Source organism: Lactuca serriola, chromosome 1, assembly GCF_051521515.1.
Source record: "Lactuca serriola cultivar US96UC23 chromosome 1, Lser_US96UC23_V15, whole genome shotgun sequence".
Classification (NCBI taxonomy): domain Eukaryota; kingdom Viridiplantae; phylum Streptophyta; class Magnoliopsida; order Asterales; family Asteraceae; genus Lactuca; species Lactuca serriola.
The window spans coordinates 26531136-26603224 of record NC_136408.1 but is presented as its reverse complement, the minus strand read 5'-3'; the positions used below and the strand labels follow the sequence as shown (position 1 = coordinate 26603224).

At 36.1% G+C, this 72089-nt stretch overlaps 2 protein-coding genes, 1 long non-coding RNA gene and 1 pseudogene across 6 annotated transcripts in view; 2 read left to right on the top strand and 2 right to left on the bottom strand.

Moving 5' to 3' along the window:
* Positions 1 to 28396: 28396 nt before the first annotated feature.
* Positions 28397 to 34312, top strand: LOC145078960 (triacylglycerol lipase OBL1-like). The gene is made up of 5 exons (XM_079023083.1): positions 28397 to 28768; positions 28955 to 29148; positions 32627 to 32660; positions 32750 to 33387; positions 33742 to 34312. The coding sequence occupies exons 1-5, from the start codon at positions 28447 to 28449 to the stop codon at positions 33814 to 33816; spliced, it is 1263 nt and encodes a 420-aa protein (XP_078879209.1). The 5' UTR covers positions 28397 to 28446; the 3' UTR covers positions 33817 to 34312.
* Positions 34313 to 46652: 12340 nt separating this feature from the next.
* Positions 46653 to 50843, bottom strand: LOC145052729 (uncharacterized; annotated as a pseudogene).
* Positions 50844 to 59444: 8601 nt separating this feature from the next.
* LOC145078934 (uncharacterized) lies at positions 59445 to 62437 on the bottom strand. Of its 2 annotated transcripts, none has more exons than XM_079023081.1 (7): positions 61947 to 62437; positions 61575 to 61695; positions 61365 to 61451; positions 60616 to 61248; positions 60201 to 60531; positions 60037 to 60118; positions 59445 to 59871 (listed from the first exon to the last, which is right to left on the bottom strand). In XM_079023081.1, the coding sequence occupies exons 1-7, from the start codon at positions 62181 to 62183 to the stop codon at positions 59662 to 59664; spliced, it is 1701 nt and encodes a 566-aa protein (XP_078879207.1). In that variant the 5' UTR covers positions 62184 to 62437; the 3' UTR covers positions 59445 to 59661. The 2 variants fall into 2 exon arrangements, with proteins under 2 accessions (XP_078879207.1, XP_078879208.1); XM_079023082.1 differs by having other exon boundaries at positions 61365 to 61427.
* An 8336-nt stretch (positions 62438 to 70773) lies between these two features.
* LOC145078913 (uncharacterized) overlaps positions 70774 to 72089 on the top strand; it is a 3035-nt gene continuing 1719 nt past the window's right edge. The window contains exon 1 of one of the 3 annotated variants that reach the window (XR_013694460.1): positions 70774 to 71265. This is a non-coding gene — a long non-coding RNA (uncharacterized LOC145078913). The remainder of the gene's footprint in view (positions 71266 to 72089) is intronic. The other 2 variants (XR_013694448.1, XR_013694454.1) reach the window with 2 other exon arrangements.

Sequence of the window (72089 nt, the reverse complement as noted above, 5' to 3'; positions counted from 1 at the left end):
TACACCATAAAATCTAAGTGTCATAAGATTCCCTCCTTCATGAAAATGACTGTGAGAGAATGCTTTCACTAAGAGAGATTTTAAGAAAATAGCAATTGTGAAAATTGTATTCTCAAATTCGATTATGGTTACGGCATCCCTTTCCATAGTTCGAATTGTGAGATCTGGCAATTAGTCTAACATTTGGGACTTATTGATATAAGTTCTGAATTGCTTAAACACACATATGAGCTATCTAAGGCAAAGGAGTATAAGTTTATGAAGGTTAGATAAAGGCTTATAGAAGCATCTGGTATTAGAAATATGAATTTCAGAAATTCAATAGGCATTGTTTTCTGGAAGTTCATTTGTTTTCTGAATACATGTCAAAGCTAGTGGGAGCATAAGTGTTATGCTTATATGATAATAATCATCATGACAGTGAGAGCATAAGTGTTATGCTTATATGATTATTATGGCGAGTGTTGCAAGTTACCAATATTAATTATAGAAAAACAAAGATTCAATTTGCAAAGTTGCATGGGTTGAAAAGTTGTTTTGCTATAATTAAGGGAGAGAATATTATACTTCGTTTCAAAATCTAAAGCTTAGATTAAGAAGTTTTAATAAATTTAGTCAAAGGATACATAGTGTGTTCTCAAATTTCGATTATGATTACGACATCCCTCTTCATAGTTCGAATTGTGAGAACGTGACACATAAAATATTATGGCAGAAGATTGATAAAGTATCATATCTTTATGTAAGACATTATGCATCGTGTCCAATACGCTTCTGGTATAGGATCGATTGCAAATGCTATAATATTTGACCATTCTTAAATTTTTCAAATGTCTAGCACATTAAGAGGGAAAAAGGACTAGAATCGGTTTTGACTAAAATAATTAAACAAGTATCAAAGGACGATCCAAAGTTCGCTGAGGATTGGTCACTTTTGAGTAGTTGGAAGTATGCTATTGGATGGACCATATTGACATTATTATGAATAGATAAGATTCTATTAAGAATGAGTTGTCATATGGAAAATGGGGAAATGTTTCCATATTGGGAGTTCGATATTGAGAGTCTATGTCTAGATAAGAAAATTTTATGCAAAAGGATGTTCAAAGGAATGTACTTTGAGTGAGAGACATCACGTCTATAGAATTGTCTTGTAACAATTTCCGATAGAGTACTTTGTAGTTTCATTGGCCAAGTCTTGGTGACTTTTGTGCTATGAATTTGCAAAAGGATCGTTACATAAAATGTTAGAATCTAGCATATTCTAGTAGTGGCAAGAACCTTGTGTTCTTACACTAACAATAAGGATTAAGGAATTGTGAAATGAGCATCATTGGAAAAGTTTTCAATTGATCTATTTCACAAAGCATGGACCATAGGAAACAAAGTGTGCATGCTTAGAGCATGGGACAATTGTTGTTGTAATTCAAGTAATGAGTTGATTATCCGAAACATTAAATGATAAATAATGAGTAATCAATATGGTGGATAAATAGAAGTGTTTTATTTATTCTCACAAGTTTGGGGTCATATAGGATTAAATATTATTGTTATGTTTCAGTTTGCATGTTTTGACTTCCAGAATAACTAGGTTATTCAAACATCCACAGTCGGTCATACGTTGGAAGTAAGTATGAAGGAAGATTGTCATGAAGAGTCTGTAGATTGTCTGAAAGGTTTAGACATAACACAAGTTTGTTGCATAGTTCATGAGTGCTTTGATAAGATTAGAGTATTGGATTAAACCCACGCTCACTTGGATCACTTCATAGTTTTGTTACGAGTGATTAGTGAGATGATAATATTGTATATTCTTGAAACCGAGACGTGTGAGTTGTTATTTGTTGGTCGGTTGCACATTGATGATGAGTAAACGCACCAGTAACTTGGTGTTATAAAACTTATTGTTGTGTGTGATTCGATCAGTGAATGCAAGCAAGCATATGAGTCTAAGTTTATCCATTCCTTTTACCCAAAGTGGGATAAAAGCGATATATGTGGGCCTCTCGATGATTTAGTGATGACACCTAAGTGCTTGGCCAAGCCGGGACTAAGTTGATGTGTTCAATTGTAGTTTGTTGTCAGTCGTCGTAAATCAGAAGTCGGGAAACAGTATAGAGAGAATGATTAAAATTCATGTCTTATGCCTGTACGATATCTTGAGAATGGAGGAATATATAATCCATTATCTAAAGGACACGCGTATCTGATAAGATCAGAGTTAACAGCGGCTTTTGAAAGCTACGATTACTGATCAGGTTCTGAAGTCATACGGAAAATAGTTATTAGACTTATCCAAGTGGGAGACTGTTGGATTAGTGTCTAAGTCCATAATTATTTTGGTATGTACTTGACCCGATTATGAGCATGGTCCTTTTGGGTTGCCTTCACCATAGCAATATATAGGATGAATTAAGGAGAGAAAGGTTTAATTATGATTTATTAATATGCTATCAGAATAATATATTAAAGGAGAAATTATATTGTTTAATTAATATTAGTCAAAGAATTAATTGATAATTAATTTTTGTGGCTAAAAGAGATTAATTAAACTTAGGTGACTGAAGTTGTAATTATAAGATAATTATAATTGGGCTATGGATCACCTAATAATATATAGGTTGGACGAATTCTATGGGAAGCCCATTAGAAATCGTCCAAGCACTACAAGAAAAAGACCCTTTCACGACGCGCAAATCACGACGCTCACTGATTTATGTTACGCAAAAGAGAGTGACAATAAAAACGTGTCGTCTGTTCAAAAAATTTGAGGATTTAGGTCACGCATTATTGCGTGCCCTTAAATTAGTGTCTAATGTAAAAAAAAAAAGACACGGAGGGCACATTATCTAAAACGTGCGTCCCCTGTGATTGTCGCTTTATGATTTTTACTAAAACGCGCGTTCTTGAAAGGGGGGAAATGAAATCCCCTCAAAATTCTTAAAATTTTTAATACCCCGCTTCAAGATCCCCTTCGTTCTATTCTTCCTTTTTCTCTGCAAACCCTAATCACGATACCATCTCTGTTGTATACCTCAACAATTCATATATCAGAAAATCATTGGGATAATTTCTAGGGCTTTTTAAAACACTCATTCGACTCTTTTCTCTCCCGCCTCCCCTGTCTATCTATTTGGTGCTCTGATATCCCCCTTCCATTTATGTCGCCGTCTCCGTCGCCATCAAAATGAGGATATGAGACAGTGCTTGATCTACGATCGTCCAGTCGCCGATGCCCGATTAATAGGAGTTGAAAACATCATAACATAAAAACTGTTCTTAACCTTGCCGGACTCAGAAAAGCCGATGTGGCACATCCACGAGTATGAGGTGAAGAGCGACGTCCTTTTCCTTCCCGGCGTCATTGGTCCGGTTGAGCGGCAAGATCGGGAGAAAGCGCCGAAAACTTACGGGAAGACGATTCACTTTTTTGGCAGGTGGATAGAGGCGATCAACTTCCCTTAGGTCTCCCACAGGTGGATCGAAGGTTGCAAGTCAAATTTGGGATCGAAAGTCTGAGGTTTAGGGTACGATTGGAAGCATCAAGATGCAGAAAAAAAAGCGGAGGAGGCATCAGGTTCGAAGATTGTTCTCTTCTTCTTCATGTATGTGCCCTAGATTTCTTTCTCTTACATTCAATCTCTAAAGATTCTTTTATTCCCTAAATTAGGTACAAAGATTATTCTCTTCTTCTCCATTTGTTTTTTTTGGAATGACGACCTCTCCTCTTAGGAGTAAGTCCTGAGTCCCCAATACTTGATCTGCAAGCTGTGACATGAGTTTTTAGTGAAGATAATGAGTAGCAGACTTCAAAACCCATTTGTTGGGGCAGCTTTCCAATCTTCCTTAAAGCCAAGAAACGTGAACTGTTTGGGTTATCTTGGAAACAAATTTCCCAGAAAACCTCGGTATGATATCATTCCACGTGCCAAGAAAAACGACTGGATATCTCACAGGATTAGGTTCTCACAATCATTTGGGGAAAATGTTGAGATTTTATGGAAGAATGGGATTAAGAAGTGGGTTTGTGGTGAAGTCCGTGAAAGAGCCTTTCACTAGAAGCAAAGCTATAGTTAGGTCATTATCCATAGTCTGGGAGGAAGGTTTGCTTCTATTCCAGTGTTCTGTTTTCTATGCTGTGATATCTGGGGTGTGCTCTTGCTTCTTCACAAGACTTAACTCCTGAATTGAAGCTTACAACTGCCTTAGCAATAGCAACTGGTATATTCCATTCAAGAAATAACAACCTTAATGCTCAAATTTTGATCTAAGTATTTCTTAAAGATTCATACTATACTAAGATGATTATGGTGAGATATAAAATAGCTTTTTTTGTTCATATTAAGGTCATTAAAGAAGTTAGCACCAGTCTTTCTTTCTAGAGAATTATGGTGTTATCTTTTATTTACTTGTTCGGTTGCAACACTGCTGCCCTGATGAATTCATTGCATCTTTATCAAACTTTTGCAATAACAAGGTGAAGCTTGTGTATGATCTTTATGTGCATTTATAGTGCCAAATCTTGATCATAGGTCAAAGTGGACAATTACATTCAAAGAATATAATTTATGTACTGCATTTATATTAAAAAAAATTCAACATGTTTTGGTTTTACAGCTTGAGGACTTCCGTAAAAAGAAAGCAGCAGCTAAAAAAGATGCATCCAGTAATTCTGTTAATGGAGACTTACATGAAGTAAAAACTTCAGTTGCTGATGCTATAAACACTTTCAATAAACCTTCTACAAATAATAATCCAGAGGAGGATAATAATCATAGCAATTTGAATCATTATAGTAATATAGGTGCATTGTTAGGGACATATGAAGATAACAGATTTAAATCCGAGTCAAAGAAGCCTTATCTCAAGTCAATTGGCTCTCTTAACCTTGGAGGTGGACCCGAGTTAGAAAAGAAACTCAAGTACACAGAGCATGTTTGCTCAGGGGTAATTTTGGGAAAAGAGCTTGTAAATGCACCTCCCAATGTACTTACCCCTGGTTCGTTATCCTTCTTATTTTCAATTGTTGATAGATACATAGAGTTAAAATATAGTTTTTCATTTTTCTTTTTTAATAATTGTAACAGGGGTATCGGCGGAAGAAGCTGAAAAGATTGCTTCAACAATCGATTGTGATAAGTTGTCTGATATAGGTTCCGAGTATGAAGGGTAAGATTGTCAAACTTGTTGATAGAGACATAGAGATAAAATAATCTTTTAAGTAAAAGATTTTGAATTTATGGAATGCTTCAACAAAAATGTAAATAATGATAAAATCTAAATTGGATAGTTTTTTTTTTGTTGTTGTTGAAGGTTTTGGATTGACACAGCTGATAAGCAACCTTGCATTGGTATGGGCAGTGGCGGATCTAGTGTAGAAGAAGTGGGGTGCATGGACCCCACTTAAATGCTGGTCCCACAGTATATATATATATATTAATATAATAAGTTTTTCTTTATTGAAATTGGATATGTCCCCACTAAATTGATGCTGGCACCCAAGCCGTTTGAATTTTTCAGAAAAAATTGGCTCTCTTCTCCCTCTCATCTAACCTAGTTCACTCCCGCTACTCTCTCCTTTTTCTAACCTAGTCGCCCAAGAAGTTTTCTTGCCCCATTCACCACAGCCACTGCCCTATTCTCTATGTTTGCCGTTGCCGGAGTGAGCCTGGCCACCACCGCTGCTCATGTTCTTTCTCTAATCGCTGCTAGATTAGCCGAATGGTATTTTTCTTATTTCTATTTTTCAATTAATTAAAGTTAGTTTTGTGGAGTATGTATATCTGTAATAATGAGTTCCTTTACCAGACTTTGTTTTTATTCCCCCAAAAAATTAGTGCGTGGTATATTTCTTAGTTTTGATTAGTTAAATTTGGGATTTTTAATTTGTTTTTGTTTTTGTTTTTTTTTTGTAATGAAAGTTTGTTTGTTTTAGTTGTTAATCGTTGTTAATCAAGTGGGGTAGTTAATTGAGATTTAATATTTATTAATAGTCTGATTATTCACTAGAACCATGGAAATATAGCTTAAATGTTTATACGTATTTACATATTCATTCTTTTGGGTCCCTGCAGTCTTCATAGCTTTGCTTACAGATGCATACACAAATATACAATAAGCAGTCTAAGATAGTCTAAAAGAGGTATGAATTGGTTAAATAGATTCCAAATGCAAGGTTGTAATTCTATTGTATTATTAATTTATTTTTTTATATATTATTATATTAATTATATAATGGACCCCCCTTACCATTCCCTCTGGCTCCGCGACTGGGTATGGGTGGTATGATACCATGGAAGCTTCATGTTACAGGGAAGCTTTTTCATAGTGGTCTAGCACACAAGGTGTCTTGATTCTTGAATAAAAAAATGTTGCTTTTGGTTTTGGTTATTGCTATAAATTTATTTGATTTAATATTAAATAAAGATACTTAGAGGTCATCTGGTTCATGGCATGTTTGGTTGACTAATGGTAATGGATGGAAGGGAATTCCAGATTCCATCCCATGGCATGTTTGTTTGGTTGCCAAATGGACGGACTTGAATTCCATCGGAATCGTTTAGATTCCAACATTATATATGTTTAAATACAATTCAGTTTTTGTCATTGAATTCCATTTCATTTCTCTTTGATATTTTCTGCATGTGTGGATTTAATTTCTAGCGTCTCTTGTAAGAAGCAAATAATCTAAAATCTGATACTTGTAAAATACCTTGAAAGGCTAATTTATAATATAGTATACATTAATAATATATAACTTGTAAAATACCTTAAAACTTTGCTGATATAACTCATGTCATAGTTGATGAAGTGCATGAACGTTCTGTCTTGGTGAGTAAGTGATATTATAATTTTGTATATCATTTATTTGGTGAGTTAGTAAGATTATAATTTCTTATGTCTAATTTTTTTTTTTCAAATTTTAATTCGTAAACAGGGTGATTCTCTATTGATTATTTTGAAGAGTTTTATAGAGAAGCAATATGCTCAAAGCACACGAAAGTTATCCTTATGTATGTATGATCACATATATGCCGAAACTTACAAAATGTCATAACTCATGAATATTTTTATTCATAAGTTAATTTGTTTTTCAGGTCAGCAAAAGTCGATTCACAGCTATTTTCTCATTACTTTGGTGACTGCCCTGTTATTCATGCACAAGGCAGAACACATCCTGTACCAACATACTTCCTTGAAGACATTCATGATAGTGTAGATTATAAGCTAGCTTCAGATTCTCTAGCTTCTTTGAGATCCAATGCACCAAAACAGAAGGTATTTTACAAGTTATATATTAGTAATGTATAGTATATTATAATTATATATTGTCTGGCAAATCCCAAAGTCAGCAGTTCTAATAACCTTAAAACTTTGCTGAATGGAAATGCAATATCTGTCCTAGTGTAAGTTAGGTAGTGTAGTCCAATCCTTTAAGTGTGCTCGTAAAGTGTTTCATATTTTTCTAACAAAGATGAGGGACATACACCTCTTCTTCTACATCGCCATTTAGAAAGGCTAATTTAACATCACTCTGATACAAGAAAGGTGAAAGCCCTAGAAGAGTTGATATGGGTGAATAATCTCTATTCTCTAATCTCTCTGCCTTTTTGTTGTAGGATGGATATAATTATATATATTGAATATGGAAAGTTTTGTGTTTTGTGTTGTAAACACTTAAATCTGTTATTTGTTCTGTTGTGAGTGCTGTTACAGGACACAGAAGAAGAAGATACACTTAAAGTTAACATCAACTTTCACTTTATTTCTTGAAGCTGACAAAAACAAAGGTAAACTACATAATCTGAATCTAAATTGTTTGGGCTCATGTGCATTACCTTGCATGCATCATGTGAATCACAATTATGAATGGAATCTGTACAGGTCTTGCCTTCCCTCAACAAAAGCTTATGTCTCTTCAATACCATCCGGAAGCTTCTCCTGGACCCCACAATTCATACCTTGGTAATATTCAATGCCTTTCTTCCTTATCATTCGCAAGTTGAAACAACTTTTACAAATTAAGACCTTGCACAATAACAAGTAAAAATAATTCCTTCTCATTGTACTTGTATTGCTTTGTGTATTATAGCATCCTACTTTCATTTTTTCCTATCACAAGGTTGTACTTAAAATACCCTATTATAACAATGTCATTCATATACTAAGGGAAAAAAACTAGAAGTACAATGGCATAATAAAAAAAATGAAAGTAGTGTTCAACAATTACTGTGAAACTTCTAGTGTTTAGATTTCTTACTGGTTGTGAACATTTGTTTCTTCCCTTTCTACCCTTCACTTGCAGGTTGATGATTTGTCAAGAATGTTCAGACTATTTTCCAAAAATACCCCATGGATTGGATCTTGTCTCTAGTATGTTTAAAAAGGTTTGTGATTTAGAAACTTTCGAGGAAACAAGACTCAAGCAAAAGTGAACACACATAGAGTTGTTGGCACATAGTAAGCTAGATAATGCAATTGTATATAAATGAGTTCATTTTTTATAACATTTACTCACTACTGGAATAGTTATTTGTATTTGACATATTAGTGAAATGAATTATCTTTGTTATTTATGGTATTTTATTTTGTATTATGAGATTTTTAATGTATTATTTAATTTGAAAATTAGTAAATCTATAAATAATATTTTTTTTAAACATTTAAAATTATCATACGCAAAAATGTGTGTCATCTTCATTTATGACATGGCCTTTCTTGATACGCATTGCGTGTCATTAACACGCGCGTCGTAAGGTTACGACACGTCAATGTGTATCGTCTTCCTTTATGACAGGACCTTCCTTGATACGCATTGCGTTTCATAAACGCGCGTCGTAAATGCGCGTCGTAAATGAGCGTCGTAAATGCGCGTCGTCTTTCTTTATGACAGGGCCTTCCTTGACGCGCATTTGCGCGTCATCTGAGCCTTTTACGACGCGCAATGAGCGTCGTAAAAGGCTGTTTTTCTAGTAGTGAAGGGATATGTTAAAGGAGTCCATGGGCTGCTTAGGGCTTAAGCAGTCAGATTAGGGTTTCCTAGTTGAAAACCATAATAGCCTACATGTATATAAAGGGCCCCTATGCCCCAAAAACGTGGACAACTGATTCTCTAGGGTTTCTAGTCGTTTTGGGCAGCCTCCTTTCTTCTCCTCTTCATCCAAGTTGCATATGGTGTTTGTGACTCCATTAGAGGTGCAACACTTGAGGCACTAAGCTTTTTGAGGCCAATCAAAGTAAGGAATTGATTGTTATTGCAATATAACAATCAAATCTAATTCTCTAAACCCTAATTCAGTTTGTTATATGTTAGATCTAGGGTTTATAACTTTGGATTTTCAATTGCATGTTCATTAGACAAACTAGATCCAAAAGCTATTAGGTTTTGCATGTACACCATAGGAATGATGTATTGCTCAAAACTCATCAGTGGTATCAGAGCCTAGGGCTGTTTGTTAGTGAATTTGCTGCTTGTTTGATCTGAAAATCGAATTTTTGGCTGACTGGTTGATGAACTCGCCGAGTTTTCTCTAAGAACTCGACGAGTTGCATGAACTCGACAAGTTCCAAAGAGGACTCGGCGAGTTACCTGTTTTGTTGCCGGGATTTTTGAATTTTTGACCAGATTTTGATGAGGATAATTACCATAACTCGTTTTTATTGCCTAAAATCGATTTTTTATGTTTGGAATGTTTATCCTTGTCAAAATTGTTGGATTTGGTTAAATATGGATAATATAGGATTATTATTAGATAAATATTTGACCTAGTAAGTTTGAAAAAGTTTCAATTTACATCCTTTAGGTTTAATAGTTTAAATTTGAACTTAAAAGCTTTGGTTTTGAAATTTAATAGTTAAACCCTTATGTCTTGAAAAAGTTTCAAAACTTGCCCTCAAGTTTTGGAATTTAAATTTTTTGATTAAAATTTTAATTTTTAAATATTTAAATTCTAAACCCTAAAGTTTTGAAATGTTTCAAAACTTGCCCTCAAGTTTTGGAATTTAAAAGTTGATTAAAAGTTTAATTTTGAAATGTTAAATTCTAAAACCCTAGTAATTTGAAAAGTTCAAATCACACCCTTATGGTTTTATTAATTAATTAAAGTGTATAATTAAAAGTGATTTAATAAACCCATAAAGTTTTGGTTTACATTTAATTAAATTAAAAGTATAATTTACTAAGTCAAACCACCTAATATTTTAAAAGTGTAAAATACACCTTATACTATATATAACATTAAATGTCTAATATTATATGTATGTATGAGTAAACAGTCAGTCTTACTGTTAGTAGGCCTCATTCACGAAGCTGGTCTATAAGGGGTGTTTAAGGAAATTGTCTATAAAATGGCGATTGAAAGGGTATCCACTCTTACCCACCGCACTCTTGACTAGTGGAGGGTCGTTAGTCGAACAGGTAGGATAGGACAGAAACCTTCCATTATAAGTATAATGAAGTACAAAGTAACTAAATGATTTTTAAAATTCCTAAATCATAGTTACTTTAGGAAAAATGTGAAATTGTATGCTAATCCATAGAATTACACTTCATACCCTTGTCAAACGTTAGTGGAGCGTGTGTGGTTAACCAACACACTAATTTGGGGATGACATTGGTAGCGAAGGGTGACTCGATGTTTGTCATAGATCAATGGAGCGTGTGTGGCTAACCGGCACATTAATTAGGTAATAGTAGCATTGAGTGCACCACGTGATTCGTATGGCTATTCACACCTTGTTTGAGATCCTCGGCATCCCAGTCACAAATAGTAGGGCATAATCGAGATTAAACATGCCATTGAAAAGTTCAATGAATCTCAAAAGATATAGGAGTTTCAATTCATTTAAAACTTAAACTTCATTTTCGTTTTTCATGGTGGAAATTGGTAAATCGTCATTTACCTACCTTCAAATATTCTGCAACTAGATTACGGCATCCCTCTTCTAGGTTGTAGAGTATTGTGTTGGATCCTAGCTTGATGTTTCATTTGGGTGTTACATCAAGAATCCTAATCAACTTAACTTGAAGTTTCTCCTGGTTTGTAGATGTCTAGTTTTGACAATCATGGTCTTCCCAAATCCCATGGAACAAGTTTTCCAAATGAAGATGACGTTCCGAGATACGATCAGGGAAATGAGAGTCATGTTTCACTTCCTCTCTCTTCATCTTTAATCTAAATGATGTCATATCTGCAACTATCTCTTTGGAAAAAACCATCAGATTTGCAAGTATCCCTCTACCACTATGCATCGTCGTCGAGATTGTCATCACGTAGGGTTTCAGATCGAGCTCCACCATCGAAATCGAAGCCTTCCCTTTATCTCTCCTCTCTTTGAAATATAGTGGGTAGAAAATGATACCCAGTGGTTGCATGAAGGTGATAGTTGGATGATGGCAGGTGCAAGGTGGAGAAGGCGATGAATAGTGTATGAGCAGATTCATATATGAGGAAGAAGGTAGGTGCAAGGTTTTCAAAAGATAGTTTTGTTGGATAAGGTGTTAGTAGTGAAATGTGGTGATTTCGGAGGTGATGACGTTGTTAAGTGGTGGTATTGAAAGAGCTGTTGGTGATGAGTGGTGGTGCCAGAGGTGCTGGAAATGACAGGTGGTGGTGGGTAATCTATGGAGAATATGTGGTTATGGTCGAATCTTGTTGTATAAGTTGGGGAAATAGAAAGGGGAGGGGGATGTGTGGGGACATGTGTTTTTTTAATTTAAAACTAGTAAAGGAATAAAAAAAATGAAAAAAATAAAATACTAAGGGCAAATAATCATTTCATGTCAATAGGGATGAAGCGTGTAATTTTAAAACAAAATGGGACCGTTCGAGTTAGTTTTTAAAAATAGGGACTACACGTTCATTTTTACGCCTACACGAAAGAGGATTTGTGCAACTTACTCAATGTTTGAAAAACTTTACATCATATATCACTAAGGCCTTTAAAAATAAGTGTTAAATATTTGTGAAATGACAAATCTATCTTTTATAATATGTTTTTTTTATTAATTAGTTCGTAATTAGAAAAAATAGGTCTCTCTCTCTTCCCCCCCCCCCCTCTTTCTCTCTCTCTCTCTCTCTCTCTCTCTCTCTATATATATATATATATATATATATATATATATATATATATATATATATATAGCATTGTCCACACATCCGCATAATAGATATCAATCCACATTTGAACCTAGCTCTCTCTCTCTCTCTCTCTCTATATATATATATATATATATATATATATAATATCACTTGAAAACCTTGAACTTCCATATTGTTTTACTAGATTTTGTTTCTTTTTTGCATTTTCTTCTTCTTATAGCTTAATTCACACATCCAACTTTCATTGCTGCTCGTGTTGGATTAAGGTGTCTAACTTCATAACTAAATTGGTATATTTTTGTAGTTAAAAGCAAAGTCCTTTTTGGATTGTCCTTATAACCACAAATAGCTAGAAATGATATTAGGAGAGAGAAGTATAACTTATTAGATTATTATATGATTAATAAACTAATTGGAAATTATGGAAAAATGATTATTTAATATATTATGTGATTAATATATTAATTGGAAATAGATAGTTGAATTGTTGATTGATTATGTAATTAATAAATTATTATTAGATCAATTCTTAACTAACTGAATTAATTCAGGATTAACTGGAAATAATTAACGGTGCAATGGATGAAATGTAATTGATCAATAGTTGAATAAAAGAAGTAAATTCTAGAACCCTATATGATATGGACAGTTTTGGAGGGTTTCCAAGGGTTTTTGGAAGCCTCTTAGTTACATGAAAGGAAAGGATTTGAATTACGATTAAATCTATTATTTCATTAATTCAAAATCTTGTTTTGTCTATAAGTTACCTAAACTATAAATAAGACCCCTTGGCTTGCAATTTTCGTTCATAGAATTACCTATAAGCATAGGAATGAAATTCCCCTCATATATCCTCTCTCTCTTCCTCATTCTAGGGTTCCTGGTTTTGGGTGTGAGTCATTAGAGACATCATCCTTTTGGTTCTAGCTTTCCAAGACCAACAAACACAAGGGATGGAAGTGATTTATTTACTACAACAAATCAAAGGTATGTAACCCTAATCCTATGTATATTTCGATTATAATAGGTTTCCCTTAGGGTTCTTGATGTTCATAGTTTAATTCTATCAATTAAAGAAAACATAGATCCTTTATAGGTTGCATGTGAACTTAAGGGTAAATATTTTCGCTTTATATGTATTTTAATAACTTATATATCCCAGTAGTGGAATCAGAGTCATTGTTTTCTATTGATTATGTATAATATGAATGGATCAAAATTAGGGTTTATTGAAAATAAACCCTATCCCTTTGAAAATTTTGACTTGGCTAGGATTTTTTGAAACCCTAGCTTCCACCCCTTATTTTCGAAATTGACTTAGGGTTTCCTAGGTTTTCTAGTCTCCTTAATTATGATTTTAAATGCCTTAAAATTAAAATAATTAAAACTTGGTAACCCTATTCCCTAATTTTCGAATATTAGAAGGTTATAGGAATAAATTTGAATTATTTAACTAATAGTTTAATTGAAAATAATTATTTAATCTCTAAATGATTGAAATTAATTTAATTAAAATTTTAATTAAAAGATAAAGATTAAATCATAATTGGTTTAAATTTAATTAATTAATATTTTAATAATTAACTTTAAATCTTGTATTTTGAAAAGTTTTAAAATACAATATATATATATATATATATATATATATATATATATATATATATATATATATATATATATAATGTTAATTACTATATGTATAAGAAAAAATCAGTCAAATCGCTAGTAAGGCTCATTAATGAAGTCATACTATAAAGAGGGTATAAGGAAACAACTTATAAAATGATCGTTGAATGTGTATCTTTTTCACCCAATGCTCTCTTATGTAGTGGATGGTCGTTAGCTGAACGGATTCGATAGGACATAATCAAGATTAAAAGTATAATCTATGAAGTACTAGAATCTTCTTTTAAAATCGCACTCTAGTTATTTTAGGAAAATGTGAAATGTATGTTAATCCATGAAAACTCACATAATTTCTTTATGAATCGTTAGCGAAGTGTATGTGGTTAACCGACACACTAATGTAGGACTATAAATATGAAATGATGAAACAAATCATGTTTATAAGTGTTGATGGAGCGTGTATGGCTAACCTACACAACAACGGGAGACTATAAATAGACCGAGGGTGTTTTGAGAAGGTTTGCATGGTTATTCACATCTTAATTATGATCCTTGTCATCCCAGTCACAATTGGTAAAAACATAATCTGAGATTAAACATGTCATTGATGTTTCAATGAAAATCTCAAAAGGATCTAGGAGTTTCATATGATTAAAATTGGTGAAATGTTTCTACCTACCTAGAATAGTTTCATGATATGACTATGACATCCATCTTCATATTATGAAATGAAAATATGGATCCTAGCCTTAATTTAATTTATGTGTTAATAATTGAGGATTAAAATCAACTAACTTGAATTCCGTCTTCTATCAACTTTAGATGTCTTATGAAGATAGAAATGTTCTTCCTCGCCTTATGGAAATGGTTTTCCTTAATCTTCTGGAGATGGTCTTCCACATTCGAGTCAAGGTGAAATTGTTTTCCCTTCCTTAGGAAATAATGGAATTGAACATTGTCCTCCTTCAACTCTTCCACCTCATCCTTGATGGGTATTTGAAGCTTCTTGGGTTTGTCGAATATTCATTTGCGGATTTGAAGACCGGTGTTACTTCGAGGGGGAGTTTGGTCTTGATCGCGCTAGCTCGTTGGAGATTGAACCCGGACATCCAATCCTAACTTTGAGGGGGAGAATGTTAGGGTGAAAAGTCACTCTTGGATGTAGTGTTTTAGGCTTACCCTCTTGTATGTGTAAATGAGTTGAGTCTTTCCTATAAATAGGAAGTGAGTGACTCCCATTATGTAAGGAACTATTTGGAGTGTTAGACTAGAGAGAGAAACTTTGTACAATCCCACCTGTATATTCTTTCTAGATCTAATATGAGCTTACACATATTTATTTACTCCTTGTGTTCTTGATTTTACTTGGTTTCATTTTTTAACAGTTGTGATCGCGAAGGGTATAACGTAACCGTTGGCCCTAGTTTCAAGGCATTTAATAGGGCATGATCATTACAACGGATAGTGATTACGTGTTTTCAGGAACACGTAACCTAGTCTATAATTCAACAACGATTCAACTTTGGGGCAATATATAAAAAGGGAATTTTTCACTGAAATCTTTATGCGATTCATAACTCTCAAACGAACAAAAACCCTAGAATTCTTCTCTCAAGTCATTCCTAATTTTCAACAATGGCAGCCAACCAATCCAACACTGAAGACATTGTCTCACAACCTCTGATGAAAATCCAAAGTACAAATTATTAGGTTGAAGCTACTGTGTCGACGTATCCAGAGGAGTTGAAGATGTTAGTTGTTGCACTGAAGCGATCACCTTTAGCCACGGTGATGTTTAACTCTTTTTCTGTTCCGATGACCTGGTTATCAATGGCGGCTTCCACAGTGTCATTCAACAAAGCAACAGACACCATCACTTTCAACTTGGTGAATGATAGAAGGGTTCGATTGACAAAGTCGATGTTCATTAGTTACTTGGAGATTCCTAACTCACCACCCTTCTTCAAACCTCACAATGCACAGATTGTTCATATGTTCAATGAGATGGGGCATCAACCACAGCTAGACAAAATCAGTGATTTCAGAAACTCAGGCTTGCCTTGTATGTGGAATTTTCTCTTTGGAATTTTCCTCAGGTGTTTAATAGTTCGAAGTGTAGGTCTCGACAGAGGCAGGATGGAAGTATATGCTATGGTCATGGGGTTATACTACGATCTAAGTGTCGATTATGGGACTCAATTATGGAAGGAATTTATTAAGAGCCTTGAAAATACGATTGTTGAAAAGGGGATTTCGTGTGCTCGTTATTGGAGCTTGATTCTTCAAAAGGTTTACGAAAAAGAAGGCATACAAGTTCCTGAGGGTGCAGAGGTTGCAGAATTTACCAAGTATCAATGCCCTAAGGTAGTGGAGGATGATGAAAATATCTTTACGAAGATTGCGAGAATTCCTGATGCAATGCTTCGTAAAGTAAACACTTCTCATAAAGTGCTCATCAGATATATGAAGTCTATCAATACAGATGTTCAAACTGGAGTTTTGTTAAATGTTGAAGGTGAGTCTTCCAAGCAAGCAAAGAAGTCAAAGAATGAGGAGAAAACAAAGACTGAATTACCTAAGTCTTTAGTAGGGGAAGATATTCAGAAGGTTGTTGGATCTGACAAGCCTGCGAAGGAGCTTATGCCTTCAAAATCAGGTGTTTTAAAGAAGCTTTGAAAAATGTCTCACAAGCAGACTTCGTCTGATGATTCTCCAACCATTCACAAAACATTAGTGAGTAGTAAGGGAGTTGTTATCAGAGAAATTCTTGCACCTGCTTCTCCACTGTCCAAGAAAAAGCGAGCCCATGATGTTGCGAAGCACATCACTGGGAAATTGTATAAGAAAAGGAAGCTTGTTGTTCGAGATGGCTCTTCAGAAGATGAAGTTGCTCCTGAAACTCCGATTGTTTCGACTTCAACAATGGTAACAACTTCACTTATAACTTCAAATATAACTTCGCTTGTTTCTACCACAACCACACTTCCACTCGAAGTAGTCACTATTGAATCATTTAATGAGGAGGTACCTACTTCTGATATGGTTGTCAACGTATCTGATACGGGGGCACCTATCACGAGTGTCGAAACATCATTACCTATTATTTTGTCCACTTCGTTACCTATCTCATCTGAAAGCCTAACTACTTCGTTACCACCATTTCTCATCCCAAACACATCTGTTACAACTTCACCCATATTTGATCATGTTTTGAAACATCCTTTCACGACTCTATTCCCATCTCAATCCCCTGAGGGTCCTCAACCAATAACTTCTCAATCTCATTCCGATGATGAAACCGAAGGAGGTGGTTTCGGAGGAACATTTGAAGAACTTCATTTCGATTCAGAGGAGGAGGAGATACCTGACCATATGCTTATGTCGGGTAAACAATTCAAAATCCTGAATCGCAAGTTAAATACCATCCTTCAGTCACAAGCTGACTCTGGTGCGAAGCATTCGCTTTCCGGTATGGAGGTTGATGTGATGATAAAAGCAGCAGAAAGAAGACTGCTTGAGAAGATAGATGGTAATGATCAAAACAATGAGCTTCGGCTTAAAGCTCAAGGGAAAACCTTTGATGGTGCCTTACAAGAACTGAAAAATGCCACAAAAGAACGTCATGTTCTTTTTGTCCAAGATGTCAAGAAAGTAAGAAAGGACGTAAACTTGAAAGTCGAAGAATTGAAGCAAGAGATTGAAAAAGAACTTCAACAGATTACTTCGCAAAATTTGATAGTGCAACAACGTGTTGATATCGTGGCTGACGCAGTCACAAAAATTATTAAAGACTATCAATCAACTACACCAACTATCGAAGCCAAGAGCAAAGATTACAAGGAGCAGTTAGCTAAGATCATTGATTTATTAGCTGAACTAAAGGGCATTGTGTCGAAGCCTACTTCTTAGACAATTTTAACTCCTGAATTCCTAACGCTGAAAGTGAATTCGTTGGAGCAGGCAATTCAAAAGGCTTTGGCTCCTATAACAAATTTTACTTCGCTTTTGCCGAAAAATGCCCCACTTGCTTTCACAGGGGTGCAAGGGGACAAGTAAAAGGAAGTAAAGGGGAGGATGCGAAAGTTGTTGGGAAATTGCATTCGACTCAACTAAAAACGACATTACCTTTGAAGACCAACCCAATTCCTTCAACAATAGTAACATCAAAACCAATTACAAAATTAATTCCTAAAGGAATTAAAATTGGTTCAGCAGATAAAGGAAGTTCAAGTGCGAAGCTTGATACTTCAAATAATGGGAAAGGAAAAGGTATTGCTCATGAAAAGTCGAAGGAGGAGAAGAAAGTTGAAATTGATGCTGAGATAGAGAAATAGAGGCATATTCAAAGCATTCTGAGGCTAAGAGAAAATGACCCACCAACAATGAACAAAGGTGATCCTGCAAAGTTATACTCATTCGAAACAATTAAATCCAGAGTATTGGGGAACCACATGTATGTATTTGAGAAAAAGCCAAGGAGAAGCTATGCCACTTCGAATTCAGATATATGCCAACTAGACTTCCAAATTAATGAACTGATGTTTATCACTGCACACTACAAGGTCAGTGAAAAATTCAAAGATCCTGACGAGTACACATACTTGAAAATTCGATTTCATGTTGTACTTGGGAAAAATCAAGATGAAGTTTGGTCCCTGGTAAAGATAAAAAGAGTGATGGCAATCAAGAAAGACGTAATGTTCAAGAATCTGCTTCAGAACTTTCGTTACTTTGTGGTTCGAGCAGACAATAAACCATTTGATTTTACAATTGCTGACTTTCCTTTGATGAATCTCAATGATCTCATTCAAATGGACCTAATTTTGAAGGATATGGAAGAAACCCAACTGAAGGAAACTGATTTAGATGTGTTCAGACTTGGTTTCAGGCATCTCAAGATATTCATAGATAATTACTATGATTGCTTGGCCTTAACTAATGAAGAGCTTGCTTCAGGTCTTGGAAGAAAGGTTAATGTTTCTATGGAACCTACGAAGTTTCAACCGGAGTTGATGAAATATGCTGATGGTGAAATTTGTCGCAAACCATTTAGCATGGTATTTGCAGGGAAAGGCAAAGAGCTTCTTGTTTCAAGTTGTTGAGATCAAAAGATACATAACTTCGCAATATACGAACTTTATTGTTCGTATGAATAACTGCACCAAGAACAATGATGGAGACAAGAAGGAACTGAAGAAGATAATCACTTGGTACTCAGAAATTTGAAGGACAATGCACTTAGTTGCTCAAGTTCTCACTAATTGAGTGACTTCGACTGTTTACAAAGGGGGAGAATGTTGAGTCATTTAGTTGTAAAAGTCGAAGCATTGTTTGTTCTATTTCGCATGTATTTATTTACTAAGTCTTTTTATATCGAAGCCTAATGTCTCGACTTAGTATTTTTTGTACACTCATGTTTCCTATAAATAGGGGCTGAGGATAGAAGTAGAAAAAAGAGTCGTTCTGTTTATTTTGTAATCAGTATTGTACTAGAATTCTCTGTTCAATACAAACTTGTTGATTAATATTTACATTTGGTGTTCATATCATTCATTACTCATTCATCTAAATCATGATTACTTTCTAAATCTCGATTGCAATTCACATCAATCCTTATGTGACTCTCCTAATGTCACATTTTCCTCGAGTTGAAAGATATGAAACAACTCAAGCACTATTGGCACGTAAACTTGACGATGGAAATTTTTTGTGTGCGCATGTTCTGAAAATGAAATCGAATATTGATAAATTAGAAAGAATGGGTATCGTATTCTCGAAGGGGCAAGCCATTGATTTGGTTGTTATCTCGCTTCCTAAGTCATATGGTCAGTTTGTTGAGAACTTTCATATAAGGAATCGCGATGTGACCCTAATTGATCTGGCCCAAATGTTAATGGTTGCTGAAGTAGAAATGCTTAAGAGGTCTAATTCGAAATTTTTCATAGACATTGACACTGGTAACATTAGTGATCAAGAAAATATTTCTCTTCCCGATCAAAAGGGGTCAGCCAAGTTCAAACTGTTTAATCGTATGGTAAAGAGAAAGGCTTGTTTTGAGATCATTCCAAATGTTAACCCCAATGAGTTCATTTGTTTGTACTACCAGTTGAAGGGACATCGGAAGCGAAGCTGTCCAAAATACCTCAAGGATCTTGAAGATGGTAAAGTCAATTCGTGTGAATCTACTTTAGGTACATCCATTATCTAACTCCATAAGATCCTATTCTTATATTCTTAATTCATAATGTGATGATCATATTTTGATTTTATTGTATGATCTAAAAGAAAGAAGTAAGCTTGAGAAAAAGTGAGTTAAATCTGATCCTGAGAAATGGACTTTTGTCGCATAGTTCGATGGATCGAATTTGGAGCTACTACCAAGGAGTTATGATAGTTATAATATATTGCTATTACTCTTTGGAGATTTCTAGAAATATAGTATTTCATTGTATACATTGTAAAGACAAGTTCCAATTTGTCTCAGTGTATATAAGACCATCTCCTTTTCATGGTAATGTTATTTCCAAAAGGCTTACAATATGGTAATTGAGTACAATTTATGGTCTTTATGGATTTTCTTTAACTACTCAATCTTCAATAGCAGTAAACCAAAAATTAGAGAGCAATTTGTCTCCTTGTATATAAGTGTAACGTCCCAAAAATAAGACCCAAAATCATTCATTTTTAAATTAATAAAACAATAAACCATATCATTGTCATAAAACCAAGGTAATAAAATTTTATCAATACATCAACATTATCAGAGTAAATCACAAAATGCGGAATCGAATGGTGTGTGCTCTGATAATGTTGATGTATTGATAAAATTTGATTACCTTGGTTTTATGACTATGATATGGTTTACTGTTTTATTAAATTAAAAATGAAAGATTTCGGGTCTTATTTTTGGGACATTACAAGTTGGTATTAGAGCCTTGGTTTGAGGAATTCGGACATACTCTCGGGGTGTGTCTGCACTCAAACTGAGGGTTTGGTAAAGTTTTTCAAAATAAATGTTTTTTTAAGAAAAGGGTTTTCTAATACAAAAAGGGTGTGGTGCATGCAATCGACCAAGCTCAAGTAAGTTTTCCCAAATTACTCATGCATGTTATCTTATACGATTTGATTTTTGAATCTGTGAATCGCATGCTAGTTAGGGCTAAGGATCTGCTTAGTGTTTGCATGATAGAATACTAGGATATATGCCTTTGTATGTCTATTATATAAACTGGTAGACTTGCATGCTAGTTTTGATTAGTCAGAGATAGATTGACCTGATATGTGATGCCTTGTAGCCTAGGAAGCATGGGATTCTAGCTTGGGTATAATTTGTATGCGTAAAGCAATCGGCAGCAAGAGTAGAAGTTCCTAGCAGGAGTTGTAGTGTGAGAGATTGGATATTCTTGGCTATTCTATGGAGTGGAATGTTACTACACAAATGCTTCTTGCTTTGTGCTTTGTGGAACTCTTAAGTGATGTGATTTAGCTACTAAGTGAATATGTCAAGTCACATGCGATAAGGGTTGGATAATCTCAGAGTGACGGATTTGACCCTATTGTGCAGCTCTCATTTGAGTCTAACTGCTGTAGGAACGAGTCTTTTACTTTAAGGTTTATCTAAGCTTGTTGCGTGTGACTGTATTCATATTCATGAGGTGGGTAACTAACACTATGGGAAGTTCTTCAGTAGCTGATGGCAAGGTGAGGTTGGAAACCTAGGAGAGCCTAGGAAGTGCTTCGGTGGGTTTAGTTGCGCTGTTTAGTGAGTATTGTAGTATCGATTGAGAAGGTGACTTAGAGGATTCGGGACGAATCTAGAGGAAAGTATGGATAGGTGTGGAAGGTAATATTGGGCTCGTACTATTGAAAGAAAGATGATCTATGCTCAAATCGGAGAGACTCTTGCAGCATCGACGAAGCATGTGGGATGAGGATTCATAGATATGTTCTGATTGTTTATATGGTTGTTCTTCAGATTAGTGATGAGAACTCGGGAAGGAGGCTCTGGTTCGGATTCAAGCTCGGGTGCAGGTGTGGGGCCGATCGATGAGCGCATGCACAAGTTCATCTCATCGTAGGTTACCCGTGGTATTTTGGAATGGACTCGTGTGATCTTTGGTTCGGTTAATGAGGGGATTTTGGAGCTCTTCGATGGTCGTTTTAGGGCTTTTTAGACCGAGATTTTAGTGGGGCAGTTAGGGGCTCATCTAGAGCCTAAAGCTGGTTGAACCCTAGAACCCTTCAGGAAGGAGGATCCTATTGCTAGTTCTCATCATATGGGATCGAAGGTGGGTTATGCAGCATGTTTTCAGGGGGATTGATCCCATGATTGGATTGCCTCTGAGGTTTCATGAGATTTACGCGAGGTGTTACCCGACATCATTAGGCGTGTCACTTATATATTGGTCGCTAGGTTCGAGGATCGGAGCTTGGCTATTCAAACGGTTGATGGGATGATCAGGGTAACCCAGGAATAGGAGATTGGTTCGGATAGGCAACTGGGGAAGAGGAAGCAGACTCATGGTCCGGCTTAATGATCTGAGCAGTTGGAAGTCTCCATAGCTAGTGTTAGATACCCGAGGAGCCGTGATGTTTGCACAAAGGATGAAGGGGCACATGAACATGTGCGCTACAAGTCTAAGTGCGGCAGGTGCGGATGGAAGGGCCACCTCTGCAGAGAATGCACCATGGATGTAGAATTGTGTCATCATTGTCATCAGACCGGTCATATCAGGGAGAATTTCCCCCGCTTAGTGGTTGGGGCTGTTCAGGTTCCATCGCAGGTGCTTCGGCAGAAAGAGAAGGACATGATTTCTTCCGATGTTAATACGGCTATATTATCTTTTTTTGCTTCTTTTGATTATTACACGTGTCTATCTTTCTTTGATATCTTGTTGGGTATGGGTAAGTATTATTTTCGGGATGGTTCTCTATTTTGCCTTGGTTACGTCATCAAGGATTGTTTTATGCCATTTTGCATGCCAAGATTCATTCGTGGGTCGTATTTTTCTGAGCCTAATTCAGTTGTTTGGGAGATTGTTCTGATTCCTTGCCAGGATCAGTTCAGGAGTTCTGACTGGGAGATCTTTTGTCGAATCAACAGGAATAGTTCTTCAGCGAAGTCGGAGTGCAGGCGTGATAGCATTATTTAGGCGGCATCGGCAGTCGTCTTCAACATAACCTTTGGATCTAACCACTACCGTTGCTAGGGAATGAACGGTAGCAAGGAGATGAAGGTGGCAACCACATGAGCTTGTTTGGTCATTGGAAGTGCCAGGGGAATTTCATTATCGCAAGGGTTGGTGATTGTTAGAATCCAGAGATTTTGTGGAGGATGGGGAGTTGGGGTGAAGATTCACCAGTTCAGGGCAAGGGTTAAGGTCTTTCTCACCAGCATATATGACTTAAGGATTTGGCGCGTATCATAGGAAGCGATTAGGGTTATCAGAATTTCTAAGAGTTTGGGGAGTATTCACATGGATTTCAAGAGTTGGATAATCATTGAGATTGACTAGTAATGGAACACTAGTATTGGTAAGCATAGGTCATCGTCGGTTCATGTTATAGGAAGGTAAAATGGGTTGGGAATCCATCAATTTTTGTGAGATGGGAGAGCTTCGACGAATCCAATTTGGGGAGAATCATTTAGAATTTCAGGAGCTAGATCGGGTGTGGAGCTAAGTTTTACATCCCATTCAGGAGGAGAGACGACTCAAGTGGCCGTCTGGATTGAAGTTGTGTAAGTTGGGAGTTCAGGAAACTTACAACAACTGGTTGGCATCTTCTTTGTGATGTATAGCAGGCTTGTAGATGGATCCATGTTGAGGGTTGTGTTAGATCCTCACTGCATATTCTTGTTGATGAAGGCTTTGGGGCTCGAAGCATAACCTGAACACCTGATTGGAATTCAGTCGGATGCGAGTTCGACTCGCGATGATTGGAGTTGAGATGGTATAGGTTTGGTAAGACCATAGGTGGTAACAATGGATGGTTAGACGTGTTGTAAGACTGCGGAATAGTCATAGCATTCACTAGTTTGGCAGATAGGATAGAAGTGTTGTAAATATATGATGGCATTGTAGCATTCACCATTTTGAGGTAGGCTATCATTGAGGTGGTCATGAGTATAAAGGAGGATTAGTTCACGCCTTGATCAGGACGGACAGGATTGTCTGAGAGAATTTCTCTGTGGGAAGAGGAACATTGGGGTCCGAGGCGGGGTTGGGCCTGTGTATAGCTAGTAGGGGTGGGACGTGTAAGAGTGGCTCGTTCGTTGGTATAGACTGGGTAGGACCTGTGGGTGAGGCCCGTGTGATTATCAAAATATAGGTGGGACCTGGTAGAGACCTTTTGAGTCGAAGTATTGGATCATGGTTTTTGTAAGAATGGTTATGTGCTCAGTGAGTGGTGCAGAGTGATGCATAGACTAGGGTAGCCTTGTCAGTTGGACACTTAGGGACCTGGTGGCTAGATTAGGTGCGAGACTGAAAGTCTCAGTGATGGTTGGGGATCTTTATATCCAAGTTTAGTAAAGGGCTGCCGGGAATCAGAAAATTTCAGATGAAATGCAAGTGTAAATCCTTGGATCTCCGGTTACGAATTATGTACCGAGTTGGCTTTTGGTGGGAACTCACGTTGGGAATCGCAAGTGTTTTTGTGCAAGGTCTTTATTTCAGTAAGAGATGAATTAGGAAATATGTATGCCAAGGGCATCAACTAAAGGGCTCGGGAAAGGGGATGTTTTCGGTTCTAGTGGTAGGAAAAGCCTTTGTGATCGCGTTTTGGAATGATTCTACCTGTGTGTGGGTTGGGAAAGTTTTGGGACTTCAGAATTTTAGCAGAAGCGTATCCGTTCAGTAGTTAAGGAAGCAGTGACTTGTTCAGCACTAGAAAGTTTAACTCCTAGATAGTTTCTCGTTGTTCATTATGTTCATGGAATTGTTAAAATCAGGATGAGCCTCTTCTCAAAGGAATATCTAATCCCTTTCGTCAAATGAAAAGTTTCCAGCATCAACAAATGGTCTGTGCTTCTATTTTCTCATGGGAACCTCAGGTAATCAGGAGTTGAGTAGTCAGTTTGGAAGGCAAGTGGAATGGAATTAGTAGTGGTTCGGTAAGGGTGGTCTGTCGGGGAGTCAAACTAATTCGAGATTTCAAATTTCGGGTAGAGTAGGAGTGGTTATTCTGCAGGATATTAATTTTGGCTGAGAATGATTTCGGTAAGGGTGGTATGTTGGGGTTCGGTTGCCTTTGGGAAGGTTGTTGTATGCTCGGGGTTGTGATTGGGTTGCTCAGGCTGTCTGGTGTGCCTAGGATAGTAAGGGATGATTTTAAGGACGAAATCTAATTCAAGTGGGGGAGAATTGTAATGCTTGATTCATTATGTTTTTCAGTTTAGACCCTTGGGTGTGTTGGTTTGTAGAGTTGGTCCCTAGTGGACAGATTTGTCAAGTTTGAGAAATTTGGAGTACGCTCAACATACTCCTTGTACGCTGGGCGTACTCCTTGTACGTTGGGCATACTAATGCAGGTTGGTCGCGGAGCTCATCCACGTATGATGCACGTACATAGAGTACGCTTAGCGTACGTGAGCAAGTGTAAAACCATAATTTTAGGGCGTGTACCCTGTATAAAGCATAAGATAGCCTCTTTTGGCCTTGTTTAACCTGCCTCCATACCCTTGAAAACTCCAATTCGTTCCTTAGCCTTTGTATGGTGCTTTTGAGCTCTTGTGAAGCTTTTGGTGGGTGTTGTGTGACTTGAAGTGGTAGAAGAAGAAGCTTGAAGACTCATTCTTTGGAAGAGAGCCTTGAGATCCAACTTTAGCACTTTAATTTTGTAGCTTTTGAGGTATAAAGTTCAAAGCTTGTCATCTCATTTCATAGATCTATTTCTTGGCTTGTTTTTGGTCATTTTGGCCCCTTTGGTTGGTGATTGTGAGCTAAGGTCGTTTTGGAGCTTATCCTTGTAGATTTGGTCATATTAAGGGTTTCTTAAGCATAAGTTGCAAATTTTATGGTGGTTTTGGATCTCATGCATGTGTTAAGTCATTTATGAAGCTCTTTTGAGCTCTAAAGCTCCATTAAGCTATGCATGCACGTAAAGTTGACAACTTTACGTGATAAACCACCTTACGGAAGTCATATCTAGGTTTTGGGTCGAGATCTTAACCGATTAAGTTTTGAATGAAGAATGATGGTCAAGTCGAGGGGTACGTTGGGCGTACAAGCCTCAATGTGAGTACGCTTAGCGTACAAGCTGAGTACGCCCCGCGTACTCAACAGTTGGGCCTCGGAAGGATTGGGCTCACGGTTTTGGGCCATGTTTTGTCTATGGATGATTAAGGCCTTATTGGGCCATCAAAATATTATTTTGGGGATAATGATATTTTATTGGGCTTTTGGTAGAAGAATCTTGAAGGGGGTTGGGCCCAATTTTCCATATTTGGGCTTTGGGTGATTATTTTGGAAATTGGGTCTTTAGACAATTGGATTGGGCTTTGGCCTTGGGCCAAGTTGGGGAAAGGGTAAAAAGGTCTTCTACCCTAGTTTAGACTTTTAGGGTGAGTCAGGATACAAGTATTAATTAGATGTTATTTTGTGAATGATAGCGTGGAGATTTTAGCGGGCCAGCAGCCAGAGATTTATCTGTGGGATTCAGCAGTCTGAGGTAAGCTTCCTCACCATGTTTAGCAGGTTTAAGACACCAATGTCGACCCATGATCAATGATGCTAGGATACTAGATTTATGCGTGACTCTTGTATGTGTATGTGCTTATATGATTTGTATGTTGAGCGGGGCCCGTTATACTTAGTGGGTGGGGCCCGATATGCGAGTTTGGGCGGGGACCGTTATACGCAATGGGCGGGGCCCGATAAACTCATTGGGCGGGGCCTGTTATGTGTTTATTTATGTATATTATGTGGTAGTTTGGGGAACTTAGTAAGCTTTGTGCTTATAGTTTTCAGTTTATGTTTTAGGTACTTCTGGTTTCAAAGGAAAGAGTCTGGGATAATTGCAGAGCACACACCATGCGATTCTGCATTTTGTGATTTACTCTGATAATGTTGATGTATTGATAAAATTTGATTACCTTGGTTTTATAACAATGATATGGTTTACTGTTTTATCAATTTTAAAATAAAAGATTCCGGGTCTTATTTTTGGAACGTTACAATAAATCCACTTTGTGGATAACTAATATGAAGACTAAGGCGATACTTAACAAATCATCAGATTGGGTTAAACATCCTCTTGTCTCTTTCTATTTAATGTAGTCGTTATCATGGCTCTAGCTTCTTGCTAGAGCCGATAATTTCTAATGATACGTTGTCATTCAATAAAAGAAATCTATAAACCTAAATTTAACATCTAACACTATTTTGGTGAAAATAAAAAGTATAACGCAAAATTTAGTATTAATTACATCAAATTGGTGAAAATGGAGTGGAATTTGTTGGAATTAAGAGCTCCGATAACACCACAAAACACCACCATATTACAATAAAAGATATAAAGAAAATAAAGAACACAATAATTTAATGTGGTTCACTCTATTAGTGAAACCAAGTTACGTTCACAGACGAATTAGAGTGAGGTTTTATTAATAGCCGTCAAAACACATGCTTTTGCTTATAGTTAGATTCATGCAAGGCGATCTATTTATGAAAGACAAGTTGACCTAAATTTTTTTTGTGGGTTGGACCTTTGCTCGAGAACCACACTTATATTGCAACCTTACACCGCAACTGCTTCTCGAAATACCGTAGCAGCACTATCGAGATACTGCAGCTTTTATGTCGAGATAGCGCGACTATTTTGCTAAGATACCGCAACTGTTGTGTTGAGATACCACAATTGCTTTGTGGATATACTTCATCTCTTGATTTTGATGCCTACATTGATATACTAAGCGAGACAAGGCACCATGCTTAGTCAGTTAGTCTCCGTAGTGGAAATGAGGTCAAATAAAAAATCAGGTTCCATAGGTCAACAAAATTGAGAAGGAATGACGTTAAAAATAAAGTAAAAAATGGGATTTGTTTTCAAGATGCCCTAATAGTAGTTGATGGTCGATAAAGACCTTCCTTATGGTGCTCATACCTTTTTGTGCGTTGCAAGACCCATCAAGATGTTCTACTAGAAGATTGGTTAATACCACAATTGCTTTGTTGTTGTGATGAGATAGCACAACTGTTTTGCTGAGATACCGCAACTGTTGTGTTGAGATACCACAATTACTTTGTAGATATACCGCATCTGTTGATTTTGATGCCTACATTAAAATACTAAGCGAGACAAGACATCATGCTAGTTTCCGTAGTGGCAATGAGGTCAAATAAAAAATCAGGTTCCATAGGTCAACATAATTGAAAAGGAATGAGGTTAAAAATAAAGTAAAAAATGGGATTTGTTTTCAAGATGCCCTAATAGTATTTGATGGTCGATAAAGACTTTCGTTATGGTACTTATACCTTTTTGTGCATTGCAAGACCCATCAAGATGTTCTACTAGAAGATTGGTTCTTTCCTTATTTCAAACTCTTATGTTAATTAAAGAACCATTAAATGATGAGTTTAATATTAGTTTAGTATTAATCTATTCAGATTACATAGAGTACACCACGTGCCGAGCTTAATAAAAGTCAATTTACTTAAATAGTGTATACCCTCATCAGGTTTCTTTTGCTTGATTTCTTTGAGTGCTTTGCTTCAAAGCCATGGCAAGTGCTGAAGAATTTTGTGAAAATTACTTGGTGCTTGATGCCAGTGAAGCAAGTCTCTATGATATTGCTTGTATTTTGATATGTTCAACTACTTTCTTGAACACAAAAAAGTTTTACAAACAACGATCCCAAGATGTTGAAAAGTCAACCGTTAGCTTCCGTCAACGATGGGTCGTCTTCGCCTCCGTGCTCTTGCAGAAGCTTTTTATATGGGGAAAGAAGCCGATGGCTCTGATAGGGTCTTTGATCGAGCTATGGTTGAATCTTTTGTCAAGCAATGGTGGTTTTTTCGGACTTTTGATCAATATTATAACAGGTTATCGGTACATGTTTCGTGTTTTATATGAAATATTGTAGATTTCGTGATCTGTATCTAATTTGGTGTAATGACAGCATGTTAATTAGCCGAGCTTGTGGTTCTGGTGATGGGCATGTTGGCATCGGATAGTAGGAAATATTATTGTGGTCGTTTTGACAGCTTGTCTTTTGGTTTGAATTACAGGCAAGGTGGTGAACCCGGTGGAATCACCGGAAAAGTACAACTCTATCATTGGAGTGCTCGACAAGCGGGTGAAACTGGATGAAAGTATTAAAAAAGGCGATGGAAGATACAAACCGTCGCTCGCCATGATGGCCTCAAAATTAGCTTACGAAAATGAGGCTTTTGTGCAAGCTGCAGTACAACAACACTTGAAGGTCACATTTCTCTCTCTCTCTCTCTCTCTCTCTCTCTCTCTCTCTCTCTCTCTCTCTCTCTCTCTCTCTCTCTCTCTCTCTCTCTCTCTCTCTCTCTCTCTCTCTCTCTCTCTCTCTCTCTCTCTCTCTTCGTGATCATGTTCTAAATAACGTAAGCAACTATGTCAAACCTTTTTAGGAATCAATTCGAGTTCAAGACTTTCTTAAAAATGACTAAAGACTGATATTTGTATATAACTTATAATTATGTATACAGTTTCTTTATTGTTACTCATTTTTATATAAAAAGAAACAATGTTTTTCTAAAACGTGATATCAGAAATTGTTCTTTTGCCATGACATAAGCGTATTTTAGAATACTGATCGTGATCATTGAATTCTATTATTTTCTCCAAAATTCAAGGTCTCTTGTAGTCTCCATCGTATATAAATTTGTTTTGATTCGATTTAATTATTTTATCAGAATTTTAATCTTAATAATTCCTAATTTGTTTCATGAAATCAAACCAAACAACTTTAACGTGGTTTAATTAATATCTTTCACAATTTCGTTCTACGTGGCATTGGAGTAATAAAACATTATATATAGAACTTTTTAATATATTCGATACGTAAGTATTTTAATGGAGTTTGCGATCTTGGTTAATACTCTAATGAAGATTGACGTGAATTGTAGTTTTACTCAATACTATTTATGGTAAATATTGAATGAGTTTAGTTACGAATTGGATATATCACTCCACCCACCCGTCATGTTAGGGTGAGAATCGACCTATCAATGATGTTATTAAAATGAAAATATTTTTACTTGAAGAATGTTGTTTTTGTATCTAAAAAAATTACTTAACAAACTAAACTAAAGAAAAGTATTTATCACAACAACCCACCTAGTTACCTAAGTTTTATCATGACTATTTTTGTTAAGAACAAATATAGGAATTTTTAAAATGCTATCTTTATTTTTTTGGAAACTACAAATAAATATATATAAAAAAAAGCCACAAGCTTAGCAAGAAACTAAGCAGAGCAGACAAGGTTCAAGAAATTAAAAGCAGTTGAGTGGGGACGAACAACTCCAAACCGTCCGATTACAAGTTATATTTTTCTCCTATGCTTATGCCAAATATAAGAAAGAGACATAACATTATCCACCACTTTTGTACGGGAGGAGAACGTTTATTATATACCTTGTCATGGGGAAACTGCCCGATAATACTTTCCTTTTCCGGGGACAGTTTCCCCATGAGGCAACATAGTCTAGGAAATCCACCACCATTGTTAGTGAAGCAAGAGGAATACCACATCATCGGAAGATCCATTCTCTTGTTTTAGTAGCTAAGTCACAATTCACCAGCACATGATCTACTGTTTGGTTCTCCTTATCACAATGAGAACAAACAATAGATTGAATATTAATGCCCATATCCTTCAAAGCAGATGCACCTGGAATTCTACCTTTTCCAACCCTCCAAACAAAACATAAGACCTTGGGTGGAACCAATTTAATCCAAGTAGTGAGATTCTTGCTAGGGGTAGTGAGCTTGGAGTCAAGTTGGCAACGCATATCCTCCACAGTAAAAATTTCATCAAAGGTACCATTGAACCGAAGGTGACTATGGAAGAATTAGAGATATTGAATCAATGACATGAAAAAGAACAAATAACTCTAGTGCAGTTGTATGATCAATAGGGGTTGTTTACAATACCAAGAGCATCTGCCACTAGACAATCGATCTGAGACCAAGTTATGCTTCTTAGATTCTAGTGCATACGAGGTAGGAAACTACAACGGAAGGCTAGAGCTGCCAAGCCAAACATCCTTCATGAAAAGAGTATTGTTACCACAAACTAGAACATGCGAGAAAATATTAAAAAAAATGTTCCATGAGTCAAGGTCCTTTGAGACTTTTGCAATGTTGCACCACACCCATGTTAAGGAATTTCTGCAATGTGATTCGTCAGCTTATTGTGAATGTTATGAATGGTACCGATTATATCTTTCCAAAGAGAATGTTCCCCATTTCTAATCTTCCACCGCCACTTAAAGAGTAAAGCATCGTTTTGGGCTTTTAGGGACCCCACCCCCGATCCACCATCACATTTTGAAGCTAATACCTTGCTCCAAGAGAACCAATTTATTTTTGAAGTGTTTTCAGATCCACCCCACAAGAATCTTCCTCTTATCTTGTCAATAGTTTCTATAATGCAAACATGACCTTTGAATAACAAGAAATAATAAGTGTGTAAACTACTAAGAACGACTTTAATTAAGGTGAAAAGACCTCCAAAAGATAAGGTTTTAGATTTTTCAAATTGACAACTTATCTTGGAAACGCTCAACAATCGGTTGCCAATGTTTTTTTAAGGTCATGTTTGCACCCCAAGAACCCCCAGATAGTTGAAGGGAAGAGAGTCAGTGACACATCCAAGAAGACGGGCGTAATTATTTTTTTTTCAATGGTGAAGTGCCTATACCAAATTAAGACTCATGATTTTTGAATGTTTACTTTAAGGCTGGAGAAAGCGTGAAAACATTTTAGGATTCTTGCATAGTTTCTAATGTTAATGTAATCTCATTCACAAAGATTACATCATCCTCATATAATAGATGGGATATGAGAGGGCAATTTTTAGTGATCTTGATTCCATGAAATAAAGATTTGTTGCAAGCATTTTTCATCGCCACATTAAGTCCTTCTATTGCAATTATGAATAAAAATGATGAAAGTGGGTCACCTTGTCGAACACCACGGGAGATTATGAATAAAAATAGTGAAAGTCAATCACTTGGTCGAACACCACAAGAGATTGAAAACTCTTTGATAGGGGAGCCATTTACAAGCACTGATGCACAAAAGGAAGAAAGACACCCCCTTATCTGTTTTTGCCATTTTTGCTCCAAAAAATATTTGATCTAAGATGGAGTCATGATATCCCCACTTTAAGGAATCAAACGTCTTCTCAAAATCGACTTTAAACAAGAACATTTTTTCTTTGTTTTTTTTCACCAAGATCATAGTTCATTGATGATGAGGGGGTCTTCTAAGATGTTTCTACCCTCCACATATGTTGAACCTCATCTATTACTATTCCAATTACCTTTTTTAGTCTATAGGTGAGTGTCTTTTTCCATAATCTTGTACTTGTAATAAAAAGTGTTTACATCTTCTAGACTAATGATGCATTTAAAATTTATCTTAGCATATCTTAAAAGGTTAACTAATTTTGCAATTAATTAATATAAAATCCATTTATAACTCGTTGGTATTTTAACTTATCGAACATTTTCCATTGTACCAATATATGCAATTTATACAAAGCCTTAAACTTGTGGTATTTTTATCCATGATCTTGTACTTTATTAAAACCATTTATATGATATGATCAATCAAATAATAATTGAATATTTGTACATTAGTCTAATTGTGATTAATTGAAGAATTTTGTTTAATGACTTGAATTTTCTTTTTTCTAACAGATGGATTTTATTGGCTTCTACAAATTTTGGAATGGTAAATAAACATCCACTGATTAATAAATCTAAAACAAAAAAATTATGAACCATATTACAAAATTAATTATATATGATTTTGTTTACCAGATTACCAACAAAAATTCACAACATATGCAATGATGTTCCAAGATAGATCGGACCCAAATTTGATAGTAATAGCATTCAGAGGAACTGAACCATACGATGTCACCCAATGGGTGGTGGATGTTGACATCTCATGGTACGAGTTCAAAGATATGAACAACTCAACAACCATTGGTAAAATCCATGGTGGGTTCATGAAAGCACTTGGCTTGCAACAGATAAAAGGTTGGCCAAAAGAGCTTGATCTGCCTCCTAATGCAAAGGACAAACACCCTTTTGCATACTACTATCTTAGAGAAAAGATTAAAGAGATTCTAGAAAAGAACCCAAATGCAAAGTTTATGGTGGCAGGCCACAGTTTAGGAGGTGCGTTAGCGATCTTGTTTTTAGCTGTGTTGGGGTTGCATGAAGAGACATGGTTGTTAAAGAGGTTCGAAGGAGTGTACACTTTTGGGCAACCAAGAGTTGGGGATGGGAGGTTTGGGAGACACATGATGAATATCATTAAAGATCACGATGTGAGGTATTTTAGGTTTGTTTACAGCAATGATATCGTGCCTAGGGTGCCTTTTGACGACAATGCCTTGTTCTATAAGCATTTTGGATCAACTTTATACTATGATAGCATCTACAATGGCAAGGTATACCGTATATCAGTCACTTTTCATTTTAACTTTTAATTAATTAACTATAAGTTGTTTTATTTACTTAATGAACTTAGATATCGGTGGTTATTTTATTACTTATCAATGTAGAAAAAATAATTTAACAGAGAAATTAAGATAGTCAAGAGATTCATCATTAAGTCCTAACATTTTACACAAATATTTTTTAAACATAACATATCCATGCATGCACATTTTAAGTGCATGACGGTATTGATTTTCATAATTGTTTATATATGTTAGGTGTAAGTAATAATAATATAATGTGATTGTAAGTAATATTGTATGTGTTTTTATGTTTCTAAAGCTAATGTTTGAATGTAAACTCAGGTTTTGAAAGAAGAACCGAACAAGAACTATTTCTCTTTGGTGTGGGTTATACCCAAGTATTTGACTGCATTTTAGGAGATAGTTAGGAGCATCATTTTGCCATACTGGAAGGGTAAAGAATACAAGGAAGAGTATTTAGAAATAATGCTTAGGATCCTCGGATTGGTGATTCCGGGAATATCAGCTCATAGTCCCAAAGATTATATTGATATCACCCGACTCGGGACAAATCTAATACCAGCCAATGACGAACATGCCTACAATCAACATGTTGAAGGAAAATATGAATAATCAATATATATAGTACTACATGTGCATCAGAATGGAATAATGTCTAAAATAGAATAAACATATACACATATAAATTTGCAGTGGAGGTCATACGAAACAAAACTATAGATGTTGCCTCATTGGAGTCGTCCACATCGGCAAGATACGGTGTCATTTGTCTTGATGTATGTTGAAGTCTTTCATCTTTCTATGGCTTTTATTCAGCAAGCTCGTACAAACTTATAATATACTTTAAGTGATTCTTAACCTATTAACATAGTTTGTATTCATTTTTAACTTACAGATTTGATCCATACAAAAGCATGATTGACATTTTAATATAAATTGGTTGAAATAGCTCGTTAATGCCTCTCAAAAATAGAAGTGCACAAAAGTCGGATCTAATATTAGATTTTGGATATACCTGAACCATATTTTTTTAGAATTTTGATTGAAAATTATCAGATTTTGGATCGGATCGGGTTGAACTGGTTATTTCATAATTTTTCCGGATTTTCATATGGCAATGATAGGCTTTTTCGAATAAATCATACATATTTGGATTTTTCAAAAATGATAAAATTTGGAGTAAATATTCGATGGCCAAATTTTCGCATAGCCGGTACATATATGAGGAATCAGATATATCCATTTCAGACATTCATAATTAGATTTAAAAAAACGGATTGTATTTTTTTAAATACAAATTAAGAGTCTAGATCCAGTTTTTGCACCTTTACTCAGAAACAAAAGTACTTCCACAACTTGAGAAATTAACATATTTTTAGTTTAACCCTTTTAAATAGTGCACATCTTTCTCACTTTTGCTTCATTTGTATAAAAAAACATCTTGAAATTCCTAAAACTTCAATTTATTATTTACAATTATTTTATTAGATATACGATTGATTCACACAGACATGTTTAAGATGCAAGAATAGTAATGAACAAAAGAATTATATAGTTCAACGATTAGTGTAATTATAATGCTACGTCAACGACCAAACTAGAGAAATTTTATGGACTTCATAACGAGGTTTAAAATGTACATTGAAATCTATTTGTAAAGTTAGTATTGATAGTTTTGGGCCCAAAATACCATTTGTAAATCATCTTATGTTATAGCTCAACAATGTCCCACTTAGAGACTAACTTATCATTAAACCAGGTACCTCCTAAGACATGTAACTCTCGTAAACCTAAAACCATGCAACATCATCTATATATATATATATATATATATATATATATATATATATATATGTGTGTGTGTGTGTGTGTGTGTGTGTGTATTTGAGGTCTTCCCATCAATCATTTATTGAGTTGAAGCTATACAAGGACTTATCTTAGAGTAAATTACACGGTTGGTCCCTATGGTTAGGGGTTACTTGCACGTTTGGTCCCTAGGAAGATTTTTTAACTCGGAGCATCCCTAAAGCTTAAATTTGTTACCCGCTCAGTCCCTTAAATCTTATTTTGTTGCGTATTTGGTCCATATTAAACATAAAAAGACAATTTTACCCTTATCAATTATATTTCAAATTTTTTTTAATGAGAAAAAACATTTAATAAATAAGCCATGTGGGTCCCACCCACCTAATTACTTACGCCTATTTTTCTTGATTGTTATAATATGGTCGACTGCTTCTCCATCTTCAACGCTTACCTACCTCCTCCCCCCCCCCCCTCTTCACTACCGATTAAAAAATCTTCCCTCCATCTCCATAGTCGAGTTGCATCTCTTTCGTCCCCCTCTCCACTCCCCACCTGCTTCATTATTGATGGAACCTACCCAACCCTAAAAGTACCCTTTTATGCCCTAACTATTGCTGCAACAATGTGACTCGCGATGGGGATCTCGCCAAGCTGTCGCCTGCACCTTCGTCTCTGCTGTCTCTGTTCTTATGTTTATCCCCATATGCAATTAATACTTCAAACTGTCGTTGGTCTGCATCATCAAGCAATCGTTGCTGCCCTCCATCGTCAATATGATCAAGTGTTGGGGTTGTTGCAGGTTCTGATTAAAATCCTTTTTGTAGGTTCTGGTTGAAACCCATCGTCTCCGATATCTCCATTTACGATGTCCGGGTTTTACAAATTCTGGTTGAAATCCTTTCATTCTTTGTATGTTCTAGTAATTCTTCAAAAATCTTCAACAAATATACAATAATTTTGTTGAACTGAAGAACCCTAACGTCGATCTGTAGACCACATTCTCTGCTCCGCTTAGCTACATTTGATTTTAGTAGGTTTGTTTCAGGTTCAAATTTGATTTCATTTTGATTTCGTTAAGTTTTGATTTGGTTTGCTATTAAATATCAAAGTTAAAGAAACAACACATCTTGTTGGGAGCTTGAAGATTTCAGAAGGGTGGGTTGAGATAAAGGAATATGATGACCGGAGATGGGTAGATGGTGGCCGAAGTTAGGTACTCTTCATCGTTGTTGGGGAGACGAAGGAAATCAGTAAAGGGTGGGGGTGGGCCCATTGTAAGTTAATAATAATGTAAATAATTGTATAAAAATGAATTAAATTACAAAAGAAATAAGTAAAGGGCAAAATAGTCTTTTTATGCTTGATAGGGACTAAACGCGTAACAAAAATGTGTATTAGGGACCGTCCGAGTTAAAAAATCTTTCTAGGGACCAAACGTGCAAGTAACCCCTAACCATAGGGACCATCCGTGTAATTTACTCCTTATCTTATTTATCGTCACCAGCTTATTAAACATGTATGTTGGATTCCCAGTAGAATTTCCTACATTAGAAAGTACCATAGGTGATTAGCTCTTGGATAAAATATTATTTCGTCTAAATTTGTTTCATCCACGTTAATGAATTCGTTGTAAGACGCACAACAAAGAACAAAATATCCATGTTTTATGTCCAACTTTAAAAGGAATTTATTCCTAAATAAACTTCATGCTTGCTTCTAAAATTTACATTTATTTTTCTTTTCCGATTGAAATAGAATACCTCTTGTAAAATTTAGACATCCAACTGCTCGTTAATCCCTCAACTATAAACACCTAACTTGTAGTGCTCAGACCCTAATTTGAACAACCACCCAAATATGGATCGATAAATCCTTTCAAAATAATCTATTTTTGTTTAAAATACATGACAATCACATATGTTACTTTCATGTAGCATACAATCACTTGATTACTTCATAGTGCTTTTTCCTTGGATTTGACATGAACTTTCTTACAGCTCTTAGTGTTTGGGAAAAATATGCCCCCTGCAAACCATAACATACATCAAAACTCCTTAACGTTAATGCATAAGGAAATTTGACCATATTTTCTATGTCTTTGTAACACCTGGTTTCCAAGTAAAAATCATTTAAAGTTTAATTACTAAAGCATTGCATTTTGGCCGTTACGCAGGGCGTAACTAGGGAAGTACGCAAGGTGTACTTCATTAATTTGGACGCGGGATCTTATTGAGTACACAGGGCATACTCATGTAGGATGAAATCCCTAATTTTTAGGGTTTGGGCCCTATAAAACCTCATTATCTCCTTTGAGGATGGCCTTATCTTCATCCTCCATCCTTTAAAGCAGTCCCCTCGAAACCCTAGCCCTATTTGTGAGATTCTTGAGCCCTTTGAGTGATTTGGAGTGTTTTTGGTGCATATTGAAGAAGAAAGAGCTCATTGGAGAAGTGTTGGTTAGTTTGGAGCTTGTAGATCCAGATTCTACTCTTCTTCATCATCTTCCAGAAGGTATAAAGTCTCAACCTTTATGATGTATTGCTTAGATCTAGTTTAGCTTAGGGTTTTGACATATTTTGGTCCCACGGGTTGATTCTTCTGAGTAAAAGCTACTCCAGAAGCTTAGGTTAGCATTTCTTGATGTTTTTGAGGTCCCTAGTGTGTAAAAATCATATCTTGATGGCATTGGTCCAGCCATGCATGAGTTTTTGATCATAACATGAAGTTAGGAAGTTAGAGTTTGGTTTTGGGATTCTTTAAGCCATGTAAAGGCATCAAGTTGTCGACTTTATCAATTAAGATATTCCTTAGGTTGAGTTATATGAGTTAGACGTTTGGTCTTAATGGATTAAGTCTTAAAAACGAAGTTTGGTAAATTGAGGAGTACGCCTTGCGTAAGCCTGGTACGCAGCGCATACTAATTAGTGACCCCATTTTCTGGTTAGCTCCTCTACGCATGGCGTAGAGGAGGGGTACACATGGTGTAGCCCCAAAAGTCAACTTTGGTCAACTTTGAGATTTTAGGGTATGTTTGGATGGGTTAAGCCATGGAAGGGTAAAATGGTCTTTTTAACCTAGAGAGTGAAAGTATGGATTAGACGGTTGACCTTAGATTATTATCGCCTTAATTATTAATTAAGGTTGTTTTGGATATGTATAGTGTCAGGAGCTTTTGTTAGCAGCAGTTTGGGTGGGGGGTTTATTACCTTCAGTTTAAGGTGAGTCTCTTCACTGTACCCGTTGTTCGAAGGCACCAATGTCGGCCCACTGGATTATGTTTGTAAGATGGTAGTTGTCTATGTGATACTTGCATAGTTTGTATGTTGGGCGGGGGACGAGTTAGGGTGAGGTCTGTTATACTCATTGGGTGGGGACCGTTAGGCGATTTAGGGAAAGGCCTGTTATAATCATTGGACGAGGCCTGTTAGGTAAGTTAGGGTGAGTTCCGTTATATTTATTAGGCGGGGCCCGCTATGCGAGTTAGGGCGAGGCCCATTATACTCATTTGGGAGGGGCCCGTTACTTGTATGGTATGTGGTATTTTGAAGAACTCACTAAGCTTTGTACTTATGGTTTAAGTTTATGTTTCAGGTGATTCCGGTTCGAAAGGGAACGGTCTGGCCTGTTCGCAGCGCATCCACCCGTATCCATCATTTTACGATTTTGGGATTGTACTCTGATAACAATTTTCTATCTTTACATACTTTGAGGATTTGAGAGGAATGGTTGATGATTTTGGTTGATTTAAAACAAACAAAAATTTAATTAGTATTTTTGGGATGTTACGGTCTTTGAATTTATGTGGTGAATGTTTTTTTAGTTTTAGGTGACTTCCTAAAGTATTACTTATATATTTTGCATGCGTTTCACTGATGGAGAAATTTTTTGTTTCAATTAACTCTTATTTTTCTATAGAAAGCCCTTAAATATAATTCTTACCTTGTACATATTGTTTTATCGTGTTATTTAATTCTAAAATTAACTGAGGACCACGTCTGGTTCATCTCATGTAAACTTATATCATCCTTCATAGCTTGCTTCTAACTTACATATACTTTCATCTCAAAGATTATGGATAAGACTTTGGCTCACAGATCTTAGTCAATAGAAAATAATATGATGATATACATCATCTCACTAGAGGTCATGCTTCCCTGGTGGATCACCTTAAGTTAGGAGTTTATGAGCCTGCTTCATATATATCATTGTTCTTTATGATTCACTTACAACACATTATGAAACATCAGGCAATTTGAATAATCATTTCAATAAATATTAGAATCACTTAGGAAAAAAGATTGTAGAGTAAGTCCCAAACATTTAAGTCCTTAATAGCTTAGTGTTTTAAAATGTCAAAGTATAAGATGGTGTAACAATGTAATCAAAAGACAAAGGTAAAGTAAATATTTATTCACATACATACAAACAAAATGTCTTCTAAAATCTTTACACTCTTCAATCTTCTACCTTCTTTCTTGAACTCCTAATTTGAAGACATGCTAAAATAAGGGGTTAGGTTTGGGGGCCGAGTAAGCATTATCGAGTTTAGACATTTGTAAAAGTTCATAGATATCCACCAAATTCATATATAATCTAATAATCCCATTATACATATAAAACTCATCAATGGAAAACAACCTTATCTTTTAGGAAAATCATTACAAGAAGAATATACAACAATAAATCCTCAAAATATCAGTAACATAATAAATATGATAGCGTAAGTGATGAAATACATGAAAAGGAACTCAGACCAAAGCCTATGTCCTCTACTCTCATAATAATCGGGCACTTTTATAACTAAGTGACTTCCTAAGTTGAACATGAAGGAAAATATGGTACCAAAGCATAACATGGAATTAGCATCTCACCTAAGATCATTTTAAAGGCCTCGAACAAAGGAATCGACATCCCAAGTCACAAAGGAATCGACATCCCAAGTCACAAAGGGAAAGACTTCCCAATTTAGAAATTATCCAGACCATATAAGTCTCTAATCATACACACATGAATGGATATGCATGATCATGATGTAAACACTTTGGAAATAAATAAATTATCCCTGTTTCAAGAATCATTTTCAAAATCTTTTCATGAATGCAATATATATATAGTCCCTATTTCAAAAATCATTTGCAAAATCTATTCATGAATAAAACATATATGTATATGTATATATATATATATATATATATATATATATATATATATATATATATGGGATAGTTCAAATAAAAACAGTAAATAGTGTGAGAACGTAAAAACACTATTTTTATGTTATTATTCTACAATGAATTTTCTATCAACAGCTTTATGTCATTATTCAACAATGAATAATCGCATGTTAAAACTAAAATTAGAATTACTACAAAAATACACATACATAAATTTATAATAGAATAATAACATTATAATGAATATATGAATAATCAAATGTTAATATTTGTTAGAACAAAAGTTCTTTAAGAATCGTTAGATTCTATGCAAGCAAACAATTATGAAAGTAAATAAGAACACGAGTATGGCTTTGAATGTGTCGAATGATTAATACTTCAACACCTCAGAAGTGCTCGATTAAGAACTTCGACTGTAGAGATGTTTAGGGTTACAAAATAATGAACATAAATCATTAACTTTGTATTATGCATACATGCATGCATATTTATAGTATAACCCTACTAGATAATCACGGATGGACATGCTCAATCCGGATACAAAACATGAGGCCCATGACGCAACACAAATAGACTCAACAATCTCCCCCCTTTGCGTCTTTGGAGCCGAAACCTCAATTTTGTTTAGCAACAAAAGACTTCTTCACTGTCTTGAACACCCTCGGTATGATGGCCAAAAGATGATAGCGAAATGTAATGTACCACCGAAGCATATCCGTAAAGTTCTTCTTGTCAGCTTCAGAGTTCTGCTTGCATCGATGAATTATGTTGATTATGTGCTCCAAGCAGTCAGTAGAAAACAAGTGTTTATCCACAAGAGCGAATAAAAACCTGTGAGCTTCACCTTTGGTAAACATCACAGTTAAATGTGTTAAATCTATCTGGCCGATCTTCATCTTGTTTACATCTCCAGGTTTCGGTGTAGGCTTCACAGTAAGCTTCTTATTCATAACCTTCGCAATCTCCTAATCCATAGTTGCAACTTCATGGATGTAGGAGGCCAACATTCTCTTTAAGTGTTCCAGAATCGGCTCATATTCCATCGGATTAGTGAGCAGAATGTTGTATAGAAGAATCCATTCATGGGGATTCAAACTAGGAAGGTCTGCTAGAGAGATAGTTGACACCGAGTTTGCAGAACCTCGAGTGATTTTAAAATTGACATTGACAAATCTCCCAACAGGTGAGGGTTTGAGCACCTTAACAGTCATAATTTTCTGGGCACTCCATGTTAGATACTAAGGTTGGCCATACTTCAGATAGAAGTCAATCAGCTCTCGGTCAACCTTCGGATGAGGAAAAGGAACCTCAGCAGTTGAGTCAAAGCAATGAAACGTGAATGCTTTTCTTGTTATCGGCATATCGAACTGCGAGTCCTTCGAGTTATCACAGTCAAACGAAGCAACGGGTTCCAACTAATAAATAATTGGAAACTCTATAGCTTGATTGATAAGTACCTCTCTGGTCCATAAGGAAAACAAAGCCTTCTTACAGTTCAAGGCTTCTTCTTCTTCCTTGTTTCTCATTTCCCTCTCCTCTGCTTCCTTTGCAACTTTGAGAGTTTCATCCAACTCTCGGTCCCTCTTCTTTCTATTGAGAGCCTCAGCAATAGTTTCACCAACATCACCATCACTATCATCAATGGTCTCCTTTTCCTTTTCTTGTGTACCAGAACCTGAAGCTACATTATCCTTAAGTTCGGTTATGACTTTGACTTTCGGTTGTGTAGTTTCTGTTTTCACAGTCACTTTCGGTTGAGCACTTTGTTGTGTAGTTTATGTTTCTGTTTTCACAGTCACTTTCGGTTGAGCACTTTGTTGTGTAGTTTTTGTTTCTGTTTTCACAGTCACTTTCGGTTGAGCACTTTCTCCCCCTTGTTTTGGAGGTCGGAGTCCCTCCGAAACACCCTTCATCTCATGTAACATGGAAATGGCAGGAAGAAGTTTTGTGGTGAGATGATTTCTGATCGTCAAAGTAAGAATAGGATCATGAGCACCAAGAAGATTGATCAACATGTCCTTCACATCACCAGCACAGCTACGGAAAACAGCCCTTTCGGTCTTCATTAAAGAAATTTCTTTTTCTGCTTGAGCCAGCTGCACTTTTTGTACTTTAATCGTCGAGGATTGTCGTGCCAGTTCTTCCTTTAGAGCACTTTCGGTTGCCAGAGTAGCGTGAAGAGATGCAAGCTTAGAAGTGACTGAGCTGATAAGCGAAGAATTCTCAGGTTGGATAAAGGAACGCACAGCCTCAAACTTTGACTGCTCTTCTTGAAGAGACTTAGAGAAAGAATCTATAGAGTCTTGTATCTTGGCTGCATTGGTGTCGGCATGCCCTTTCAATGACTTAAGAAAAATCTGAATAGTACCAACAATGGCAGTAACATCATCGACAGCCTTCTTGCAAGAGGAGGAAGAGGCATAAATGGCTTTTGTAGATCTGTCAATGGATTCCATGTATTGTTCTAAAGTTGTATCATAAAACGCCTTGAGCACAACACCATTATTGGCCTTGCTGTCAGTAATCAAAGTATCCAGCTTCTCATGAATGTTTTGTAGGTGTTGGCGTGTAATAGGAACATCATCATCTTCATTAGTAGGAAGCCTATATGGACTGAAGTATGTGGAGTCATACTTATCATTTTGACCACCAAGGGTAGCACCAGAATCGGTTGAGATTGTGGGTGAAAGAGGTTTAGTGATAACTGGAGGTTCAGTTTCAGTAGTCGCCCCTGTATCAGATACGTTGACTCCTACTGTTAGTTCAGGAATAGTAGTGGTGGTGGTTTGAGAAATTATAGGAGGTGGTAATTGAGTTGTAGAAATAGGAGTAGAAGTAACTGGTGGAGGTGGTGGTAAAGAAGTTGTTGTTTGTGATGAAGTAGTAAGAGGAGGAATGGTAGCAACCGAAACTGGAATAGTCTGTTTTGGTGATGGATGTGGGGTAGGAATTTTATCATGAATGGGTTCGGTTGGAGTTGGGGATCTGGGAGGTATTTTACCTCTCGGGGATTCATGATGACTCTCCTCTTCTTCATCTTCCTTGTCATTTTCTGAGCTAGGAGGAGTGGGACTCTTGGATCTTCTTGCCATTTTTTTAAGCTTCTTGGGCTTGGAAGAATCTCTTTTATCAGACTTTTGCTTCCGTGACTTAGAAGTTGTAGACTTATCCTCCTCTGTTGGCTCCTTCTTTGTGGTAGTGCGTTTCCCTCGGTTGCCAGGCTTGTCTACAGATTCCAGGGCAGCCTTCTGTTCTGGAGTAAGGACTCTCGGTCCCGTAGGAGGAAGTTTTCTGTAATCCGCCATAACATGACTTGTGGTTGTGACACAGCGATACATGGATTCAGGAATGGAGTCATTGTGAGGGAACTTGATTGGATCAGAGATGATGATCTTCTTTGTGTGAAACGTAGCAATGGATGCCACTAAGGCATCCTTCATCATAGGAATGTCCAAAGTGTTAATCGCCCTTCTTGTAATAAGAGTCCAGAAGCGTCCACATGAAATCTCTGAATGCCTCGTAGAAGTATTGAGACTTTGCACCACTTGAGACCAGATAATTGTCCCATAATCAAGGTTGATGCCATTGTAGAGACCGTATAAAAGGGTTAGAAAACCCTTACTAGTGCCATCCGATCCACCACTCCTTTCTGCCAAACTCTTGATGAGAAGAGTTAGCAAACCATTCCATTGAGATGGTAAACAAGGCTTTTTAACTTTTGTGACTGTGGTGAGCACATTCGTATATCCCATCTCGTAGAGCATCGAGAACAACTGTGTAGTCGTGATAAAGTCTGGCGAGATGACTAAGGAATCCACAGCAAGATGCATCAATGAACAAAATCGCCCCTTTGAAATAGAAGCCTTCTTATTATGTATTTGAAAGAAAATGCTTTCTTTTTTCTTGTCATATGAGGCCATAGAGTAGACTTGCGATAATAGAGACATCGAAACGACTTCAACTTGTGTTAGGGCTACAACCAGTGGAGAATACTTCAAACATTCAACAACATGAAGCATATATGAATCATACAAAAACGGGTTAAGTTTGATGATCATATTTTGATTTGGCTTGATGGAAAGCAATGTAGACGAAGCAGTCTGATCGTGAGCAGAAGAAGAAGTCGCCATTGTTGAATGAAGAAGGAAGATGAACAATTGAAACTTGCTTTGTAATTTTGAGAGAATTTGTTGCTGGTAAAAGACAAATAAAGGAAAACCCCTTTATATACTGTTGCCAGGAGAGATAATGAACATGACGATAATGACGTGATCACTAAAACGTCGCCTAAGAAAGCGCGATGTGACAGGTTGGATACTCTCACGTAGACATCAGCACGCGTGGGTATAGAGACCGTTCAAATTCACACGCCCAAAATCTTATCCTCAATCGTCGTTTGAAATTCATTGTTAATCCATAAGATAAACAAAACTCAAACCAATCAGCAACTAGAATTTTGGAAAATAGAATTTTCGTGCAATAGAGTGACAAAAGATAAAGAAATAAAGCAAATGTGTATGGGATGTGAGTGATGTCTCATGATAAGACAGAAAGCAGGTGATTCCGAGCAAGAATCGCTTCCTTCAAAGTCAAGATAGACTTGAAGTGCCTGTGTGGTTTCCCAAAAAATACGATCAAGTGTTTGTAAAGAAACATTGAAAGGCTTCTTTTTAAGTCATAGGCTTAAGGTGGCTTAACTTCAACCAAACGTCGATTCTTAATGTAAGACCGAACATTGGAAAAAGTACTTGTGAGACCGATGTGGTCTGTTGAACAAGTAGGTAGGATATATTTTATAATGACTAAAGAAGTTATAGAAATCTCAAAAAACAAAAAAAAAAAAAAAAAAAAAAAAAAAAAAAAAAAAAAAACTGGATCTTTATGGGAAGAAAAGTCTTGGTGTTAGACAAATTCATAAAAGATCACGCAAAAATAAAAATAAGATTTCAATGGGTAACCAGTAAGAACTTGAATGCAATGATTCACCATCAATTCATTATAGGTGTTGGATTTTGGGTTTCACTCAGCACGTGGTATACGTATCTAAGATCACAAACACAGATTTTATGCAACCATAAACCTCAGTGGTAAGGACCGAGAGTCTCAAGGGTTACAGTGGTGAACCGAAAGTTGATGGAGAATGTAAGGAGGATGGCTAAGAACCGAAAGTACCTTCTGCTATAAAGACATGACTAAGCAGATAAACTCTTAACTCATATGAGAAGAGTAAGGTAGCTCTAGACTGAGTTGATGTTAATAGCCTAATTGGGAAGATACGATAGGTATAGATCGAATCATTAAGGCCTTACTCTAAGTAGTAGAGGCGTTGGTCAACATACAACATCATGCTTCTAGGGACCCTTAACTAGTTCTTACGTAAAAGATTGTACCTACCTTAGCTCCAAATTCTGTTATACTGGTACACTTGTGACCTAATTAAAAGAAAGAGCAAACAAACACACCAGACAAACAAAATAAGCAAACAAAAAAAAATATTTTTGGAATTTTTGAAGTTTTCCAAAAAAATAATAAAAACAGAAAGAGAAAATATTTTTGGAATTTTTGAAGTTTTCTGAAAAATAATAAAAACAGAAAGAGAAAATATTTTTGGAATTTTTGAAGTTTTCTAAAAAATAATAAAAACAGAAAGTAGTTAAAAGAAAAGAGTATACAGAATATACAACCGAAACCTTATCTTAATTGAATGAAGCAAAATAGACCGAGCGTTCGGTTCCTTAAAATTCCAGAGCCGAAATAGACCGAGCGGTCGGTTCATTTCGGTTCTTGAAAATTAATGAGCCGAAATAGACCGAGCGTTCGCTTCATTTCGGTCCCTTAAAATTCCAGAGCCGAAATAGACCGAGCGATCACTCCATTTTGCCTGTTTAAATTTTTAGTGCAAGATTTGAGGATTCGGTACTGACTCTGCTTCCATCATTCCCATACCTTGTAAAATTTTATTGAAACTTGCTTCAGGTAAGGCCTTCGTGAATATGTCAGCAAGTTGATTAGAGGATCGAACAAAGTGTACTTCCACGTTCCCATCTTCTACATGATCCTTGATGAAATGATATCTAAGTGCAATGTGCTTAGTTTTTTAGTGGTGTACTGGATTGTGACAAATCCTTATTGCACTTTCTGAGTCACAATAGAGAGGAATCTTCTTCATACTTAGTCTGTAATCTCTCAGTTGACTTTGAATCCATATAACTTGAGAAGTGCAAGACGCTGCAGCTATATACTCAGCTTCGACTATTGAAAGTGACACACAGGTTTGCTTTTTGGACTGCCAACTGACAAGTTTTCCGTCAAGAAATTGGCATCCACCTGTTGTGCTCTTTCAATCTAGACCACATCCTCCAAGATCAGCATCAGAAAAAGATTGAATGAAGAATCCAGATCTTGTAGGATACCAGAGACCGAGAGATGAGGTTCACTTCAGGTAACGGAATATATTCTTCACTGCCACTATGTGAGGTTCTCTTGGATTAGCTTGAAACCTAGCACAATAACAAACAAAAAACATAATATCCGGTCTACTAGCTGTTAGATACATAAGGGACGCTATCATTTGACGATATAGTGTTATGTCGACAACAGGGTTTTCCAGAGATGGTGTTAACTTAGTGCCAAATGCCATAGGAACCTTCACTTTTGAGTCACCCGTCATACCGAATTTCGTCAGTAAGTTCTTTGTGTATGCCTCCTGGTTGATAAATATACCTTCTGGTCCCTGTCTAATATTTAAACCAAGGAAAAAATTAATCGGACCCATTGCGCTCTTTTCAAATTTAGTCTCTATCAACTTCCTGAATTCAACTATTAAGCTAGGATTCGTAGAGCCGAAGATGATATCATCAACATAAATCTGAACTATCATTAGATGTTCGCCTTCTTTCTTTCGAGAGAAGGTTGGATCAACCGAACCTTGTTTAAATTTTGACATTTTTAAGAAGCGAGTTAAAGTTTCATACCAGGCTCTCGGTTCTTGCTTTAATCCATAGACTGCTTTATCCAGCACATAGCAATGATCAGGGAATTTCTCGTTCACAAACCCAGGTGGTTGCTCAACATCGACTGTTTCTTCTAATTCTCCATTCAAGAAGGCACACTTGACATACATTTGGAAAACTTCGAAGTTTTTATGAACAACATACGCCAAGAAGATTCTAACTGATTTCAACCTAGCTATAGGAGCGAAGGTTTCCTCATAGTCTATTCCTTCCTCTTGGCAATAACCTTTGACCACCAACCGAGCCTTGTTGCGAATGACATTCCCTTCCTTATCCAATTTATTTCTAAATACCCATTTCAAGCCAACCACAGAAACATCCTTTGGTGTGGGAATCATCCTCCACACTCGGTTGCGTTCGAACTCATGAAGCTCATCTTGCATTGCTTGGACCCAATCAGAATGATCAAGTGTTGCATTTATAGTTTTCGGTTCAATCTTGGAAACAAACGAATTAAACATACAAAATTCAACTTTAGAGAATAATGCAGTTTGTTTCGCTTTCAATTGAGAACGAGTAAGAACTTTTTCAGAAGTTTCACCAATAATTTGTGCTTTGGGATGGTCCTTGGTCCATTTTACTAACGGAGGATAGTTTGGATCATATGTTGGATCTAACTCAGCGTTCACTTCAACTTCAAATTCTGATTGATCATCATCACCTTCGTCAGTTGTATTTCCTTTCTCCCCCTCGACTGGCGAAGTGTAATCTGTGGCAGCATCAAAGTTTGCATCCTTTGTAGGAGCGGGATTCTCCCCCTCGATAGGACTACTATTGGGTGGTTTTGGAGCAGTGCTTTCCCCTTCGCCTGAACCTTTATGTGGTGGGTACGGAATTGGATCCTCCCCCTCGAAAGATACTTTGTTTGTTTTTGATGCAGTTGAACTTTCCCCCTGAAACTTTGAGTCAGTAGATGGTGGATCACCCTTAGTTTTAGGAGGTTCTCTTTCCATCTCTTTGGCAGCTTCATCTATAATCTTCTTGAGATTATCAATTTTGTTGTCTGCTGCTTTCGCTTCTGAGTGTGTCGCTTTCTCTGGTTCATCAAACAGCCGCATGTACTCTTCAAACAGGTTGGCTATTGGAACCGAGACTTGTCCATATTCTGGAAAAATTTCTCCTAAGTCACTTTCACTTCTTTGAACTTTCTTCATGTAATTATCGTCGAAGGTGACATAATAGGTTTCTTCAATTCGTTTGGAGCGTTTATTCAACACTCTGTATGCTTTTGATGTTAGTGAATAACCCAGAAAGATTCCCTCATCGGCTTTGACGTCAAACTTATTTCGGTTCTCTTTTGAATTGAAAATAAAGCACCTTGAACCGAATATGTGGAAAAATTTGACATTTGGTTTCCGATTATTTAAGATCTCATATGGAGTGATTGAGAATCTCTTGTTGAGCAAGGACCGATTCTGAGTGTAGCATGCGGTTGCAACAGCATCAGCCCAAAAATATAGCGGAAGTGAAGCGAAACTGAGCATGGTTCTGGCTGCCTCACATAAAGAACGGTTTTGTCTTTCAACAATCCCATTTTGTTGTGGTGTATAAGGGGCCGAAAAATTGTGAGTTATCCCCTTGTCAGCCAGAAAGTTCTCAAAATCACTATTCTTGAATTCCAGACCGTTGTCACTTATAATATTCCTTACCGTCTTCCTTAGTTGCACTTCCACTTGCTTGATGAACGTCTTCAACTTGGCAGTTGCATCTGATTTCCGCTTAAGAAAGAAAACCCAGGTGAAGCGTGAAAAGTCATCTACAATAACAAGAATGTACTTACTACCACCGAAGCTTTCTATAGCAGAAGGTCCACATAAGTCGATGTGCAAGAGTTCAAAAGCTTCAATAATCTTTGTATTGATTCGTGTAGGGTGGCTCTTTCTGCTTTGTTTTCCCATCTCACATGCTGCACACAGATGTTCCTTGTCGAATTTGAGAAGAAGGAGTCCTCGAACGTGATCACCAAGCACCAACTTATTAATATCTTTGAAGTTCAGGTGTGATAATCGTCGATGCCACAACCAGCTTTCATCTGTATTTGCCTTTGACAGCAAACATATTGCTGGTTTTCCTCGTATCGGTTTGAGATTTAAAGGATACATCTCTCCCTTGCGTTCAGATTTCAAGAGAACCTTCTTGGATTGTTTCTCGATTATCTCAGATCCCTCATCATCAAATGTAACCTTTAAACCTGTGCCCACAACTAATTGTGACACACTAATGAGGTTATGCTACAATCCTTCCACATATGCCACTTTTCGAATCGAGAAATCTCCATTTGTTATCATACCGTATCCCTTGATTATTCCATAGGAGTTCTTTCCATATTTTACGCACCCACCATCTTTCAGGGACCGAAACTCCCTCAGCTCTTCCTTCCTTCCTGTCATGTGACGCGAGCAGCCACTATCTATATATCATTCATCATCGAACTGCTCGTCACTGATTACCTGCAACTTCAAGCAGATTTAGGAACCCAAAGTCACTTGGATCCTAGTGATTCTTTCACAGAAAAAGGAATTGCAGTAGAAATATCAACCAAATATGTTCTTTTTACAACAGTGGTTTGATCTTTTCTTTTAATTGTATACACTTTGATTTTAGTTTTATCTTGTTTAAATTTTAGTGCATTGGTTGGTTTGTTAGATGGTATTTGATTTTTCTTTTGACTCCTAGGGTTAGCTGATGATTTCTTATTATGGAACTTAGAATCTGATGTTAGCTTTCCCTTTCCTTTGATGTCCTCCAAAGAATTTGCTTTGCATTGGGACATGGAGGGACCGAAACTGGGTTTAGGACCGAAACTGGTTTTTGGACCGAAACTAGACTGTGGACCGAAAGTTGACTTTCGGTTCTGAGTGACATTCGGACCGAAACTAGACTTTCGGTTCTGAGACTTGGAATAGTAGGAACTTGGACTGAAATTTTCCTTTAGTTTTTCCTTTCCTTTGTCCGATGATGCTCTCTTAGGGGGGACATAGTTGGGATTTTGAGATTGCCAGTAACTTTTTCGCTCATTCAGATTCTTTGCATATCTTTGATTTCTTAAGCGTTTTTGTTCAGCTAGCTCCTTCTGCGATTTGTGGATGTTGAAGTTGGCCTTTGGCTTCTCCTTTTGAGTTTCGGTTGTTTTGGCTGGAATTTTTGGTTCTTCAGGGATTTCTTTGGTTCCACTTGTGCTTGGTTTGTCAAAATTTGAGGGTTTTTTTATAGGTTCAGCAACATATCTTCCTTTAACTCTCCAGGAAGTCTGCTCAGACAAGCCTACGGTTTTGTCTACGTTGTCGATAGGGGCTGACCAGAAGTACTTGTCGCACCCTTCAACATTATCTTTGTCAACTAGGATTCTTAATTCTGATGTTTGATTTGGAGTGGCCCCTGTAATTGCATAAACCTGATTTGGCACTGTTTGAACCTTTTGATAAACCATCGCCTTTTCTTTGAGTTTCTGTATCTTGTCTTTTTACAGGCGAGCGAATTCAACCGAATTTTCAGAAATTAGGGGTTTCTCATTCTCGGTTTCGCTCTTCATAAACTCATAGCAATCAACCACGTCTTCTACTGAGATTTCACTCATCTCACTTTTATCATCAAATTCAGACGTATTTTCTAAGTCCATTTTATTATCAGAAGTTAATTTGGCATTGGATTGGTCAAATGATTGAATAGTATCTGACTTAATTTTCAACCTATCATTTTCATCTAAAATATCTTTTAGCATACATTTATGTTCCTTAGAATCAATGAAGGTTTCTATTTTGTCCAGTCCAATTTTGTAGGACATGGATGTCTCTTTTGATGACACTTCTGATTCACATTCTGCTATGACCTCGTCTTCCTTAAATTAAAGAAAAGGCAAAATCATCTTATGAATTTTCTTTCATATCTCACAATTTAAATGCAATTGATCAATATTAGTATATAAACGCTTAGCAATTAAACCAAAAACATTCCTTTGTTTTAAAAACTTTAGATTATCTCTTTGCAAATAAATACTTTGATCCCTAGCCCTAACTAACTCCTGCTCCTTCAGCTCTATCCACAATCGTCTCTCCTCACTCTTCGTTGTCACCCTGCTGATTTGGTCAGTTAGGTTAGAATTTGTTAACCGAGTTTGCATGAGACTACCGCTTAGATTAGAAAATTTAAGTTTTAATTCATTTAATTCTTCTTCATATTCTGTTATTGGAACTTTAAGAGATTTTAGGATAGATTGTACCTTTTTGAACAAACGATCGCAGTCGTTGATCTGCTCACTAACTGGCTTTGTTGCAAAACACTTGTTTTCAGTCAAGTTCGATTCCTCACTAGCACTTTTAGTTGATGAACTAGCTATGACAATCAAGCACTTTCCATCTGAACCTACTTCCTTTGCCACATAAGCCTTTCCATGAGTGGACTTTCTCACCTCTTCATCTTCAGAGTCGGTTGACCAAACTTCGACGCCACCGAACTCGTCTTCATCAGCATTCTCCTGTACAATCAAGGCATTCATAGAACTGTTAGTCGCCTTCTTTTTCTTGATCTCTTCCAACTTGCGCATATAGTACGCCTCGTCATCTTCATCATCTCTTTTCTCAGCCATTTTCCTTAGCATGCAATCCTTGGCAAAGTGGTTCTTGCCGTGACAATAATTGCAGTCGTATCCTGAGTCTCCTGCAAGTTTGCTCTCTTTCTTATCTTCATCCTTTTTAGAGGAGATTTTCGTTTCATCCTTCACCTTCTTAGAGCTATAACTTCCCTGCCAGTTTCGGTTCTTGTTGACGGGAAATTTTCTCCTTGCAAACTTCTTTGGATTGGTGACCATCATAGCATACTCCTCGCTTGTAAGATCACACTCAGACATATCAGACTATTCCTCTTCTTCTGCAACACTTTTTCCTTTTGAGACAAGAGCCAGCGATCCCACACCAGAAACCACTTTCGCTTCTTTGGTTACTACACTTTCATGGGACTTAAGTATTCCCACAAGTTTCGCTAGCGAGTAAGATTTAAGCTAGTCATGCGCTTTCACAGTAAAAACCACAGCCATTCATTCCGGTCTCAACCCGTTCATGAAAGTCACCTTCTACGCAATCAACTTTCTTTCTATTCCGTGTTTGATTATCTTACTTAGGAGATGATTGAACCGATCAAAAGTTTGTATGAGTTTCTCCTCTGGTTTCTATTCGAAAACTCCAAATTCTGACAGCAACAAGGTTTGAATGGAGTGTTCCAAGTCTTCATCAGTTGAATAGAGTTCTTTCAACCTATCCCAGATTTCTTTGGCCGTCGTGCATGAACTCACTAAACAAAATGTGTCAGATTGCAAGACGAATCTTATCATTCTCATGGCCTTCACGTTACACAATAACTTGTCTTTCTCATCATGTGGAATCTTCTATTCATCCACCACCAGCTTGTTATATTCCTTTTGGATCTTAACTGTCGTGTTCGTTCCCGAATGAACAAACGGTCCAAGTATGATGGCTTCTATAACGCCCGTAGATCCGGGCTAGTCAATTTAGAGGCAATAAGTGTCGAAAACGACTTTTCGGAAAAATATTATTTATAATAAATAGTCTTAACCAAGTTTTAGAATATGTCTCAAGGTTTCCGTACATATAAAGAACGTTGAAATCCGAGTTATAACGAAGAAGTTATGACCCGTCGAAGTTTTATGGCAAAACCGGCACGGCACCGGGAGACGTAAATAGTGAATTTACGATGGAAGAATTTTTAGCCTTAGTGATCTAAACCAAAGTTTTAGTATATGTTAAACCGAGAACATCCATAAAAAGAATGCCCAAATCTGACTTCGTATGAGGAAGTTATGATTTTTCTAAGATTCGGCTTAGCAATGCACGACCCGAAACTCGAATTTTACTTCGAGCGGTTTTTGGCTTACGCAACCTAAATTAGAGTTGAATATCTCATTAATAGGAACTCAACAGTAAAAATATAGACAGAAACGGAGTCCGTATGAAGGAGTTACGAATTCTTCGCGGTCATTTAACAATCTAAACGCCTCCTATTGTTAAATTTAAGATCGGCCGAGAATTATCCGACGGAGTCTAAATGAAAGTTGTAGATCTTGCTTTTACCTATGCGTGGATATAAAGAACATCGAAAACGGAGCTCGTATACGAAAGTTATGAATTTTTGAAAATCGGCTGATTTCCACCCTATGTGCGATTCCACGTGTCAGCACCAGGCTCTATCTGGCTGTAGCCAGCCTGGCTCACGACGTGAATATAAAAATTCATGACGTGAGTGACCCTCCAGCCTCTTATAAATAGAAACGCCCATCTCCTTCATTCCTCACACCTTAACCCTTCATTCCTCTCTCTAGAACCTCTCTCTAGCCCCCGAAACCCCCCGAAAAGCATAGGGAACCTCCCTAGCACGAGGCGGAAGCCCCGGAGCGCCCGATGGCTCCAAGAAGAAGAGCCTTTAGGCTCGGGAACGCTGCTCCAGCGGAGCCCGGTTTTCTTTAAAACCCGCTGTAAGTGAGCTACACCTAACCTATCTTTAGTATAACTTATGTTTTAATATAGTAATGTTATTAGGACCTTAAAATAATTATTTGGGCTAATATTATGAGTTATATAAGAGTGTTTCTTAACGCTTATATAATAGTAATAATAGCTATATTGTTAATTAGTCGCGGTTAACGTTAAACTAAACCCTAGTGGTAATGATACTAGGTTTTGTCAAGGGAAAATTATTTTGAGATAACGAAGCGTTGTTCAAGTGCAGAGTCACCACCTTTCAGGTGAGTGCATAGTTACTTTCATCTTACACATAGATATGAAGTATTTTATATAAACTACGTGCTATGTGTGAATATTATCTGTATAATTGCTATCTATGCTGGATGAACGATTTTATACATGTTTTAAATGATTTAAACTGTATATGTATTTTATATCTACGATAATGTTGGGGTAAAACATGGGTAGATATAATAGATGGAGTATGAGTTGGATGATGAGTTGAGAGGTGAAATAGACCGTGAGGTGAGGGTGAGAGGTGGACAATGTGAGAAGCCTTTTTCCCAAATGATGGCCCCATCATTCAGCAGAGTATGGATGACAACCACGGACTATTCTAGACAGTCCAGTGAAACACTAACAGGCTCCCAACCTGTAGGTATTGTGAACGATGTGTTCACTGGTGTACTCTAAAAACCCATTGACATGTATTGCGAGTGGATACTGTCGATAAACGAAATAGCCCTGGCAGCTATGGATTTAGTGCCTGTTGAGCAAACCCTGGCAGCTATGGATTTAGTGCCCGTTGAGTAAACCCTGGCAACGATGGATTTCGTGCCCATTCCTTAGGATGATCCTTAGGAATGAATTAACGAGGAGTAGCTGATTCGTAGGGTAGACCCTTAAGAGTAAATAAGATAATGGGGATGGGTAATTGGGTTAACTGTTTGACGATTAAACATAATAATTATATTATTGTGGGTTGAAAACCCTATGTACTCACCAGGTTTCCCAACCTGACTCACTCAGTTTATTTATATCACAGGTGTTGATATGAAGTCACATTACACTGAGAGATTAAGGAGATATAGATCACTAGTGATAATGAATGTAAGTTTTGCTTATGCTTATGTTTCTGTATTGACGATGACATCCCAAATGTTTTAAAATGAATAAAAATACATTTCTTTAGAAATGCTTTGATAACATATTTATCATGTTTTACTGGGAACAAATTCCGCAACATTTTTATTAAAAGAAGTACTCTGATTTTTATAAAGCATAAACAAAATCGGTCTTTTCTGGCCGTGAAAAATGGGGATGTCACAGCTTCCCAGATGAGATAGTCATTATCTTCAGATCCAACCACGTAGTCTTCAAAGTGATGCGCCCATACTTCATAGTCTTGAGTGTAGAGTATGGGTATCCTGGTAGTAGATCCAATGTTGTTTGAGATGTTGATGGGATTTGTTTGCGAATCTTCGTGAGACATGGTGAGCTTCTAGAATCAAGCCTGTAAACTTGAGATTAGGGTTTTATCTAAAAACAGAGTTACCGTTGAAACAACGATGATGACTTCTATTTATTCGATAAAAGCGGAAACCCTAAGGAATTCTGAATACAGAAGGATTGTGTATTAATCACACAGTCTCCTGCTCTGATACCAATTGTTAGAACAAAAGTTCTTTAAGGATCGTTAGATTCTATACAAGCAAACAATTATGAAAGTAAATAAGAACACGAGTATGACTTTGAATGTGTCGAATGATTAATACTTCAACACCTCAGAAGAGCTTGATTAAGAACTTCGACTGTAGAGATGTTTAGGGTTACAAAATAATGAACGTAAATCATTAACTTCGTATTATGCATACATGCATGCATATTTATACTATAACCCTACTAGATAATCATAGATGGACAGACCCAACCTGGATACAAAACATGAGGCCTATGACGCAACACAAATAGACTCAACAATATTCATACTATAATTACTTCAACAATACACATATACAACATTCATTACAGAATAATAACATAAACATTGTGTTTTTATGTTCTCACATTATTTATTGTTTTTATTTGAACTTACTTCTATATATATATATATATATATATATATATATATATATATATATATATATATACACACACACACACACACACACATACATACTAGATGTGTGCCCACACAAAGCAGCGGCAATAAATATCTCTTTGGCGAATACTTTTTTACGGGGAAATATTTATTAGCACGAATTAGTACTGGTGTCCGTTTAAGAAATTTAAATTAATTTATATGTACACGAATTTAATATTTTAAAATTATCATTTTGCTCCAAGGTTCAGATACCAGTGATGGGTTTTATAGGTACTTTGAATGTAACATACAATGAACATCAAACTTATCATGAACCCAAATGAAACCCTAGTATAATCAAAATACAAGAATTAGTGCTACATACCTTTGATTTGTTGTATTAAACAAATCATTTCAATCCCTTGCGTTAGTTGGTATTGGAAAGCTCACCAAAAGAATGATGCCTTTAATGGCTCACACCCAAAACCACAAACCCTAGAGTGATGAAGAGAGAGGAGATATGAAGGATTTTTGTTCATATACTTATGGGTAATGTCATGAACGAAATTTGTAAGCTAAATGGTCATATTTATAGATTAGGTAACTTGCAGGCAAAGCAAAATTTGAATTGATTAAATAATAGTTTTAATCATAATTCAAATCATTTCCTTTTATGCAACAGGAGGCTTCCATAAACCCTAAAAGATCCCTAAAAGTGTCCATGCTTGGATGGTTCTAGAATAGCCTCTTGTGTTCATCTATTGAACAATTACAATTCACTCATTGCACCTTTAATTAATTCCAGATTAATTTTGATTAATAATCAATCAATTCTAATTGATTTCGCATTAATTTATTGTCCATATAAATTAACAAATCAATTATTTAACTATTGATGTCATATTAATTTATTAATCACATAATAAATTAACAAATCAACTATCTATTTCTAATTAATATATTAATCACATAATATATTAACAAACCATTTTCGTATAATTTCCAATTAGTAATCTAATAAATTATTCTTCTCTCTCCTAATATCATTTCTAGCTATTTCTGGTTATGAGGGCAACCCAAAAAGGACTTTGCTTCTAATTAGAAGTTTATACCAATTTAGTTATGAACTTATACACATTGATCCAACAAGTTACACATAACAGGGATACGAAGCAGCTATACAAATCAAGTAATTCTTGCATGCAATTCATGAATAAATCATTAGCATATAATATAGCATGTATAATCTAGCAAGGATAGATCCCCATGTCGCGACCTATCCTTGGTCACGTCGCACTTCTGGACGATTATTTAGTAAATTCCTAAAGTCCCTCAACATTGCAATTATAAAAGAAATGCAAGTTATGGATTATGTTAGGTGTATATTAAAAACCTTAGATTATCCATTTGTTCTCTCTCCCTTTGGCAGCACCTTCTTACCTTATTTCTCTCCTTCTGATCGACAATCAAGAACAAGAAAAGAACATAAGAACTTTATTTTGATTGTTGGTGTCTAACATCAGTTCATATCACTTGTGTGGATACTAATTGTTGTGATCTGTTTGGATCACCATCTCCGATATCAAATTGTCCATACAAATTAAGGTAATGGATTCTAAACATCTTATATGTTGTTCTTAGTTGATCATTATCATTCTAATTTGATACAAACTTTTGGGAATAAGAAAAAGTTTAATATGTTACCTTTCGTGATGCTTGATTCTTATGTTTTTAAATCCTAATCATTCCAAAACAATTATGATTTGAGATATGAATGATTTGATTTGGTTGTGATGTAACTAAAGGAAAACAATATTGACTCGAAAATGTATTTGTTACATTATATAACCCTTACAATTTACAAAACATAATGAACAGTAAGGTACGCATCTTTCTAGGTTCAAACAGATCTTTCTGGCTGAATGGACCGGAAAGACTATTTGATTTGCACAAAAAAATGGTCTTTCCTGGTAAGATATGTCTTTTCCAGAAAGCCCCAAAATCATATCTTTCTGGCTGAATGGGCTGGAAAGACAATTATGCACCAAACCCCGCCTCTTTCTTTCTTTCTTGGATTATTAATTTTTTTAAATAACTTTCTTTAAATTTATTTTTTATTGTATTTTTTTCATCATTCAACACAGTCAATCAGATTTACAATCAAACAACATTGTTTCTTTCTCAGACAACACTTTTCCAAACAGAAACTATCAAACGGGACCTAAGTTAGTTTTAACGTGTAACTAAAGCTAGCTTGGCGGTAAGAAGTTGTGCCCTTGAACCTGGAGTTAGTGTTTGAAACCATTTAAGAGCAAAAATTTCATCTTTTCAAGAGACTAAACCCGCTAAGGTTCTAAAACTAAACAAAACCCGACCCACACAAGTTTCATACCCAATTATACCCTCACTTTTCCCTTTTACGATTTTTCTACCAACTTTTTTCCTTTTTTGTTGTTTTGTCCAAACATTTAATTATTTTTACGAATTCAGTTTAATTATTTTGAATTTTTGCCCAATGTTAAATTACGAATGGTCAAAAAGTTTTGTAGATTATAATTTTTTCCCATTTTTGTATATATTTTTACAGCTTACGTGTTTTAAATTTTTTTTTGTACATCCTTTTGTTTACAAATTTTGCCATTTTTTCATCTTTTATTTTTTATGTTTTTTAAAACTGGATATTTTTTATAAAAAAATTTTGCATAACCTTTTTATATTTTTGTACAACTTTCCTCCAGCAGGACACACGAAACAAAGATATGTACTTTTTAAATAGAAATACTTAAAAAAAAAGATGTTTTGTATCCTATGATCTATTAAAATAGATTGATTGATCGTATAAGAAAATAAAATTTGGTCCATGGAATCCCAAAAAGCTAAGAACCCCGCCCCAATGGATGCTTCTTTGGTTCCATATCAATATTCTATTTTATATATATATATATATATATATATATATATATATATATATATATATATATATATATATATATATAGGGTTAGGTTATTTTGTTTTCAGTATCTATTGTGTGCATGTATGACTGATTCTGGACCAATCATTTTAGTTATTTTAGGAAAATAATTAATGCATATTACATGTTAAAGATATAATAGGTATTAATTACATCTTCAGTATTTAATATGCATTAATTACTTTCTTAAAATAACTAAAATGATTGGTCCAGAATCAATCATACAGTCACACAATAGATAGTGAAAACATTTGAACCTCTCTCTCTCTCTCTCTCTCTCTCTCTCTCTCTCTCTCTCTATATATATATATATATATATATATATATATATATATATATATATATATATATATATATATATATATATATATATATATATATACGTGTGTTGTATGTCACAATTTAAACATGAACGATGTGTCACCCTATTTGTGTCCGTTGTGCATTAATGTGAACACGATTCACATGGATGCATCTAATGGGATTTGTGTGCAAGAGATAGCGATAACAAACCATAGATTTCAAACTACAATTGATCATATGCTTAGCTGGTATGTTATCCACTAAAAGGAACATGGATTTTTTAAATTTAACACTCCCAAGCAGCTTTTTATTAAAACATTTTGGTAGTAGTATTCTATTCGACAGTGTTACACATTTTTAGATTGAAAACACAAGATTACCTGGTGTATGAGGGTGACACCAGATGCAAAAGGTTTGTCAAAATGCAGGGCATGTAAAGCATCCACTCAAGGAACGTATGTGGCTACGAGTCTTGATGAGTGACATGGCCTTGTGTGAAGATGTAGCAACTTTATAAGACTGGTTAGATAATATGGATTCCCTCATTTCTTGAGCCTTTTTCTGAGCTGTTCTTAATTTGTTCATAATCCTATCCATGGATGATGATCTCTTCTTTTCCAATTTCATCTGAACCATATAAGCTCAATTAAGAACCAATTCCACTTATATCTATATATATATATATATATATATATATATATATATATATATATATATATATATATATATATATATATATATATATATATATATATATATTAAGCCAATATGCATTAAATGTGAAAAGGGAACCTCTAGTTTTCGTATTGCTGCTTCTGCTTTTGCCTTCTGCAGATTCTCCCATGCAGTAATTTTAGCTTCCTCCCTCTTAACCCTGGTCAATGAATTCCATTAATTGTTAGGGTTTATTACACAGGGGCATTCACGTCTTTTGACAGTTGAAAGGAATGACATACTTTGAGAGGCTTTTTGTCATCTCTGATGCTTCCCAATCTGCTGACCTGGCATCCAGAATGTCTGACCACCTACCTGGAATTCGAGTTTTACTTTTCTTTGACCATCGAGTCAAAGTCACCTTACCATCTACCTGTACATCTCTTATATCTGCTTTAGAATAGCGAACATGCTGTGAATCTTCTACAGATAGGATAGAATTTGAGATGGAGCTAGAGTTTCTCTTAGATGAATAGGTACTGCTTTCAGGGCTCATTTGAGTTGCCATATCTCTCCTTGAGATATCATGAGAAACATTGGTGGAAACATCCATTGAACCACTAGTTTTATCATCTGGAGGATGATTAACATTTTATCATACACAATAAAGAAAACAAGAAACAGGGAAATATATAGAGACCATATGTACTGAATTACCTTGAGTAATCTGCAACAATGACTGATTTGCCACTTGAGAACAACCATGTACACTGACTGACCTTTCAAGCCCATCTTGGTATTGAATCAAGGAATTGTTATTGGCATTTACTCTGTTTGGAAGTGGTGACTCGTTGACAAAACTCCTGGCATTTTCTCTTTCAAAACTAGAAATTGCAGGTGAATACATGGAGTAGCAGGTAGACCCTGGAGGTCCAAGTGGTCCACTCTTTGACTTTGGTCGCCTTTGTGGCTGTTGAACTGAAGGCTTTAAAGCAACTGGACTTATTATCCACCTCTCTGCATCTTCCCATTTGGAAGGAAGTGTCCTTCCATTGTTGTAAGGCATCAATGAGAAGCTTGAGTGTATCCGGTTACCCCTTGTATGTGAAGCCACGCGTTCTGAGCTCCAACCATTCTGAAAACCAGTTCTTGCAGGATAATTAGGCGTTCCTGGGCTTGGAAACATGCCGCCATTTCTATTGGCTGAAATAGAGGTTTTCATCGCCTCTCCTGATCTTGGTGAAGAGCTACTGGTATTCATCGTCTGATTGTTCAGATCCAAAGATGCAGGTCTTCTTCTGTCTGGCTTCCTTAGTAGAATTTCAGTTTTTGACTTCCGGTTTTGGCATTCTAATCAAAGAGAATGATGTTAATTTCTACAGTGTTATGGCTTGGACTGATTAACTGTTATTGTTGATAATAATGGCAGCTGAAAGTTATCTTACGAATCAAAATCCAACTGGTACCTTTTGTAGTATGAGAGAAGGAGCTTCTTGCTGAATATAGGCTCTGATTATCTCCATCAGTTTCTGCATCAATGTATTCTTTTATAGCTGCGTATAATTGGAAAAGAAAAGTGACCTATAAATTTTGAATTTGTTTACAGCGAAAAGCTTTTTAGCCTCGATTTTTCTTTTTATTATTAAGGAATTAGGAAGGCTACTTCATATGCATACCTTGTGCTTTTTCCACCCTTTTTCCTATCAGGTAGGGACCTCCATTGTCATGTACTTTGGAATTCTTGTTTGGATCTGGATCTGAACTCCTCGCTGAGGAAGAACCACGGAAGCCTCCTGGCTGTATGCAAAATTAAATTACGTTTTAAACCAAACAGTTTGGAGAAGACGAATTCGTAATTAAATCATACCTAGGTTTTGCTGATAGCAAATCATTTTCATAAGATACTAAAATTCTTCACTGAACGTCAATCAAATCAAACCGATTCTCGCATGCGCATTTGGATTAAAATACATAAAACTGATAAAGTGCAACTACATAGAAACTTCCTGAGAATTACGAGTTCATAAGATGATACATAAGGAACTTACCAGAGACATATCAGAGACGAACGATTCGTGATCAAGGACATCGGAGGTAGATGAACAACGCTCAATGCTAGCATAAGCGGAAGCCGAAGAAGAGAAGAGACTGAGGTTCGACTCGACGGAGTGTATAACAGAGTCAGGACTAACACCTCTACCACCGCTAACGCCACCGCCACCGCCGTCGTCGTAGTTTGATCGTAACTGTCTATTATGTTGATCAAGAAACGCGAACTCCGGCATTGTCGAATATCAATTAGTCGTTGCTTCAGTTCTCAATTGTGGTTAATCAGTCTACGAATATTAAGTTATATGTGACTCAGAGAATCTCAATCTCCTATGTGAGATGACACAGAGATTTATGTCTGTATCATTGAGTTTTTTGCATTATCAAAGATAGTGATAGTGAAAGAGAAATGGTGACACGAAGATCGGTGGAGAGAGGAACGAGACAATTACGCCCATGGTGATGCTGGTGTTTAACACTTTAACTAAACAGATTGACAGACAATATCTGATAATTTTTATTTTTATATTGCGTTTATATTTTCTAGTTGGGGACCCTTTCTAGTTTGACCCGGAGTTTGACTATAAAGTTTTGATGATAATAATAACATTTTGACTGTTTTACTTTTACCACCTATATTTTTAGTATTTGTTGTTATATATGTGCAAAATAATTTACGACAAATTATAAAAACTTTGTTGATGTGTGTGCCCTCTTCTCTGTTAACTTTTTTCTGTTGAGAAAATGATATTTCACAAACATTAGCTTTAGTTACTATACTTTAACGATGGGCTTTGAAAGCTTTGGCTTCTCCACTTTAATGAACGTTTTGGAAAATACTTTCATAGCATAGAGACCCCCATCACCCCATAGCTTTAAATACAAGTTTTAATGCACTTGGTACATCAATAAATTAGTTTTAAATATTAGTTAAAAACAAAACTTTATAAAAAAAAAAAAAATTAAACCGCAAAATATATCAAAGTGTTTCTAACTTATTTCATCTATGTCAATGCAAGACTTGAATTCTCAACTTCAAAAAGAAAAAACAACACCGGATACCGTTAGGCTAAAAACTCTTTGGTTTATAAACTAGTTAAAATTATAAATATTCATGTCACTTGCTAAAACATGAATGATGATTGTTTTTGTGGTTTGTGTTTTTTTACTTGCATTTTTCTTAGTGTGAAGCCTAAAAAAATTCAACATACAAAAATAGACGTAATTTGGTTCCTAAGACCAACACCTGTTAGTTTTCATGGTTAAACTATTGTTAATTAACGTCCTTATTTTATTTATTTTATTTTCTTTTTCATATTTTGTAAATATAAAAATATACACATTAAACCATACACATCCCCATTCTTCCCCTTTGTTTTTGCCTCTTGATGGTGTCTATATGGAGAAGACTACGACGTGCACATTATCACGTTGGCCCATGGCGGTCCATATCTAGGGCAATAGCAAATGGCAAATGTCCTCTGTGTGTGTGTTTCCTACAATGCTTTCTTTTTCTTTTTTTTCGGATGGCGTGAAGATCACACCCTCAAGGGTGTTGTCTGAACTTGATGGTAATCTGGAAGGAAACACATGTTATGCCTGTTGAAATTACCCGATACCCGATTACCTGCCCGACCTGTTTTTTGAATTTGGGTATCGGTTATATAGATTCGGGTTACCCGAATTTTTTTTAACTGGGTATAGGGTATATCTATAGGGTTTCGAGTATACCCGAAATACCCGATTTATCTAAAAAATAAAGGGTCATTTGGGTAATATCCACACTTATCCATATGTTGTTTACGACTTTATCCTCAATCCTGATCATTGATTTCAAAAAACCCTTTGTCTATTTCTTGAGACTTCCATCGAAGTATCGAACCCTACGAAGACAAAGGGACATCTCCTGAGACTTCAAACTTAACTCAACTCGTCATCACCGGTCATCAAGTCGTCACCAACACTCACCGATTTAGACTTCAAACTTCAAAGTAAGTGATTTTCTTGTAAATGTTTTTGAAAATAGGGTATTGGCTTCTTGCATTTTGGTTTCTTGTAAATGGTATTATTTTTGTGAAGATTACTTGATGTCTCAAGTATTATTAACTAAAAAATCTTAATGTTCAAAGTTTGAGTAACTTCGTTTATGTCTCGTTTATTTATATAAATAAGACTAATAGAGCATAGCATATTTACTTCATTACATTTATTTTTCGGGTAATACCCGAATTACCCAAACCCGATCTACTACCTGAATTACCCTAATTTAATTTGGGTCGGGTAACGAGTATTTTTTTAACATGAAAAACCCGAATTACCCGAAACATGGAAAATTTACCCGATCAACACCCCTAATGTAACATCCCGACTCCTAGGTATTTCCTTATTATTTATTTATTTTTATTATTATTGGGACTTCATGAGTGACTCTACGAGTTGTGAGCCTAACTTGTCGAGTAGAGTCTGATTTGGTCACGTGGGTTTAATGGTCGACTCGACGAGTCAGAGAGCTGACTCGCCGAGTTGGCGTTGTGAGGTGAAACCCTAAATCTCCGGGGTTGGGGGCTACTTAAGAGAGCTTATGTCCTCATTTCCGCCTCAACAGCTGCCCAACTCCCTTGTGTGAAACCCTAAACGTTAGTAGTGAGCTAAGAGAGTTATAGAGCTAATCTTTGAGTATTCTAGTGCATCTTTTGAGGAGAATAGGAGATTATCCATCAAGGAACGAGGAGAAACTGTTGGATCTAGTGCTATATCGACCAGAGCTTATGTGGAAGGTAAAAATCCTACACCCTTCTCATCTTATTGGTTAGATCTCATGATCATGGAAGTTAGGGCTTTTACCACTTTTTTGGGACATTGAGTGCATTGAGTCTATCAAGAGGTCTAGACTTCAGATCTGGTCCTTGTGAGGTCCATAGAGTCCAAAGTTCCCAACTTTATTCAACCATATAAGATTTATTGTGCTTAAACACCCTTGTTAGAGTTTTATTAGAATTTTGGAGCAAAATATGTCATGCATGAACGTAAAGATCAAAGCTTTACGTGACATTCGAGCCTTGGGAGCCTAGATCTAGGGTATGGAGTAGTAGATCTGCCTTAAAACATCTGAATGATAATTCAGACTGAAGGGACCCGCCGAGTCAACGAGCTGACTCGATGAGTCGGCTAAGGTTTTCCTCGATGAGTCTGGACAAGGGTGACTGGCGAGTTGATGTGACAACTCAACGAGTTAAGTTGAGTTTTTGCGACATTCTGAGGAATAGCGGGGACTCAGCGAGTCACATAGGTGCACTCGGCGAGTTGGGTCAACATGAGCAGTTGACTCAAGTGTTGACTTCTGTTGACTTTAGGATTTGGTCAAGACAGGGTTTATGGGGGGACATGGAGGGGGTAAAATGGTCTTTTACCCATCTCAAGAGTTAGTGTAACACCCAAGATTTTGAAAGCCAAGAAAGTAAAGGCAACCCTAAATTTAGGAGGGACTCGGCGAGTCCAAGGAAGGACTCAGCGAGTCGGAGCGGGATCCGGGTCGAGGAGTAAGTGACCAACTCGGCGAGTCGGCCAAGTGGACTCGGCGAGTCTGGTCTGTGCGAGGAAAACCCTAAATCCGGGACTTGGAGCCTATTTAAACGTCTCAATCTTCTTCCTAGGGCTCCTTTACTGCCCCTCACACCCAGAACGTCGCACCCTAAGCCTCCATTGTGATGATTCATGCTTTTGGCCATTTTTGAGTGATTTAGAAGAAGAAGAAGAAGTGGGAATCTTTGAAGCATTAAAGAGTGGCTTTGGATCTGAAGTTTGGGGAACATTTCAGAGAATTTGAAGGTATCAATTCGTTTCCCTCCTTTAGATCTTCTTTAGTTATGAGTTTTGGGGCTTTTAAGCCATGCCTAAGATCAATGTCAAGCTTGAGGTCCAGATCTGAGGTTGCTACCTCAGATCCATGCTTGTGTTGGTTTAGAATCTCGTAAAGTATCAGCCATTGGGTGGATTTTGGAGCCTCTTGGTCTTAAACCCTAGTTATTGGTGCATTTTGCCTAGATCTCCCTCTCTACACGTAAAGTTTGCAACTTTACGTGGGGAATAGGCTTGGGAAGGCTAGATCTACAGTTTGGAGTTCATGCATGACTTGGAAGTCCTCTGCATGTAAGTGGATCTTATTGGACTCGGCGAGTCCTTCGAGTGGACTCGGCGAGTAGCTTGAAGATGAGGAGGAACTCGACGAGTGGGATGAACAGCTCGTCGAGTCGGATGAAGATGAGCATGAACTCGGCGAGTTGGATGAACAACTCAGCGAGTTGGATGAAGTTTGTCGTGTGCTCGGCGAGTCTGTTCTTAGACTCGGCGGGTCAGGTCGCGTGGTCCCAAACCCTTCGAGTTACGTCTCGAGTCAGCGAGTCGAGCCAGGACTCAGTGAGTTGGACATGACAGGAATCGGGAATCAGTAGACTCGGCGAGTCAGGGGCTGACTCGGCGAGTAGAGTCGCGAGTGGAAGGACTCTGGACTTATGAACTCGGCGAGTCAGTAGGGTGACTCGACGAGTAGGGTTGACCTGGAAGGTTGACTTTGACAAGAGTTGACTTGGTTGACCTTTGAAGGTCAGTTAGACTAAGTGTTATGTTGATATTGGTAGCTCGGGGAGCTAGCGGAGCAGCAGTTCGGAGTCAGTGGTCAGGTAGCGGTCAAAGGGGTTAGCATCAGCAGTTCAGCAGTATCAGGTGAGTTTCCTTTCCAGTAGGAACGGGTCTAAGGCACCAAGGCCGACCCGTGTAGACGAGATGCTAGTACTAGAGTGTGGGCCGAGCCCGTATCTCTGGGTTTAGTCAAGTATGATATATGTGTTAATATGATAGAGTTGCTTATACTTGTTGTCTGCGTGATACTTGTATGTTATGGGTTAACGGTTGAGTGTGGGCAGGGCCCGTATCTCTCCGAGGTTGGAGTGTGGGCTAGGCCCGTATCTCCCAGATAGCGAAGTGTGGGAAGGCCCGTATCTTCACAAGTGTGGGCGAGGCCCGTATCTCCCGGCTAGCGAAGTGTGGGCAGGGCCCGTATCTTCCCGAGTGTGGGCAAGGCCCGTAACTCCTAGCTGAACATTGGTTGTTATATGTTTGCATGGTATGGGGTATTATGGGGGAACTCACTAAACTTTGTGCTTACAGTTTTCAGTTTTGGTTTCAGGTATCTCCTCAGCTAGGGGAAAGGAGTCGGCGCGGTAGCAGCATGTCACACACACACTCTCTGGTTTCCGTATTTACGAGCTTCACTGGGATTTGTACTCTGATATTTTGATTGAATGTATGAATTGGCTTTTAGACATGGTTAACTTTGTGTTATGATTTGATCAAACAATGTTTTTAGTTATTAATATTTTCTAAAGTAATGTTTTTAACACAAAATTTTTGGTCGTGAAAATTGGGTCGTTACAGTTAGAAAGAGTTTAGCGTGAGTTTTATGACATTGTGATCTTTATGAGTTAATTAGAGATGCTTATTACGTCTAGGCGGACATTAGACTGTTCGAGGGGTATCCAGTTTTCTTTGCTTACTTACGAGGTGAGTATTCTCACTATACTTACTATGAGTGGTATCTATGTGTGACCGAAGGGTCTTTTGTACTTATTTGATTTACGTTATATTATGCATTTTTTCTGTGTGATATATATGTTATATTCTATGTTGTACTGAGATAGGATTGGAGGGTTCAAACCGAGTTGTGAGACCGGTGGGTTCCACTGAGACAGGACCGGAAGGTCCAAACCGAGCTGTGAGACGGGAGGATCCTCACCGAGACACACCAAGGTAGGGTCCACACCGATACGCATATGGTATTTTGGGGAACTCACTAAGTTGTGTGCTTAACGTGTGGTGTGATGTGTGTTCCAGGTACTTTTCAGGACCGCAGGAAGGCACCGACATGATTGTACACACTTGTTCGAGACTTTGTTGAGGATTTTGAGATTTGACTTTTATTTGTGGATTTATGTTGACATTTGAGACACTTGTGGTTTTATGAAATATAATATATGAGTTTTATGTGTTTTAAAAATAAAAATTTTGGTTTGAAAATTTACAGTGTTACACCTAACCCATGCCCTTGACGTGTATAGTACTTCAGATAGCCGTATGGATGCTTCCTCTTCCACCTCCCTAAGATCGATACGAAACTAAGAATACCTCCGGCCACCAAAATACAAATCAAAGAAATGAAGAAAACAACGCTCAATTTAATTTTTCCCAAAAAAAGAAAACCATTATATATATATATATATATATATATATATATATATATATATATATATATATATATATATATATATATATATATATATATAAGTTCATGTGAGACGACTTAATTTTGTGAAATCGTGAGACCGCTTTTTTCTAGTGAAATATTCTAATATTCTAATGTTTATAAAAATTAAATATGTGTAATATTCTAATATTCTAAAACAATAATTTTAATATATTTTACATTGAAATATTCTAAAACATATAATGGTAGAATATATTGCATATTCTATTTTTACGAACAATAGAATATTACAATATTTCACCAAAAGAATTTGGTCTTACGGTCTCACAAAATTATGTTCGTCTCAAATGAACTTTTATATATATATATATATATATATATATATATATATACTATTCAGATTTCGCTCGATCTCTTCCTCTATATAGTTACCACATTTCATTTCATTTTATTTTTCGGCATACCATTCTCCTTGGTATCCTATCTATCTCTCATTCTCTCTCTTCAATGCTTCACTATTGTCTGTTGATCCAATTATATTTCGCTTTTCTCAAATTCAAAAACTGTATTTCTATAAGATTATAAAATTTTCTTAATTTTGATCTTAGTTGGTCGAACGAGATGTCAACACCATGGGTTCAAGAAAGTAAAGTGGTGTTATATGTGTAAAAATTTCTGAAGAAGATAGTATTTTTTTAATTCGTGATCAACGAAAAAAATGGAAGGATTGTGTTTCTGTCAGAAGATGGGATGAGGTGGGGGACAACAAACAGAGAAGATGAGAGGTTAAATTTGGGGGTGGATACGGTTCATCGGAGAAGATGGTGGTCGTCGGAGTGAGAATGACATTTCTTATTTATGTTAATTCAATATCAATGATAAAAAAATTAATAAAAAGTGTTGACTTTTGTTATATAGGAATATTAAGGGTTTTGATACCTTGAACGATGGATTATCGTCAAAATTTGTAATTGTGTTTGCGGAATCTTCTGTGGTGGGAAGGGGTGGGATGGTGATGGCTTACGGTGAGGAAGGGGAGGATTTTTTTTTTCTCCTTTAATAACAATATCTAATATGATATTATCTATATAATATATACTTTATTGTTACTGTTCTTAAGCTCACTTGATTGTTTATATATATATATATATATATATATATATATATATATATATATATATATATATATATATATATATATATATACTAGGTTAAAACCCATGGGACCTACGGGTGCTAATTTTAAATAGAATTAAAAAATTAATTATGTAATAAAATAATATATCGTTAATTTAAAAAACTTATGAATTGTATTGTATTTTTATTAACTTTATAATTTATAGATATTTAATAAGTATGTAAGTCCAATTATTTGATAAAAGTCATGAGTTTGCATAATACAACATACATTTGAGTAAAGAGAAATAAATAGAAAAAATCATTGAAATTGAATTGCTATAAAACAAACAAAATATTTTAGTTATGTAATTAACATAAAAAAAAATACAATACGTATTTATGGATGAATTAATTAATACGATGGATGAATTGTGGTTTACTAAAAGTAAGTTTATCCTAAATTGATATACTATTGATAAAATAAAATATAAACAAATTAAATTTATATTAAACACAATTAATATTTGTAAGATGTAAACCCAAGACAATAAATATAATTTTTTTATTAAAGTAGAAATCTGTTAATTATTTATAGAATTTGACGAGCACATGATATGATTTTTAACATGAAATAAATATTAATTTTAAAAAACATTGATACAAAGTAAAAAGTTCATAAATTTTTGTTAAAAATTCAATTTAAATGTAATAGTTATTTGTAAATTTGTAGTATTATGTTGCTTAGTACGTTTCAAGTAGGGGTGTTCGTTTGGATGGATCGGTTTGATCGGATCCAATCAAGTAATCCAAATTGATTTCGGTTTTCAAAACATGGATCTGAATTGTCCAAACTAAATTTAAATCCGATCCGATCCGATCCAATTACAATTCGGTTGGATCGGTTTTTATAATTCGGTTTTTAAAAACCGAAACATTTTAAAACGACATATAATTATAATATTATCCAACTTTACATAAGAAGCAAAAACAAATAATTTATTTGTGATTTGAAATTTATAAACAACTAATAAGAAGATATATTATAGTTAAATATTTTATAGATACAAAACTTTTGAGAGAAAAGCCTATTAATGTTATTTTTATCGGGTAAAACGTTTTGAACATATTTGAAAAAATAAATTACAAAATTAATAAATAATTATAGATATATATATTTTAAATAGATAAATAATAAATGTTTATTCGGTTTTTTTGGACTATTCGGTTCTTATTTTATAAACCAAAACCAATCCGAAATCCAAAATAATAATTCGGTTTTGTTGAAAACCAATCCAAAAATCTAAATATCCGAACCAAATAGTCAAATCCAAATTGTCCAATCCAAATTGTCCAATTGGATAATTAGTTTTATCCGAACATGATCAGTCTTTCAAGAAATGGATCGCCTAAACCACATACCTAAATTCCACTAAATGGGTCGACCCTAAACCACATACCCTAATTATACAGATGAATCCTTCATTTACTCTATCCAACAATCCGACGTCCTGAACGATCCCTATTTGATCAAGTTTCATAACCGGATGATTATGAACGAATCATACCGACCGTCTCGAATCTTCGACGACGATCTTCCGATTTTGTAAGACACCGACGATTTTCAGAGTGCAGAAACTGTTAGTCTTCTGCGGTTATGTGATGGCCTCTCATCCATCTGGAAATGAGAAATTACGTTTAGTCGTTTGGGTTTTCGATTGATTGCAATAGCTGGCGTGCCACCACTCATATAATAGCTTAATCGATCGAGTTGTTACCGCCACTGCCGCCAGACTGATATGATACTTTCAGATGCTAGACGACATTTGATGTTAAGTTTCCGGCACCTGATTGAGTTCATTAGAAAGATGACGGGGTATGGGCTCACGGATCCGGTGAACAGAAAAGAGTATATTGATTACTCGAGTATGATTGATATTGAGGTAAGCCTTTACACTATCAAATAGTTGGTGTTCAATGCAGTATACTAATTCTTATGAACTTGACACAAAAATAGCAACTCATATTCTCAATATTCATTGAATAAACGAAAATGAAAGAACCAGTAACACATTCAATTTATACACGTTACATGGACCATTTTTGTAATTAATATAGCTATTTTGAGAAAAATGTACTTATTTGCAATTATAGTTTAACGGGAACCATCTTTTTTTGAGTTTATACTTTACGGTGAGCATTTATAGGGACCATTTATGTGTTCAATAATCCTGAATGTGTAGTTATTTGATGCCTTTTAGAAAAGCATATTGGAAGATAACTAAATATGATAGAATCCTAAAAAAGACAATAATGCCCTTTAGTTTAGTTTTACACTAAAACTTCAAATAATCACACCGAATTCTGCTATCCCTTGCCTACAAAAGTCATCATAATTCATACATACTTGAATAAACCTATCACAATTGACAATAATTATTAAAAAGACCAATTTTCCCTTTAACCTTTTTACAAATGCCTTCCTAACCCGAATGGATATTGCTGCAATTATCATGAAAAAATACCATAAAAACATGTAGAAAGTTTATTGTATCCATGTTTTGATCCATCAAAAACCAGAAAAAGGAGAACAATACCCTTTTAAAAACTTACTACATTGATTATTAAAAAAATTACAACAATCATTTTCCATTTGACGCTATCTCATCTGTATAACTGGTACATGTATGGATGATATGTCATCATGGTAGAGACTATTGCTTTTGTTTTATTTTTAAATAACTAAACATATAATTATGAAATATAG

What these genes read in the sequence shown, in the direction of transcription:
- LOC145078960 (XM_079023083.1), top strand. Translation starts at nt 28,447, where the DNA reads ATGGCAAGTGCTGAAGAATTTTGTGAAAATTACTTGGTGCTTGATGCC. An exon ending in TTTGATCAATATTATAACAG is followed by an intron (nt 28,769 to 28,954) that starts GTTATCGGTACA and finishes TTTGAATTACAG; the next exon opens with GCAAGGTGGTGAACCCGGTG. An exon ending in ATAGCATCTACAATGGCAAG is followed by an intron (nt 33,388 to 33,741) that starts GTATACCGTATA and finishes ATGTAAACTCAG; the next exon opens with GTTTTGAAAGAAGAACCGAA.
- LOC145078934 (XM_079023081.1), bottom strand. Translation starts at nt 62,183, where the DNA reads ATGCCGGAGTTCGCGTTTCTTGATCAACATAATAGACAGTTACGATCA. An exon ending in TCGTCTCTGATATGTCTCTG is followed by an intron (nt 61,696 to 61,946) that starts GTAAGTTCCTTA and finishes TTTTGCATACAG; the next exon opens with CCAGGAGGCTTCCGTGGTTC. An exon ending in ATTGTTGCAGATTACTCAAG is followed by an intron (nt 60,532 to 60,615) that starts GTAATTCAGTAC and finishes ATCATCCTCCAG; the next exon opens with ATGATAAAACTAGTGGTTCA.